We start from the raw sequence: 72,089 nt of genomic DNA, 5'->3' as shown, positions 1-72,089 counted from the left end.
AATGTATCAAGTGTTATTATACTACTTCATGTGTATTATTAGAACCTTACAACAACATACTTTCATCTTTCCCCTCCAAGCATTTGTGCTATTGTTGTCTTATATTTTACTTCTAAACCTCACAATATGTGGCTCTTATTTTTGCTTAAGCAGTCAATGATAATGTGACTTAAAATATTTAAATTTCTTTATATTTAGCCATGTAGTTACTGTTTTGGATGTTCTTCATTCTTTTGAGTAAATCCAGTTCTCTCTCTGATTCTGTTGTCCTTCTGCCTGAAGGACTTCCTTAAATGCTTCTTTAAAATAGGTCACTGGTGATGAATTTTTTCAGTTTCTGTTTGTCTGAAAAAGGCTTTATTTTGCCTTCCTTTTTGAGAGAGATTTCTGTTCAGTGAAGAATTTGAGGTTGACAAATTTCCCCTGTTGCTGCACTATCTTCTAGCATGATTTTTTTCCAAATAGAAATCGACTCTCATTTTTTTCTATATAATTTCTTTTTATTTTCCTTTCTAGCTACTTTTAAGATTTTCCTTTTATCATTTGAAAATTTGAAAAATTTCCTTATTATGTACCTTCATATAATTCCTTCTTCCCCTTTCTCCTCTACTTCTTCCTCTTCATTTTCTTCCTCTTCTTCTTCCTCCCCTTCTTTTTTCTTTTTTCTTTTTTTTGTGCTCAGGCTCCAATGAGTTTCTTACAGCTGTAGATGTATAATTTTCCTCAAATTTAGGACACTTTTGGCCATCATTTTTTACAGATTTTTTTTCTGTCCATCCCCTTTATTCTCTCTTCTTTAGGAAGCTCCACTTGTACATATACTTGACTACTTGTTGTTATCCCACTGTTCATTGATGCTCTATTCATTTATTTTACTCTTTGTTCTCTTGGTGTCTTATTTTGGCTAGTTTATATTGTATCTTCAACTTCATGAATATTTTCTTCTCTAATATCTAGTAGTTACTTTAGGGTTTATATTCTATATCATTAACTTATTACAATCTACCTTCAAGTGATATATCACTTCATTTATATTTCTCCCCCCCAGAATTTATATCATCTGTATTATACATTTGTTATAAACACCACAATGTGCAATGTTATTACCTTTTTTAAGCCCTCAATTATTTTTAAAGGGATTTAAGAAATAAGAAAATATATTTACCCATGTAGTTGCCATTTCTGGTGCTTTTCATTTCTTTGCGTATATCCAGATTTATTTCTGTTTTCATTTCCCTCTTGCCAGAGGGATGTCCTCTAACATTTCTTTTGTACTGCAGTTCTGATGATGCTGAATTCTTTCAGTTTTTGCATGTCTGAAAATGTCTTTAATTTACCTCCATTTTTTTAAAAAGATATTTTCATTGGGTGTAGAATTTAAGGTATACAGGTTCTGCTTTCAGTACTTTAAAGATATTGCTCCATATCTTCTTGCTTACATTGTTTCCAGTGAGAAGTCTTATTCTTACTTTCCTCTCTATGTACCCAACACCTCCCAGAACTCCTGCCCACCTGCCTTTAAGATGTTCTCATCACTGTTCTTTTTTTTATTTTTTTCATGTTTTTTATTTATGTTTGAGAGACAGAGAGAGACAGCGCAAGCAGGGGAAGGTCAGAGAGAGAGAGAGGGAGACACAGAATCTGAAACAGGCTCCATGCTCTGAGCTGTCAGTCAGCACAGAGCCTGATGCAGGGCTCGAACCCCCGAACCGCGAGATCATGAGCTGAGCCAAAGTCGGCTGCTTAACTGACTGAGCCACCCAGATGCTCCTCATCACTGTTTTTAAACTTATTTTGTGACTTGGTATAGTTTTCTTCATGTTTCTTAGGCTTGGGATTCATTGAATCCCCTGGGTCTTTTTAGTTATTGTTTGTAAAATATTAGGAAAATTTTCAGCTATGAAGTAAAATATTTTTGACCTCCCATTTTCTTCTCTCCTATGAAGACTACCTTTATATATATGTTAGGCTGCTTGAAGCTGTCCCGCAGTTCACTAGTGCTCTTTTTTTGTTCTTTTCTTCTGCTAAGTCTAGTCTGCCACTAATACCATCCAGAGCATTTTCATTTCAGACATGGTAGTTTTCATTTCCAGAAGTTTGATTTAGGTACTTTTTAATATATAGCTCACATTTCTATTTAAAAATTTGAACATATAGTATACAATTTTTTACAGAATAGAGTTATAATAATTATTTTTAATGACTTTGCCTTATCCTAACAGCTGTGACATCTGGTCGTTGGTGGGTTGGTTTTGACTGATTGATTATTCTTCATATTGTGAGTTGTATTTTCCTGCTTTTTTTCATTGTCTGGTAACTTTGTTTTAATTCAGACATTGTGAATTTTACCTTGTTGAGTGCTGGGTATTTCTTTTTCCTGTTAATATTCTTAAAATTTGTTCTGGGATGTAGTTAAGTTTCTTAGAAAAAGTCTGATGTTTTTGAGTCTTATTTTTATGATTCCAGTGGGTCCAGGGTAGTGCTTAGTCTAGGGCTAATTACTTCCCATTACTGAGGCAGGGCTTTTCTGGGTATTCTGCTCAGTACTCCGTGAACTGTGAGTTTTCCAGGCTGGCTGGGGGGAATAGGCACTGTGCCCAGCGTGGTGTCAGAGCCAGCCACTGTTCTCCACTCATCTCAGGTGGGTTACTTCCCTTAGTCTCAGGCAGCTCCTCTCCTCCTGTGCTGGAAGACACTTTCCTGCTAAGTCCTCAGGGCTAACCCTCTCAGGTCTCTGGGATTCTCTCTCTGCCCTAAGCACGTTAGGCACCCTGGTCTCCCTCTGACTCTCGGCCGTGACTCCTCGACTGAGGGAGATGGCTGGTCTCTGCCTGGGTTCCCTCTCCCCAGGCTGCAACCTGGGGGCTCTTAGGGCCGTAGCAGGACAGCCAGGCTCACGGGATTTGTTCTGGTCTCTCAGGTTAATGTTTATTGTTGCCTGATGTCCAGTATCTTTACACCTGTTTTTTTTAAATATTTTGTGTTTTTGTTTGTTTGTTTGAGGCAGGAGCGTAAAATCCTGTTGTACACTCCTGTTCATCTGTCTTGAGTAGAAGCAAATGTCCTTTCCTTTCTTTTCTTAATTTGAGATTCTAAATAGTGTCCATAAATATCCTGGGCATTCTTGAATTATTTGACAGTTTTCTTCCTTCTATTTTCTCTGTTCTCTCTGAAACGTTTGCTATTTGGATGTTAAATCTCCTGGACTAATCCCCTAATATCTATGCTTTTTAAAATTGAAGTGTGGTTGACATACAATATTATTTTAGTTTTAGGTATACAACATAGTGACTTGACAGTTACACACATTATAAAATGCTCCCCATCATATGTAGTTACCATCTGGCACCATACAAAATTATTACAGTATTAACTGACTTTATTCCTTATGCTGTACTTTTTATCTCTGTGACTTGTTTATTTTATAACTGGAAGTTTGTACCTCTTAATCCCCTTTACCTATTTTACCCACTCCCCACCCCTGCCAGTTTGTTCTCTGTTTACTAGTCCATTTCTGGTTTTGTTCATTTGTTTTGTTTTTTAGACTCTACATATAAGTGAAATCATGTTATTTGTCTTTCTCTGTTTGACTTATTTCACTTAGCATAATACCTTCTAGGTCCTTCTATGTTGTCATGATTTTATTCTCTTTTATGGCTGAGTAATATTACATTGTGTGTGTGTGTGTGTGTGTGTGTGTGTGTATACACCACAACTTCTAAATTTTTTTTAATGTTTATTTTTGAGAGGGAGAGACAGACAGACAGAGCTTGAGCAGGGGAGAGTCAGAAAGAGCGGGAAACACAGAATCTGAAGCAGGCTCCAGGCTCCGAAATGTCAGCACAGAGCCTGATATGGGGCTCAAACCCACCAACTGTGAGATCATGACCTGAGCCGAAGTCGGACATTTAATTGGCTGAGCCACCAGGAGCCCCTGTCACAACTTCTTTATCTATACATCTGTTGATGGACATATAGGTTACTTCCATATCTTAGATATTGTAAATAATGCTGCAATGACCATGGGGGTCCATATATCTCTTTGAATTGGTGTTTTTGTTTCCTTTGGGTAAATACCCAAAAGTGAGGGGTGCCTGGCTGACTCAGACAGTAGAACACACAACTCTTGATCTTGGATCATGAGTTCGAGCCCCATGTTGGTTATAGAGGTTACTTAAATAAATAATAACTCTTTTTTAAAATACCCATAAGTAGAATTGCTGGGTTTTTATTTCTATTTTTTATTTTTTGAGGAACTTCCATACTCTTTTCCAGAGTGGCTTCCCCAGTTTACATTCCCAGAGAAAATGCACAAGGGTTCCTTCCACATACTTGTCAACACTTGTTATTTCTTGTCTTATTAATAGTAGCCAAAAAAAAAGAAAAGAAAAAAATAGTAGCCATTATACCTGAGGTAAGATGATATCTCAGTATAGTTTTTATTTTTATATTTGATACGCAATGTTACATTAATTCTGGTTGTACAGCATAGAGATTTGACAAGTCTATGTTGTGCTACATCCACCACGAGGGTAGCGCCCGTCTGCCCCTATACAGTGCTATTATAACACCACCGATTATGTTCCCTTTTCTGTACCTTTTCTCCCTGTGACTGATTCATTACATAACTGGAGGCCTGAACTTCCCATTCCCCCTCACTCATTTTGCCCATCCCCTCCCTCCAGCTACCATCAGTTCTCCATATTTATGGGTCTGTTTCTGCTGTTTGTTCCTTTGTGTTTTAGATTGCACATAGAAGTGAAATAACATAGTTCAATTTATCTTTCTCTGTCTGACTTACCTCGCTTAGCATAATGCCCCCTAGATCCGTCCATGTTGTCTGCAATGGTAAGATTTCATACTTTTTTTATGGCTGGGTGGTATTCCTCTGTGTGTGTGTGTGTGTGTGTGTGTGTGTGTGTGTGTGTGTGTGTATGACATCATCTTTATGAATGGTCATCTATCGATGGACAGGTTGCTTCCATATCTTGGCTGAGATAAACATGTGGCTACATACGTCTTTTCAAATTAGTGTTTTCATTTTCTTTGGATAAATACCCAGTAGTGGAATTACTGGATTGGATGATAATTCTATTTTTAACTTTTTGAGGACCCTTTATACTGTTTTCCATAATAGCTACAACAGTTTGCATTCCTACCAACAGTACATGAAGCCGCCTCTTCCACCACATCCTTGCCAATACTTGTTTCTTGTGTTTTTGATTTTAGCCATTATGATGGGTGTAAGCCGATACCTCATTGTGGTTTTGATTTGCATTTCCGTGATGATTAGTTGTGGTAAGCATCTTATCTTGTGTCTGTTGACCTTTTTTGGAAAACTGTCTATTCAGGTCTTCTTCCCATTTTTTAATCATATTGCCTGTTTTTTTGGTGTTGACTTATATTAGTTCTCTGTATATTCCAGGTATTTACCCCTTTTTGGATACATCATTTGCAAATATCTTCCATTTAGTAGGTTGCCCTTTTGTTGTGCTAGTTTCCTTTGCTGTGCAAAAGCCTTTTAGTTTGGTGTAATCCCAGTTGTTTATTTTTGCTTTTGTTTCCCTTACCTGAAGAGAAAGATCCAGAAGAATACTGCTAAGACCAATGTCTAAGAGTTCACTGCCTATGTTTTCTTTTAGGAGTTTTTTGGTGTCAGGTCTTTCAGCTAGGTCTTTGATCCATTTTAAGTTTATTTTGTGTATAGTGTAGGAAAGTTATCCAGTTTCATTTTTTGGCATGTAGCTCTTCAATGTTCCCACTTAGTTCCCATTTATTTCCCATTTATTGAAGAGTCTGTCTTTTTTCCACTGTGTATTCTTGCCTCCTTTTTACATAGATTAATTGGGCTTATTTCTGGGCTATTTTGTTCCACTGATATATGTGTCTATCTTTGTTTCATTATTTTGATGATAGTACCATACTATTTTGATTATAGTAGTTTTGTAGTATACTTAGAAATCACTATTTCCTATTCTTTTTTCTCCTACTTTCTGTATTTGTATCTTTCTGTGTATCTGTCTACCTCTTACTGTGCCTTCTTGGAGACTTCCTCAACTTTATCTTTTAACCTTACACTGAATTTTATTTTTTAATTTTTATTTATTTATTTTTTTGCATTTATTTATTTTTGAGAGACAGAGCACACGTGGGGGAGGGGCAGAGAGAGAATGAGACAGAGTCTGAAGCAGACTCCAGGCTCTGAGCTGTCAGCATAGACCCCTTATCCCAAAGTGCCTTTCTATAGTGATTCCTGTTTTTGCTAGAATTTATACTTCAAGATTGCTCTCAAAAAGAGTTTTTTCTCTAGTAACTCTATGAACCAGTGCCTGAGGAAATCTTTATTTCATTCTCTTATTTGTTTGTTTTATATATATATATAGAGAGAAAGCATACGAGTCGGGGAGAGGGGCAGAGGGAGAGAGAGAGAATCTCAAGCACAGAGCCTCTCATGCGGCTAGAGCCCATGAGCCAAAATCAAGAGTGGGATGCTCAACTGACTGAGCTACCCAGGTGCCCCCATTCCCGTATTCTCTAAATAATAATACAGCTGGATAAAAAATGGTAGTTCAAAGCTCTTTTTTCTGCAACACTTTCAAAACCACCATTCTATGACCTTTCCATATCAGTAGTTGCTGTTGATAAATCTGGTGTCTGTCCGGTTTGGGGCTGCATATAGGTTTCACATGGAGTGCTATCTTTTCCTCTCTTCCAAATATCCTTAATGAAGCCAGGACACCAGATCCTTCTCTAGAGAAAGGTGATGACTGTATGTAAGTAAACCCTGCATGCAGTGGGGGTTATAATTCTCATCAGAAGATCTGAGAAGCCAGCTGCTCAGCACCCCACAGAGTAGATTTTGCAGCTAAGGGAAATGTCCAACCACAGAATCATGGGAAATTCAAACTTTTTTTTTTATCAGTTCAGTCTCAGAGAACTTATTATGAAGTATTAGATTCTTAGTGGCAAAGCTAATGGTGGATGGACATGGAACCATGCCCACTCTGGATCCAGTTATATCTGGGTTCTGTCTAGTTGGAATAAAGATGTGTACTTTTGTATCCCTCTCCCAGGCTTCCACTCAAGTCTGCTTGCAGGGACATTTGGCTTGGTACTGGAAGAGCACCAGCACGGCTGGGTCTCAGGAGTGAGATCATGAGCTTACAGTGTCTCTAGAACCCAGCAATGCTGGCTGGAGTCCTGGGGAAGAGGTGCTGAAATAACACTGTGCTGGGCAGTGTGCAAATATATGTAAATATGTGTGTGTGTACAAGCTCATTTTTTCAGATGAAAAGATGTAGTTCAGCCAAGTTTTCTCTCTGTCTGAGGTAAATGTGAAGAATTTTGCTCATTCTTACACTTACCAAGCTCAGGTAGATACAGTAGGACCTATAAGATTCCCATTTTTTTTTTTTTTTTAGTATTTAGTTTTGAGAGAAAGAGAGAAAGACAAAGAGCATAAGTAGGGGAGGGGCAGAAAGAGAGGGAGACACAGAATCTGAAGCAGGCTCCAGGCTCTGAGTTGTCAGCACAGAGCCCAACACAGGGCCCGAACTCACAAGCTGTGAGAACATGACCTGAGCCAAAGTTAGGCATTTAACCAATGGAGCCACCCAGACACCCCAAAGATTTCCATTATTTATGAGTTCTCCCAGGAAACGCACCCCATCCCTGCCATCCCCAGTATATCTTCTTATTCAGAAGATGGAATATCCACGTGGTTTAAGCTCAGTTTCCCTCATCTATAGGAAAGCATTCTGTTGTATTAGTAGGCAAATATTTTGTAGGAGAGACATAGATAGGCAGAATAATGCCTCCCCCAACCAAAGATGTCCATATTGTAATCCCTGAGGCCTGTAAATATGTTGCATTAGATTGCAAGAAGAATTTTGCAAGTAAAATTAAGGCCTTGAGATGGTAAGGTTATTCTGGGGACTGAATTCTGCCAATTATTCAAATGAGTATGAAATGGATTCTTCCCTAGCACCTTCTAAAAAGGAATACAGCCTGTTGATACCTTGATTTTAGCCCAGTGAGACCCATATATAGGGCTTATGACCTCCAGAACCATAAGATACTTATGTTAAATCATGAGATTTGTGGTAATTTGTTATGGTAGCAGTACAGAACTACAACAGAGCCTTGTGTAAATGTCAAAGAACAGTCAAAAAATCTAGATGAATATAAATCCTGTGGGAAGGTGATCCTGATGTACACAATCTTGTGCGATATTATGTTCCCGGATACTGAACACGAGGAGTAGGAATATGTCCCTACTTCACAGACACTAAAGTGTGAAAACAATTGGATTTTAGAACTAATTAAATTACACTTGGTTGATTAAATTAACATTGATTACATTCTTTATAAGCTTCAGGGCCAAAACAAAACCTGAAGAAAGGAGGCAGAGGCTGCCAAAGATGACTTGAGAGGGGCCAGACTCTAAAGATGGACTGTGTACCTGCCCCCCACGACTACCGTGGCCCTGCCCTCCCTGCTCTGTCAAAGCCCTCAATACTTTTTCATGCAGAGAAAGACAGTGACCCTGTGTCCATTGTGTGCATTAGTTTTAATATCTTCTTTTCTTGCTTAGGAAGAAGTACAAATCGAGAGCCCAGAGCCACGGCTGGCTTCTGTAGCATAGGTGAAGTTAATAATGAGAGTCTCATGAACTAAACTATAAGCTAAAACAATGGAAAAGCTCTTCACTTACTTAGGATAAAATATCTACCTATGAAGGTAGACATTTTAAATTTTGTTTCATCTACATATATTTCAAGTTTATATTATGTAAACATTCAAACATGCACAAGAAGTAAGAGAATAACAATGAGTTTGCATGTACGCATCATCTAGCTTCAACAGTTATCAACATTTGTCTCACAACTTGTGTCCTCACAACTGCCCCCTCCAAATAAATAAATAAACTTAAAAAAAAAGATCATTCCTTGGGCACCTGGGTGGCTCATTTGGTTAAATATCTGACTCTTGATCTCAGCTCAGGTCTTGATCTCAGGGTAATAAGTTCAAGCCCACTTAAAAAAAGAGGGAGAGATTATACCTATGGCACTGTCATACCTAACAAAATTAAGTATGATTTTAACTGGACTATTAGGCATGAGGCTACAAGATGGAATTCGAGAAGAAAGGCTAACAGTGAGGTTGTTCACCTCTCTCTTGGTTTTCTATTGTTGCCAAAACAAGTAACAAATTTAGTGGCTTAAAATAGCATAATGTATTACCTTATCTTGTAGTTTGGGGAATCAGAAGTCCAGAGTCTGTGTCAGTGGGCTAAAATAAAGGTGTTTTGGAGGTTCTGGGAGAGAATCTCTTTCCTTGCATTTTCCAGTTTCTAGAGGCCGCCTGCATGCCCTGACTCCATAGCCCCTTCCTCTGTATTGAAAGCCAGAAATGGTGCTCTGACCAGTTTTTTTGGTTACATCTCTAAGTCTCTTTTGCTTCTCTCTTCCATTTTTAAGGAATCTTGAGATGACATTGAGACTACCAGAATAATCCAGAATAATTTCCTTATTGTACAGTCATGTGATTAGAAACCTTATCTTCATTTGGAGCCTTAATTCTGTGTTGCCATGTAACCTAATATAATCACAGGTTCCAGGGATTGGGATGTGGACATCTTTAGGAGGCTATTATTTGACTTCCACTTTAAAAAAAAAAATTTTTTTTTTAATATTTATTTGTTTTTGAGAGAGAGAGCATGAGTGGGGGAGGGACAGAGAGAGGGAGACACCAAATTGGAATCAGGGTCTAGGCTCTGAGCTGTCAGCATAGAACCCAATCTGGGGCTCAAACTCACAAACTGTGAGATCATGACCTGAGCCAAATTCAAATGCTTGGCCACTGGGCTACCCAGGCGCCCTCCAAGCCCCTTCTTAGTTCTCCATGGGCTTTATGTATATGGTTGGGGGAAGGAGCCAGGAAAAGCAAAATAATAATAGGATCTAGAAAATCATGAGAGAAGGAATTCAGGTCCTGCCTATATAAGACACTTCAGGGGAAGGTCTTCCAGTATATCAGAAGGAAAAGGGATGTGAAAGCCTCATGAGAAAGATGCAAGAAAAACTGTGAAACTCTTCTGCATGATTTGCCAACCTGGGCTATATTCAGTGTTGGTCTGGAGTAGAGGCATGGTTGAAAGGCCCTTCATTTTTCCTCTCTAAATAGGGATTTCGTTGTGAAAGGAAAAGTCACTGAGGACCTTTTTTAAATTATAGGAATGTAAACCTTTGTTCATTAATGAAGTGGCTAGCACTTACTGCTCATGTGTCTTTGTCAAGAAGGCGCAGGGATCCAAAGAGAGAACAGCTTTCAAGATGAGAGCAGGGATTCCAGCATCCCTCCTCTGCGAGTCAGCTTACAAAGAAGCCATGTTGACTTAGATAGATGTCAGTCCCTCTGGTCTGAACAAGAACACAAGCCAAAGAAAAAATATTATTGAACAAGGTATTTTATGATTTCATTTGATCTCATCTTCTGAACCGTTAGGGAATGTCAGACTTAGTTTGTTCAGATTTATTAGAGGTTGACATAGAAGAGGGAAAAGCTGAAAAACCAAACAAAAACCAGAACACTTCTTGGTTGGCTCACAGATGTCTGTTAGGCCTCATTTCTAGGCATGAGCTCCATGTTTGTAAACCAAGGTTTACCTCCAAGCCTTCTTTGCTGGACATCAGCTGATTGCCAGAAGTTGTTGACACACGTACACTCGGGCAGGAACCTGCCCTTGCTGCTTGTTGTTCATTTGCTAAGCCCTCTTGATTGGGGGATTAATTCCCAGATACTAACACTGGCATTTGTCACTCATGTATTTTCTGTATTTTGAAACTGTATTGCTGATGTGGGGCAACTCTCATGTTTAGTTTTGTTAAATCCTAGTGCTTTGCTATATGTAGCTCTTGATGTGTGGGCACGCACGCGTATGCACACACTGTATTCTTTTACTTATGTATGTGCATAAAGAAACCAACTAGCCAAACAAACAAACAAATAATGTTCTACTTCCACACTAACAGGACTTATTAAGACTTGTTGAATTATAGTGAATTTGAGTAAAACATTTGAGTACAGAGCAAATTGGAATAAGCAGAAACATTGGAGCACACTTACAACCATTTTGTCTGAATTTTAGTTTAAAACAAAACTGTGGCTACACCGTGGACTGTGCTTCTTATATTAACTTACTTTGCTTCAAAAGAACGATTGGCCCTGCCTTTGTCCCATGCAGGCCATGTGCAACAAGCCACCAACCATCTGTGGCGCCAGTGTCAGAAGACGGGCAGAGGCCTTCAGATACTCACCAGGTCCACTCTCAGGAATGTGGGAGCAGCGACCCTCTTGGAGGCTGTGCGGTCACTGTCACACTTATCCTCAGGATTGATTTTGCCAGGGTTCCCTTCCAACTCTGCCAAGAATGTCTTTGAGACAGACTGATGTTAAGAAAGTGAGTAGGAAACAGCTAAAATGGGGTTTAACTCGAGGGGGTTCACAGTGCTGGTTATACTGTTTGACTCTATTTCAGTACCTCTCAGGACTCGTGACTCTTGAATCTGAAAGCTAGAGAATGCCTCTGGGCAGCTAGGGGGAACAAAAAAGGAAGCCCTATGCATCTGCACTCTGCTGTCCTTCATCACAAAAGGCTTCCTTCTCCTATTTTTTGTAGGGGAAAGGGTTGGCAAACTTTAGAAGAGCTCTTTCTTTACTCCAAAAGGAAAAATAGAAGGAGGGAGGGAAAGAAGAGAAAAAGAAAGGATCAGTTTCTGTTTGTTTGGGGAAAACTTTAGGTCTGTAACAACAACAAACACTAGTTGTGCTGGGTAGTCTCAGCCCTGCCGAAGGAAATCCAGACCACATTAAAATCCAGGGAATTTGAAATGGCGGTGTTTGTGGTGGCTTGCAAATTTCCATTGGTGATTACTTTAGAGCCAAAGAATTATAATTAAAATAGAAATGGATCCAATTATATCTGCCTTCTGTCTGAAAGGATGTAGCTGGTAATGAAAATCACATGTCTAAACTTCATCTCCTTCTATCTCTAAGCAAGTTGTCCCAGGAGAGAAATTCCGTCTTTTGAGCAAAGCTCAATAAACCACATTTCTCCCTCCTCCTTGGCTACTGTGGTTTTGCACTGATTTTTAAAAATCCCAGCAAATGGAATTCAGTCATAGTAAATGCTCTCATTTCTCCATCCTTTCTTCTCTTTATAGGAAATGCCAGGGTAACATGACATATCTTTTTGTTTCAAAGTGACAGTGATAAGGAGAATTAGGAGTGCTACCTTAACCAGCCAAAATGCACCCTATTGTGATAACAGACTAGGTAACTTTGGCCATTGCTGCCTGGGATATTGTTAGGCTATGAGGAGGCGGCTAGGTGACCCAGGGAAAGTGAGGAGCTTACTAGGTGGCCAGGGGAGGTCTTTCTTAGGGAGAATTTTACCCACTGCGTGAGTGAGGCTTAGATAATATGGTGGTCATCAGTGTGCTTTGAAAATGGCAGAGCCTCTACTGGAGCAGAAAGCCTTGGTTGCCAGGCACAAATAGGTTACATAATAGTACTGTTCTTATCGTTACTACAACAGCTCGTGATAGATTTGGTTTGTGTGCTGCAGATCCATTCAAGCGCAGCAGGGCAGCCCAACACTTTCCTCCTTCCAGGATGCCCTGGAAGCAAAAACAGGGACATGTCTTTTTGGAGACATATGTTTTTGTGTCCTTATTAATCATTTGAATATCTTCTTTAGTGAAACATCTATTGAAATCTTTTGTCCATTTTTTTCAAGTTTATTTATTTTATGGGTCACCTGGGTGGAGAAGTTGGTTGAGTATCTGACTTGTTCTCGGCTCACGTCATGATCTCATGGTTCATGGGTTTGAACCCCTCATCGAGCCATGCATTGATGGTGAAAAGACTGCATGGAATTCTCTCTCTCTTTCTCTGTACTCCTCCCCTACTTGTACTCTTACTCTCTCAAAATAAATAAGTAAACTTAAACGATTTTTTTTTAACATTTGTTTACTTTGGGAGAGTGAGAACGAAGCAGGGTGAGAGGCAGGGAAAGAGGGGAGAAGGAGAGAGAATCCCAAACAGGCTCTGCACTGTCAGTGCAGAGCCCAACATAGGGCTCAAACTCAAGAACCGTGAGATCATAACCTGAACCAAAATCAAGAGTTGGACACTTAATCAACTGAGCCACTCAGGCACCCTCCATTTTTAAATTGAGTTATTTGACTTCTTACTGAATTATAAGAGTTCTTCATATATTCAAGATACAAATCTTCTATCAGACATTGATTTGCAAATATTTTCTTATAGACTGTGGTTTGTCTTTTTATTTTCTTAATAGTATCTTTTTGAGAGCAAATTTTTTAAAATTTTGATGAATTCCAGTGTATTACTTCTTTTGGTATCATACTGTGCTTTTTTTGGTACAGTATTGAAAAGGACTCTTGCCCTAACCCAAGGTCATGAGAACTTTCTATAATATTTTATTCTGGAGGTCTTATACTTTTTACTTTTACTTTTAAGCCTATAATTCATTTGGGGTTAAATTTTATATGTTTTGTGAATTGAAGACCATTTTTTCTCAACTACCATCACACCTTTGTTGAAAATCAATTGACTATAAATATAAAGGTTTATTTCTGAACTCTTAATTCTGTTCCAGTGATCTATGTCTATCTTTTTTAAAGTTTTTTTTAAATGTTTATTTATTTTTGAGAGAGAGAGTGAGAGACTGTGCAGGCAGGGGAGGGGGGGTGAAAGAGAGGGACACAGAATCCAAAACAGACTCCAGGCTCCATTCTGTCGGCACAGAGCTTGCAGAGCCCGATGCAGGGTGTGAGATCTTGACCTGAGCCGGAGTCAGACACTTAACCAACCGAGCCACCCAGGTGCCCCTATATGTCTACCTTTCTGTCAATACCATTTTATTGAGGTTTTGTAGTAAGTTTTGAAATCAGATAGTGTGAGCCCTCCAATTGTGTTCTTCTTTTTTAAAAAAAATTGTTTTGGCTACTCCAGGTCTTTCACATTTTCTTATATGTTTTAGGGCTGACATCAATTTCTACAAGAAATTCTACCAGAATTTTGATGGGGATTCTGTTAGTCAATTTGTGGAAATCTGCCATCTTAATAATACTGTTTCCTTCAATCTGTTTTGAAGATGGAGTATATCTCAATTTATGTAGATCTTTAACTTCTCTTGTAATGTTTGGTACTTCTTAGTATACAAGTCTTGAACTCTTAAAGTTAAAAATTAACTCCTCTTAAGTATTTTATTCCTTTGGATGTTATTGTGAACAGAATTTTCTTCATTTTGTTTTTAGACTATTCATTAGTATACAGGAAAAATTGGTATTTTGTATATTAATCTTCATACTGGATTTTGCTGTCTTGAATAAAACCAGTTTTTCCTTTCCTTTTCCAATTTGTGTGCAGTACATTCATTTGGTTAATCTTCCTTGTTTTGTTATACTGGAAAGAACCCCCACTACTGTGCCGCATAAGAGTTGTGAGAGCTGGTATCTTTCTGCCATCAACCTACTTGTGTCTTTGAATTGAAAGTTTGTATCTTATAGACAACATATTGAATTTGCTTTTTTATCTACTCTAACAATCTCTGACTTTTAACTGGGATATTTATTCTATTCACAGTTAATGTAATTACTAATATGACTGGATTTATATGTGTCATTTTGCTATTTTCTATATGCCTCATGTCTTTTTTTTGTTCCTTTATTTCTTTACTCCCTTCTTTTGTGTTAAATAATTTTGAACATACTCTAATTCCTTGGTTGATTTTTAAACTATATTTTTTAGTTATTGCCTTAGTAGTTGCTCTAGGGATTACAATATGCATTTTAACATATTACAACCTACCTCAGGTTAGTACTAACTTAATCCAGTAAATTATAGCAATTTTGTTCTAGTTTAGCTTCCTTTTCTCTCTCCCCTACCTCTGCCTTTGTGCTGCTAGGGTCATATGTATCAATACACCTATATATGTTGTAGACCCTAAAAAACACTTGATCTATATAATTTTATTCCACTTAAAGAAATATTAAAAGAGAAAATGTATACTCATTAAGTCTTTTATAATTACTTATATTTTACCATTTCTGGCATTAATTTCTTCATTTCTTCTTGTGAATTCAAGTTACCAATTGCAGCAATTTTCTTTCTTCCTGAAGGACTTCCTTAAGTATATTTTATAAGGCATATCTCTTAGGCTCACCTTATCTCAGTCTTTATCTAAAACTATCTTTATTTCACTTTCACCTTTGAAGGATAATTTTGCTGGATATAGATTTCTTGGCTGACAATTGTTTCTTTCCACACTTTGAATGTGGCATTCTACTACTTTCTGGCCTCCATTTTTTCTGATAAAATATAGGCATTCTTTGTATTTTTGTTCCCCTATATATGATTAGTTTTTCCCTTGCTGTTTTCAACATTTCCTCTTTGTTTTTTTGCTTTCAAGAGCTTGTTTTGGGAGCACCTGGGTGGCTCAGTCGGTTAAGCGTCCAGCTTCGGCTCAGGTCATGATCTCATGGTTCATGGGTTCGAGCCCCACATCAGGCTCTGTGCTGACAGCTAGCTCAGAGCCTGGAGCCTGCTTCGGATTCTGTGTCTCCCTCTCTCTCTGACCCTCCCCTGTTCGCGCTGTCTCTCTCTGTCCATCAAAAATAAATTAAAAAAACAAAAAAAATTTTTAAGAGTTTTTTGTTTTTCCTAACTGGTTATCCTTAGGTTTTTTGGATCTATAGGTTAAAGCTTTCATAAAATTTGAGAGATTTTAAACCATTATTTCTTCAAATTTTTTTCCTGCTCTTTTTCTCTCTCTTCTTATTCTGGGATTCTCCTTAGGCAGTTGGCATTCTTGATACTCTTCCACAGGCCTCTGAGAACTTGATCTCTTTTTTTGTTCCAATTGTTTTTCTTTTCAGATTGTATAGTTTCTATTGACCCTTCTTTAAATTCACTGATTCCTTCTTCTGGTATCTCAAATCCACTGCCGATCTCATGTAATAAAGTCATCATTTTGTTATTGTACTTTTTAGCCTTAGAGTTTCCACTTAGTCCTTTTAAAAACTTATTTTATTTTATTTTTATTGATATTCCTACTTGTTGAATCACTTTAATAATATTTTCTTCAAATTCTTTAAACATGGTTTCCTTTAGTTTTTTAAAATATACTTAAAATAGCACCTTTGAAGTCTTTGTCTGTTAAGTCCAGCATCTGGGCTACTCAAAGAGTTTCCATTGGCTTTTTCTCCCAAGTATGGGTAACATTTTTTTTCCATGATTCATACACTTTTGTTAAAAATTGGATATTTTAGATAATATATCATAACCAATCTAGATTCTATTTTCTTTTTATCCTCTGAGATTCTTAGTTGTTACTGCTTGATCTGTAGAATCTAACACACACACACACACACACACACACACACACACCAGTATGCATCTACTGTTGATTCTGCTCAGTTTTTTTTTAATTCTTATTTGTATTTTTTCTTCTAGGACCTGGCTTCTTTTGGGGGCACCTTTGTGTTTGCATAGCTTACTGGTCACTCACTGATTGGATAAAGGTTGTGCACAAACATGGTACTCTCTTGATGGATCTGTGTTTGAATTAGGAGACATATTCAATGTTGGCAACTTCAACTCTGCTTCAGGTGTTACTCTAATGCCAGGCCCTCTCAGGGCTCCACAGTGCATGTGCACAGGCTCCCAGAAAGCCAGGGTTATGCAGAATGTTACCAAGACCTCAATGGCTATCTCATTTCTAAGATCTCCTATTCAGTTTCCGGGTAGTCTTATATTGCTCATTCTGACCAGGATAGCACTTCAGGTTAGGAGATCTGTAGGCTTTTCCCATTTCCTGCTAGCTGTGGGTTTCTACTCCAAACCTAGGGAGGACCAGTTCTGCCCTGGCTTATTGGGCTGGGCTGAAGGGCGAAGGTAGTCCCAGCCAAGAATGCCGCCTGTCCCTAATGCTTTTACGGTTTTTCATGATTATGTTTCTCAATTTGTTGTTTGCCTGTGGTCAGTTTTCAGAGCCCTAAATGATTGTTTTTCTTTCTTTCTTTTTTTTACAATGATGTCCACTTTTATAGTTGTTTTAAGGGAGGAGAATTTGTTTATTTCTTTACTTTTTTATGGCTCAAAATCCCACCTACATACAATATATTTCTAAAGAAATGTGTTTTATTATTCTAGAGCATAACATGTCATTTTAGCCATGAGTACTCATAAGCAAAACTGAATTTAGAAAAACTGGATTGCTTCTTTGCCTTTTTGCTAAGATCAAGTATAGAAAAACTACAGCTCACAATAATGTGACTTTGACGTTTTATGATCAGAAACAGAAAAGCTTTCCAAAAGGCACTTTGAAGCAATTCCTAGATTTAAAGTATTTGATATGAAAAATCTGTTTATCTGAATATCAACAGTCATGTATTTTTACAGCAGAAAATTATTTCAAGCTTTTAATTTAGCAACAAGCATACAAATGAACTAGAGTCTAAATTCAAGAATTCCAAATTTATTCCTGACCATGGTTGTTAGTGAGGTATAAAATATATATTTCTCTGGTATCCTGTAATGGGTTGAGGGAATGTGGGGGTCATGATTTATGTATTTGGCATCCTCTTTTAAATGGATTCAGCTGTGATGTCTGTGGCACCAGGAGAAAGTAGAATTCTGCCCATGGACCAGGACTGTGGCCATTTCGGGTGCTCTGCCAGACCACCTCCCCTGAGTCCTTTCCAGTTCACTCCTCCTTTTCAGCAGATTCCTCTTGCCCTAGCTCTGATGAGGACATGGGAAGGGGGACTTCAGGACCTAAAGAACATCCGGCCCTGGTCTCAGAGGCCACATAGCCACCAGGGAAGACTGAGACATCCCAGAACTCTGGAAGCAGGTCAAAGAGCTATCCCTGCCCGAGGAGGATGAGAAGATACCTGGAAATGAAGGCTTTCCCCCTGGAACCACTACACACTTGTCTCTGGTGTCGTTTGAAGCCATTGACCTTTTCTTTCTACATAAAGTTCTCCTTTTTGCAAGTTCTTGTTTCCATCACTGACCAACCCATCTATCCTTAAGTCTCCTCTCTTCTAAAGAGGAGCTCTAGGGTTCATTGTTGTCTCCCCAGGTCTGGGAGCTTCATATGGATGATTCCCAGTTTTTTAACCTTTCACCTCCATTTTAATTCCAGTTGCCTCCTGTCTTGCCCAGACTTATGAGACTACATTTCCCACATCATTTCCCTGCTGAGGACCAGATGGCTCCCTACTGCCTATTTGAGTTAGGTCCTGCTGACTTGTTGGCTCGTTTGTGATCTAGTCTAGCCTGTCCTTATCTACCCCCACTTATGTCCCATCTGGACAGCATGACGGCCATGGGGTGCAGGACAGGGAGAAGACCAGTTATTCAGGCTGGCACAACTATTAAGTGACTGCACTGCTAACAAAAATTCCCTAGTGTCAGGAGCATAAAAATACTTTTTATGTGAAATCAATAACAGAAACACTTTGAGTAAAGCATATTTTTATTTAATTTTTTAAAATGGTAATGTTTATTTTGAGAGAGAGAGAGGGGGGGGGAGACAGAGGATCTGAAGTGGGCTCTGCACTGACAGCAGAGAGCCTGATATGGGGCTTGAACTCACAAACCGTGAGATCATGACCTGAGCTGAAGTTGGATGCTTAACCAACTGAGCCACCCAGGCATCCCCCCCTCAATATTTTTTAAAGGTATTATTGGCAGTGATTCAGAGCAAGCAAATTCAGCATGTGAATATGAGCTTAGATCAGTTTCTCTGATGTGAGATCTGTGACTCCATCCAACAGCTGTCCAGTACTTTCTAACCACTCTTCCTTTCTTGGCACAGCATTCCTTGTGGGTTGAATGGGCCCACTCAAAAGATATGTTGGAGTCCTAACCCCAAGTACCTCAGAATATGACCTTACTTGGAAATAGGGTCATTGCACATGTAATTAGTTAGGATGAGGTCATTAGGGAGGGCCCTAATCCAGTACGATCGGTGTCCTTATAAGAAGAGGGAAGATGAGGTGAGGACAGACACGCAGGGAAAACACCACGTGAAGACACAGGAATGCACAGACATAGGGGGGAGACGGCCACATGAAGATGGAAGCAGAGACTGGAGTGACACTGCCACAACCTGCAAAACAACCTGGGGTTACTGGAGTCTAGGAGAACCAAAGAAGGGTCCACCCCTGGAGACTTTGGAGAAAAGAGGCCCCAGCAGATAACCTGATCCTTTGAGTATAAGAGCTGTGCCAGCTTTACCCCCACTGCACCTCTGGTACTGGCACCAGTCCCCAACACATAGCAAGTCCTTAAAAACCTCCTGCAGAATGCATTCCTACTTGAAAGCCTCAGTGACATGCATGTAAGCTACCCTGGGCACCACCCAGGGTATTTTATTTTTATTGTGAGGCAGTTGTATGATACATAAGCAGTTACAAGAAATAAGGCAGATCTCCTGTGCCCATTACCCAGTTTCCTGTAGTAGCAACGTCTCGAAAACCTATAGCACAGTAGCACGACCAGGACATTGCACTGATACAGTCAAGATACAAAATCTCTCTGTCCCCACAAGGCTCATTCATAAGGCCCTATTATAGCCACACATGCTTCTCTCTGGCCTCATCCCCCTGGCAACCACTCATCTGTGGTCCATTCCTGTAATTCTGTAATTTCATGCATGTTGTGTAAATGGAATCATATAGTATACAACCCTTTGGGTTAGATTATTTTTTTTTACTCAGAATGATTCTCTGGAGATTCCTCCAGGTTGTGAGTGTTATCAATAGTTCATTCCTTTTCATTGATGAGTAGTACGTATTGCACAGTAAGGAGGTGCCAGTCTGTTGATCATTCACATGACAAAGGACATCTGGGTTGTTTCTAGTTTGGGGCTTTTACAAATAGAGCTGCTTTGGAAATTCATGTATCGGTTTTGGTGCGAACACAAGTTTTCATTTCTCTAAGAGAAAAACACCCAAGAGTACAATTGCTAGGTCACCTGTTGCTGCATGTTTAATATTATAAGAAACCCAGGCCATTCTATTTTGAACTATCAACTCCCCACACACACCCAGAAATACCCACCATCTTTTACCCTGCTCTACTTTTATATTTCCCATAGCATTTTACCTTCTAATATACTATTTGGTGAGCTTATTTATATATTAGGTGTACTCTGTTTGATCTGTCTTCTCCACCCACCCCCACTGTCATTCTGGCCCAGAGCAGGCATAAGAAACACTGATGCAGGCACTGGGCCCGACATCAGGACTCTGGCCAGTGTCCTCCATCAGGGGAATGCTTGCTGGGATCTCGGGCACACACAGGCCAGCGTGCCTGTGAACTCTGTAATGTGGTGGTGACAAGACAGAGCCCATGCACGAATTCCCCAGATGAGGCAGTCCACTAGGTTCACAGCCGAGTCACATCGAGCTCAAAAGCCAAATTAGTGCTATCCCCAAATCAAGCTTACTGCTCAGGGAAGTTTTAACTCTGAAACTGTGGTCTATGACCTGACCGTGCGTGCAGACTGCCTGTCCCCAGCAGTGCCGCCAGCTGCCCACCAGCAGGACCAGTGGAGGGAGTCATTCTGCATGGGAACAAAGAGGATTCTAACTAGAAGCACTCCGAGAGCCCTAGAGGCAGGAGAATCAAGACAGGACTGTATTTCATGCGGAAAAGTGAAAACCAAATAAACAAAGCTGCCTGTCATGGCAACTGGCCAGCTCAGCTGTGTAAGTGAACAACAGAAACATTCCTCTGCTCTGTGGAAGCCCCTGGAAGAAATCCAGAACCTTGTGTACTTAGCCTGCTGGGGGTTGTTGTTATTATCATTACCATAAATTCATCTATTCCTTAATACATCGGTTTCTTTCATTCTGCACACTTGCTTGACATTTGCAGGGATTAGGTGAATGCTGGAACAAATGATTAAATAACTTAGTAAAATAATGCTTTGGCCTGACTCAAAGTGGCAATGTTTATAGTGTTCCCATTAACACCAGATGATGTCAGCCTGACTATTGTGCTGCTTTTTAAAAAACACACGGGGCTGAAAAAATCCTTCCCAAACAATCCAAAATGAGTCAAGGCTCTAAAATCCTTTTCTCCATAAACACCCTCCTCTGTGACCCATGAGGATGTTGAGAGCCCTGTGCCTCTGAGCTGGGAACTCACATGTCCCATCATTGAAGCATCATCCAGAGAGATGTCGGTTGTCACTGTGTACAGCTCTGTGGGATCTGACATCTCTGTGCTTTGATTCCTGTGACTCCTGGTTCCCCTGTTTCTTCCTGACCCTTTTTTCTTCTCTACTTTGTCCTTCCTTTTCTTCCCTCTTCTCTCTCACCCTAAGGTAACTAATTAAAGTAACTAAGTAGTCCAACTAGACCCCAACCCCAAAGCATCAGCATCCATAATGGAGGTACAGCTGTAGCCTTGGTGCTATAAACCACCAGCCTCACCCGGGAACCACAACTCCCCCTCACCCTGCCACCACCCCCTGCCCAAAGGCCCTCCGCCCTGGACGGCTGGAAGGCAGAGAGGTTATCTAGGCCCGGGGAGTGACCTATGCCAAGGGGCAGTTCTCAGTGTTCCTCTCCAAGCAGAGATCAGCCTGCCCCTGACTAGATCCACTCTGTACAAGCTTTATATGGACTTTGTTCTGGCCACCCCTACCCTTCCTCGGTGCCCCCGAAAACCATGGGAATAATAGGAGACGGAATGCTGTGAGTGTCCTGGGGTAGAGGGCAGGGTCTGAAGAAGGAGTTTCATTGCAGACTTGAGCATGATCTCTGGAGAAGATTATTATCAACTTGTGGGAGAAAAGCAGAACCCATTTCCAGAGTCCTCGATGACTAAACCATAAATGCTCAGTGAGCACTGCAGGCCATGGATTGGGTGGATAGGCAGGTACCTTCCCAGGCCTGCATTCTGGGTCAGGGAACCACAGTAGGGAGCATCGTCCTCAAAATCAGAGGCCCCAGAGCCTAGAGCCATGGGCCCTACCAGGCCATAGTGGGCTGATTTCATGGTGGCTCCTGTATCATTCTGCTCAAGCTGCCATAGTAGAGGACTGGGAGGCTTAAACAACAGAAATTTATTTTTTCCCAGTTCTGGAGGTGATAAATCCAAGAACAAGGTCTGATAGGGCCAGTTTCTGGTGAGGACTCTCTTCCTGGTTTACAGACAACCATTGTCTCACTATGTCATCACATAGTTTTTCCTCCATGTATATTCTCAGAGAGAGAGAGCGAGCTCTGCTGTCTCTTCATAGAAGGATGCTAATCCTATGGGATCATAGCCCCGCCCTTATGACTTCATATAACCTTACTTACCTCCTTATTGGCCCCATCTCCACATACAGTCACCTGGGGGTTAGAGAGAGCTGGACTGGAAGGAGGGCTGGGCCACGGTACATGGTACATAGACCACTAGCCTGCCTAGGAAAAGGCTGGCATTCTCTCCCCACCTCGCTCCCCTGGGCAGTGGGGAGAATACAGTGAATGGCGTGCACCTATGGGGCTGTGTGGCACTTGCATGAGCTCACATAAGTGGAGCCTTGAAAAGGGAGGGAGAAGCTCTGAGGAGGCACAGGCAGGAGGAGATTAATCTCACTTTTTCCTGGTGCCACCGGAAGCTAGCCCCTGAGGTGGCCGGCAGCTAGGGCTGCCTCTCTGACACTAGGCCTCCCTAGTATCTGCTTCTAAACCTAGACTCTCTGAAAGGGCCACCACATGTCTTGTGACACAATTAGGGACCTGCTGCCCTTGCAGCACAGCAAATTTCATTGTGTACCAGAGGTCACACAGAAAAAGAGAAGTAGAGAACTAAAAAGAAGAGAGTTGGGCAGTGACAGGGTAGGTGGAACGGGTTACAACTGTGGTCAGAGAAAGGCCTCTGGAGAAGGTGACATTTGAGAAAAGACAGAAGAGCTGGAGTGAGCCAAGTGGATATATGGAGGAAGAGCCTTTCATCCAGAAAGAAGATCCAGTGCAAAAGCCCTGAGGCCAATAAGATAAGGGAGAGTTCATGGCTAAGGTTGACATGGAAGCATGGAAGAGGATAGATACCCACATAAATCCATGTGAAGTTCAAATCGTCCCCTCACCCCGATTCCCTGAGCCACAGGCCTTCTTAGGCTGTGAGGCTAGCACCTCACAAAGACAGACTATATCTCACTGGCACATCCCAATCAGTCTCTGGACTTGATTTCAGATTTCCAATTTGAGTCGTTAGGAATCTGTTTCCCAGTGACTCCTTGCCTCACCTTCTGTGGTGGGTACACTTTCCTTGTGTCTGCTTTACTGTTTGCTCCCTTGGTCATGGTTCATACTCTTCCAGGTACACCCTGCTTGGCTGCCTTTGACCCCACCCTGACTCAGTCCGGCTCCTGAAATCTTTTACTTCAGAATCTAGAGAACACACTCCCACCGCCAGGTTTTTCTGGACTCAGAGTCATGGTCATGAAATGATTCATTAGATCTTTCCTTGATCCTAAGGGAAATCTCGAAAACTGTCATGCGCTCCTCACTGCCTTGAAAGCCAGTGCATAGGACACATTTTACCGTTTCTGCAAAAGCAAAGCCATCATTACAATACCATAAAATCTTAACCCAGTTGGAGGGTTCTTTGAGAACATCTGCTGCCCTCTTCTACAGAGATGCAAAGGAGATAGAAACCCCAGGAAAATCCCTGAAATGTACCTGCCTGTAGAAGCATGTGCATTCAGCTTGTTTTTTCATTTTTGCTTTTGTCATTTGACATATTCTTACTGAAGTAGAATGAAGACCTCAGCTCCAACCCTTGAGCAACAACATCCGGCAAAATTCATTTCTGATTGAAAGATGCTGTTTTCTGTCCGTGAGCTTTCTCCCCCATAGTAACTCTTCTTCGCCACCACCAAAACCCTCTGAGGTACCCTTAAATCTACACTTGTGTTGTCACCGGGGCTTCCTGCCTGTGCAGACTCTCTCTCTGATTAGACTGCTTCCTGTGAGAAGGAGCAGAACATTATAAACCTTGACACCGAGGAGCTGTAACATACCCGGCCCTCAGTGGACCTGCTCAAGGAGCTCTAAATTGCTCCTCGGGTTACTGTCAGAATAGCCCAAATATTTCATCACTTCTAGGGGCCTCAATTCTCAGGCCCTGTGGAGAAGTGTCTTCATGTCCCACAGCAAAGTTGTACAGAATATGGGGCACCTGGGTGGCTCAGTCAGTTAAGCATCCAGCTTTAGCTCAGGTCATGAATTCACAGTTTGTGAGTTCAAGCCCCATATCAGGCTCCGCACTGGTGGTGTGGAGCCTGTTTGGGATTTCTCTCTCTCTCTCTCTCTCTCTCTCTCTCTCTCTCTCTCTCTCTCTGCCTCTCATTCTCTCTCTCTGTCTCCTCTTTCTCTCTGCTCCTTTCTCACTTGCTCTCTCTATCTCTCATTCTCTCTCTCTCTCAAAATAAATAAACTTTAAAAAAAGTTGTACAGAATAAAATTCCATGTGCAGGATTTGTACTGACATATAGCTATGCTTTAAAAAAAAAAGTACCTGCAAAATCTCCATAGCTTAAAAGGACAATGTTTTATTTCTTATTCATACTCCAAGTCTGTCATGGTCAGCTGGGGACTCTGCTCTGTGTCACTCACTCAAGAATGCAGGCTGACAATCTCCACAATGGGGATCATTGCTGTTGTTGTGATGGAGTGTATTAGCTTCTTTTTTTTTTTTTAGTTTATTTTTGAGAGAGACAGAGAGAGAAAGGAGGGAAGGAGCAGAGAGAGGGGGAGACAGAATCCCAAACAGGCTCTGCACTGTCAACGCAGAGCCCAATGTGGGGCTCGAACTCACAGAACTGTGTGATCATGACCTGAGCCAAAATCTAGAGTCAGATGCGTAACCAACTGAGGCACCCAGGCGCCCTGAATTTCTTAGTGTTCCTATAACAGATTACCACAAATTTAAGTGGCTTAAAACAATGCAGATTTACTGTCTTGGTTACGGAAGCCAAAGTCTGAAATAGACTAAAATCAAGGTGTTGGTAGAGCTGCTTTTCTCTAGGAGGCTCTAGGTGAGAATCTATTTCCTTCCTTTTCTTTTCTTTCTTTTTTTTTTAATTTTTAATCTTTTTGTTGTTTTGTTTTGTTTTGTTTTTGAGAGAGAGAGAAAGAGAGAGAGAGAGAGCGAGCATGAGCAGGGGTGGGTTGGAGAGAGGGAGACACAGAATCAGAAGCAGGCTCCAGGCTCCGAGCTGTCAGCACAGAGCCCAATGTGGGGCTCAAACTTGCAAACCATGAGATCATGACCTGAGCTGAAGTCAGATGCTTAACCAAGTGAGCCACCCAGGCGCCCCTATTTCCTTCCTTTTCTACCTTCTAGAGGCCACCTGCATTCCTTGGCTTATGGCCTCTTTTTTCCATCTCCCATCAGAGCAATCAGTGTAGCATTTTCAAATCTCTTTCTCTTTGTTATTTCTGCTACCACTGGCACATCTTTTCTCTGACTCTTCTGCCTACCTCTTATGAGGATCCTTGGGGTTACACTGGAGCCACCTAGAGAATCCAGGATAATCTCTTTATCTCAAGATCTTCAACTCAATCACATCTGCAGTGTGTTTTCTGTTCTATGAAGTAATGTATTCACAGGTTCCAGAGATTAAGAGGTGGACATTTTTGGGGGCTATTATTCAGCTTACCATACAGAGTGACAGTGTCCAATCATACACAAGGGTATATGCCCAGAAGCATTCACACTACACACATTTCTTTGGTCAATCAAGTCACGTGGCCACACGTAATTTTTATGAAGCAGGAAGCATGATTTCTCGTATATAGAAAATGAAGAGAAGAAGAAGAAACACCTTCAGTTCTTCTTCAGAATTAGGATGAAGAAGAATGCCAAGGGCCTTCAGTACCATGATAGCAACAAAATAAATCTAGATGAACTAGGAATCATACACTTCTATTTGGTGAATGAGTTATAGATACAGGGAAGCCCCAATTAACTGAAGTCTAGATGGAGATCGTTAAGCCAGAGCCCCAGCTGAGGCGAGCACCTGGCCTGGTGCAGATAGGCGGCAGAACAGGCCTGCTGTAGAGAAGGCGTTGTGGGTGGGGGGCAGCCAAGCTCTAAATGACAGGTTATCAGTAAACAAAAGAAAACAAACATAAACCCACAAACCCAAGAAGCTGAGCAAGTCAAAAAGCAGAATAAACACAGAGAAAATCACACTCAGTCACATTGTAGTCAAAATGCAGACAACAAAGTTAAAGAAAAGTCCTAAAAGAAGCAAGAGGAAAAGGACACATTATATACATACAAAACTAAAGCTGACGTCCCATCAGAAACCATGGAGGCCAGGAGAGAGTGGAACAAAACCTCTTAAATGCCACAAGAAAAACACTTGCAACTTAGGATCAGTAAACTACCAAAATATCTTATAAAAATAAAGGTAAAATAAGACTTTTTTGGATTAAAAAAAAAGCTGAGAATCATCTCTGTAAAGTTCACTACAAGAAATGTAAAGGGGCAGCTAGTGACTCAATCTGATAAGCATCCGGTTCTTGATTTCAGATCAAGTCATGATCTCGTGGTTGGTGGGTTCAAGCCCCACATTAGGCTCTACACTAGCAGCGCAGAACTTACTTGGGATTCTCTCTCTCTACCTGTCCCCCATTCTCACTCTCTCTTTCTCTCAAAATAAATAAACTTAAAAAAAAAAGAGATGTAAAGAAGGTCCTTAAGGTTGATAGAAAAGGATATCAGATTGAGTAAATTAACAACAGAGAAAACAAAAATGTTCATTAGGATTAAGAGGAGGTTTCACTAGCAATCCTGCAGGCATAAAGGATTAATAAAAGTTAACAGAGTTTTTGAACAATGTTATGCTAAAAAATACAAACAAATTTCTTGAAAAAAACAACTCTTCAAAACTGACACAGGAAGAAATAGAAAATCTGAAAATCTCCATGTTGATTTTTAAAATTGAGTGTGCAATCCTTTTATGATTGAAACCTTTTTTCAGTCACAAGTGGCTTCACTGGTAAATTCTATCAAACTTGCAAGGAAAAAATTATACCAATCATACACAGACTGTTTTAGAGAATAGAGGAGGATACCATTTCCCAATTTTTAAATTTTTTGGCTAGCCCAACCCTAATACCAAAAGCATACACAGACATTACCAGAAGAGAAAACCACAGACCAATATCCCTCATGAACACAGACACAAACATCCTTAACAAAATAATAGCAGATTCAGTCTAGCATTCTTGGTAAAAAGGATAATACAACATGACCAAAATCTGGGGATTTTTCCCAGGAATGTAAGGATGTTTTAGTTTTTTTTAATATCCATCAATATAATTCATCCCATTGTCAGAATAAAAGAAAAAGCCTATGACCATCCCAATAGGTATAGGAAAAACATTCTACAAAATTTAGCACTTCTTCATGATAAAAAGTCTCAGCATACTAGGAATAACAAAGAAACTTCCTCAACTGGATAGAAGGAACTTCAAAAATCTACAGCTAACAGCATAGATAATGATGAAATATTGGAAATTTCACCTTAAGATGGAGAGCAAGGCAAGGTTGCTACTCTCACCACTTCTATTCAGTGTTGTACTAGAGATCACTATTCACTAGAACAATAGGACAAAAGAAAATAAGTATAAAGATCGGAAAGTAGGAATTAAAACTGTCTAGAACTAATGAATGAATTTAGCAAGGTCTAAAATACAAAACCAATATACATATATAAATTGTATTTCTATACACTTGCATCAAACAAACAAAAAATAAAATTAAAAAGTACTAGCTCATAAAAAGGGCCAGAGGGAACACGTTGGGGTATTGGAATCACGTTTGTGTTGGTAATACACAGTTTGATAATAAAGGAAGCAATTCCATTACAAAAGCATGAAAAGAATAACATACATAGGAATAAATTTAGCCAAGTAGACAAAAGACTTGTATGCTGAAAACTACAAAACATTGCTGAAACAAGTTAAAGTAGACCTAAGCAAGTAGAAAGACATCCCATTTTCATGGATTATAAGACTTAATATTGCTACACTGACAGTACTACCTGAAAACAATATGTAGAGTCAGTGCAATCCCTATACAAACCCAATGGCATTTTTTTTTTTACAGAACTAGAAAAAAAACCAAAATTTAGATGGAATCTTAAGAGATTCCAAATTGCCAAAATAAACTTGAAAAGAAATTGAAGGACACACTTCTTGATTTCAAATGAACAGACATTTCTCCAACAAAATATGCAAATAGCCAACAAGCACATGAAAAGATGCCTGATCATTAGTCATCAGAGAAATGAAAATCAAAATCACAGTACCACTTCTCACCCACTAAGATAGCTATGATAATTACAAAAAGCAGCAATGGAAAATAAGCTCTGTTGGAGGGTATTGGAGAAAAATTGGAATTGTCATGCATGGCTGGTGGGAATTTAAATTATGCAGCCACTGTGGAAAACAGTTTGATAGTTCCTGGAAAAGTTAAACATAGAATTACCAAATGATTCAGCAGTTCTCCTTCTAGATATATACCCAAGAGAACTGGGGAAAAAAGTATCCAAACAAAAACCTGCATGTGAGTGCACATAGCAGCACTATTCATGATAGCCTACAGGTGAAAGTCCGTCAGTGATGAACAGAAAACAAATGTGGTTTATCCAGACCATGGGATATTATTCAGCCAAAGAAAGACTGAAGTACCTACTGGTACTGATACTGAACATGGATGAACCTCAAAAACATTATGTTACGTGAAAGGAGCCAGATGCAAAAGGTTACACATTACATGATTCCATTTATGGAAAATATCCAGAATAGGTAAATCCATAGATATGGAAAGCAGTATAGTGGTTGCCAGGGGCCGGGAAGAAGAGGAAATAGATACTGCTAATGGATACAGTTTTGGGTAGGAGACTATGGAAATGTTCTAAGTTTAGATAGTGGAGATGGCTGCACAACATTGTGGGTACACTAGAAACCACTGAACGGTATGATTTTAAAAGGTTTTCATTGTATGTAAATTATATATCAATTTTTAAAATTCTATGTGAAATGGAATTTTTTGCACATCAAAAAAGCAAATACTACCACTATATTAGAATGGCTGAAATCCAGAATGCTGGCAAGGATGAGGCATAGCAGGGATTATCATTCACTGCTGGTGGGAATGCAAACTGGTACTGTTTGGTACTTTGGTAGACAGTTTAACAGTTTCTTACAAAACATGCTACATAACCAAGCAGTCATGCTCTTTGGTATTTACCCAAAGCAGTTGAAAATGTAAGTCCACAAAAAACCTGCACATGTGTTATCCGCTTTATTCATAATTGCCAAAACTTGAAAGCAACCAAGATGACCTTCATTGGTTAAATAAACTGTGGTTCATTCAGACAATGCAATATAATTTATTAGTAAAAAGAAATTAGTGGGTTAACAATGAGTGATCAAGCCATGAAAAGAAATGGAAGAAACTTAAATGCATATTACTAAGTGAAAGAAGGCAGTCTGAAAAGGCAGTGTATGATTCCAACTCTATGACATTTAGAGAATGCAAACTATGGAGACAGTAAAAAGATGAAAGGTTGCCAGGGGTTGGGGGAGAGTAGAGATGAATAGGCAGAGCACAGAGGATTTTTAGGGCAGTCAAAATACTCTGTATCCACAGTGATAGATACATGTCATTATATACATTTATACAAGCCCTAACATCATACTCAAAATAATCAGTTCAAGATGAATAATAAATCAAAGTAGAGAAGAGAAACTAATGGTTCTAACAGAGCATAGGAGAATATCTCCATGACCTTGAGGAAGGCAAAGATTTCTTAGAACACAGCAAACACTAACTGTACAAGAAAAATAGTGATCAAAAAAGGGTATCAAATCAAAACTCAGCTCACCAAAAGACACCATTCAGAAAATGCAAAGAATGAAGAGCCTTGCTGACAACTCACAGCCACAGCAGCTTTTACTCACTTCTCAACCTCCCCTTCCAAAGGCTTGGACTACATAAAAGACCTATGACTCCTACCTATCTCTTCTCTTACATAGATTGGTAGGTTGACAGTTTGTAAAGGATGTGTCTGGCCCTGATCAGTTCAAGGGCTTTCCTGTCTAACATTAGTTTCAGGAGTACACATAGTGATTCGACAAGTTTGTACATTATACTGTGTTCTCCCTAAGTGTAGCTACCATCTGTCACCTTACAGTGCTATCACAGTACCAATGACCACATTCCCTCTGCTATACCTTTTATCTCAGTGACTTCTTTATTCCATAACTGAAAGCCTGTATCGCCCGGTCCCCTCCATCCATTTTGCTCACGCTCCACCAGCCTCCTCTCTGGCAAACATCAGCTCATTTTCTGTATTTATGGACCTGTTTCTGCTGCTTGTTTTGTTTTTTAGATTCCACATAAAGTGAAATCATATGACGTCTTTCTCTCTCTGACTTATTTTACTTAGCATAATACTTTTAGGTCCATCCATGTTGTCACAAATGGCAAAATCTCCTTTTTCATGATTGAGTGATATTCCATCATATATATACATCACATCTTCTTTATTCATTCATCTGTGTAGGGACACTTGGATAGCTTCCATACATTGGCTATTGTAAATAATAGTGCAATAAACATAGAGGTGCATATATTTTTTAAATTAATGTTTTTGTTCCTTTGGGTAAATACCCAGTTGTGGAATTACTAGATCATATGATATTTATATTTTTAATATTTTGAGGACCCTCCATACTATTTTCCACAGTGGCTGTACCAATAAACATTCACACCAGCAGTGTATGAGGGTTCCTTTTCCTCCACATCCTTGCCCACATTTGTTATTTCTTGTTTTGTTTTTTTTTTTAATTCTAGCTATTCTCAGCCTTCTTTTTAATATTTAGTTGGTAGACAGGGTGCCTGGGTGGCTCAGTTGGTTAAGCATCTGACTTCGACTCAGGTCATGATCTTGCAGTCTGTGAGTTCAAGATCCACATTGGCTCTGTGCTGACAGCTCGGAGCCTGGAGTCTGCTTTAGATCTGTGTCTCCTGGATTCTGCCCGCCCCTCCAAACCCTGCTTGTGCTCTGTCTCAAAAATAAACATTGTGCCCCAATGCTTATAGCGGCACTTTCAACAATCGCCAAATCATGGAAAGACCCTAAATGTCCATCAACTGATGAATGGATCAAGAAGATGTGGTTTATATATACAATGGAATACTACATAGCAATAAAAAGAATGAAATCTGGCCATTCATAGCAAAATAGATGGACCTCGAGGATGTCATGCTAAGCAAATAAGTCAGGCAGAGGACAGATACCATATGTTTTCACTCATAGGTCTAACAGGAGAAACCTAACAGAGGACCATGGGGAGGGGAAGAAGGGAAAAAGAGTTAGGGAGAGAGAGGGACGCAAATCATGAGAGACTCTTGAATACTGAAAACAAACTGAGAGCTGAAGGGGGGGGAAGGGGAAGGGGGGTGATGGTCATGGAGGAGGGCACTTGTGGGGAAGAGCACTGGGTGTTACATGGAAACCAACTTGACAATAAACTATAAATAAAAATAAGTAAATAAAAAACAAAAATATTTATTAAAAATATTCAGTTAGTAGCCAAGTTATAGGCACAAAACTTCTTAAGAATCACATTTTGAATATTATAATGAAACTGACAGTTCTGAAACTGCCTGCATGATACCTCAGCTTGCTCAAGAAGCATCTTCTATAAAATTTTATACTCTGAATACTAAGGCACCTCATACATGTAGCACCTCACAAAATTCTTTTACATGAAATTTCACAACATGCAGGGATTATTACCTTCATTTTCAGATGGGCACATAGAGATTCCTGAACATTCTTGGGGCGCCTGGTGGTTCAGTCAGTTAAGCATCCAACTTTGGCTCAGGTCATGATCTCACGGTCCTTGGGTTTGAGCCCCATGTCGGGTTCTGTGCTGATACCTCAGAGCCTGGAGCCTGCTTCGGATTCTGTGTGTGTGTCTCTCTCTAGCCCCTCTCCTGCTCACACTCTGTCTCTCAAAAATGAATATACATTAAAAAATTAAAAAGAAAAAAGATTTCTGAACATTCTTGTAACCTACCCTAGTAGGTACCCAGATTCTCAGCCTTCAAATCTAGCACTTCCCACTTCATCGTCAGGCCTGGCTATATAATGGTGTTGAAAATATTATCAGTCAGTAATTCTGCTTTGTCAGCATGGGGATGAATCCATGTGTGAACAGCATTTAGGAGAATTTACAGCAGAGTGGCAAAACCAGTGGGACCTCCCAGCGTGACCGTGGGGGGTGTGAGCTGTCCACATGGACCTCGCAGGGGCTCTCGGAAACCTCCCATGTTGCTCTATGGGAAAAAGCAGCACTAGGACATCCAAGGAGGAGCAGACCAGCCGGGCTTGCTTAAACTGCGGGTCACTAGTCACCAGGAGAGGGGAACTGAGCAAACTGTCTAAAGAGAGAATCTCCTCAGGCCGTCGCTCCGGGTGGGGGCTTTGCTCAGAAATGAGCTTTAAGATTTTGCAGTCGCTCATTTGCTCTCAGGCTTTTTGATTGGCTGATTGTTTTGAGCCTTCTAATCCTTGTTTCATTTTGAAATGCCAAAGCCATTGCTGACTAAATGAGATAGACTGTGAGGAGCGTTTGACAGAGGACGGGGCATCCAAAGGACTCACTGAAAGCCAGGCTGGCAGCCCTCTTGGCTTTCTGTCCTGACTCCTACACGGGGAGGAGTACGTGCTGGACAGGGAAGAACAGGAAACCAGGAAGAAGCTGGCAAAGCGTAAACACTAGGGGAACAGGACTGGGGGGCGGGGGTGAAGAAGCCCAGAGACAAGAGAGCTGGAGAGATGCTAGTATTTCAGCGGTGGGACAGGTATGAGTGATAAGGCTCGTGGTATGTATGTCAGTGTTTCAGAGGCATTTGCCAGCCCTTTGTTTTCCACTCACCAGAAAGTCTTCCGTAACTTGATTCCACGATGGTAGAATGATGTCTTGTGTGCCACATAGGCAAATGAAAGCACTAGTATTTGAGATATTTCCACAAAGGACAAGACAAGCTTCTCCCCACTTCCCTTTGATAATCTCTCTCACCTTCTCAAATCCTACCACTTCCCATAAAACAACAGCACAAGAAATACATGATGAATGAAATCAGAGTAACATATATTTACAGCCTCTATTATTTACAGTAATACAAATTACTCCAGGCAGCAATGGGCCAGACTTGGCATGTACTACAATAAGATGAGGAATCTGCTTATTTGGGTTTTGTTGCGTCTAGCTATTACTGGAAATTACTGCTTCATTACCACAATTCTTACAAGGTAGAATACGGTGGAGTCGGTGAGCATTCTGAGTTCTCTCCAAAAATGCTTTGCAGGGAAGTTCTGCAAATATTAATTCTTAAGGGAGAAACAATCTTGGCAAAAATTTCCTTTTTTAAGTGATACCAAGTAACATATTACTCTTTGAATTAGAAACAAATCAAACTATAATTTTTTTTCATCTGCATCTTTTTGAAGTTAGTTAACATACATACAGTGTAGTCTTGGCTTCAGGAGTAGACCCCAGTGATTCATCTCTCACATAGAACACCTGTGCTTATCCCAACAAGTGCCCTTCTTAATGCCCATCACCTAAATACCCTATCCCCCCCTCACTACCCCCAGAAACCCTCAGTTTGTTCTCATGGTTTGCCTCCCTTTCTGTTTTTATCCCATTTTTCCTTCCCTTCCCCTGTTCATCTGTTGAGTTTCTTAAATTTCACATATGAGTGAAATCATATGATATCTGTCTTTCTCTGACTTATTTCACTTAGCATCATACCCTCTGGTTCCATCCACGTTGTTGCAAATGGCAAGATTTCATTCTTTTTCATCACCAAGTAATATTCCATCGTATATATAAATCATATCTTCTTAATCCATTCATCACTTGATGGATATTTGGGTTCTTTCCATAATTTGGTTCTTTCTAAATTTTTAAAAAATGCTTTATTTATTTTTGAGAGAGAGAGACGGCGCGAACAGGGGAAGGGAAGAGAGAGGAAGACACAGAATCTGAAGACAGGCTCCAGGCTCTGAGCTAGCTGTTCACACAGAGCCCGATGCAGGGCTTGAACCCATGCACCATGAGATCATGACCTGAGCTGAAGCCGGATGCTTAATCAACTGAGCCACTCAGGCGCCCCAATTTGGTTCTTTCAAACCAGAATTTTTTAAGTAAATGGATTGTTGATTGTATCGTAGATATTTGAAACAGCAGTAAAGAAGATTAAAGTGGGTAGGTTTCACTTAGGAACTAGCTAATACTTTCTCATGCCTGTAGTTTGAAAGGCAGAATCGAGGATCCATGTGTAAAATTGTCTTCAGCAATACGTGGTCCAGCAGCTGATGTCCCTCTGGGGGTTTTAGGATGACATTTGTAAAAGCTTTATTTTTTAAATAAACTTAACTCTAGAACAGTTTTTGATTTACAGAAAAGTTGCAAATATAAATCATTGCCACAAAACCCCTCACATAATTTCCTTATTAACTTCTTTTGTTAACATGGTATATTTCCTAGAAGTAATGAAACTGTGTTGATACATTATTATTAATTAAAGCCCATACCTTCTTCAGATTTCCTTAGTTTTTGCTTAACATCCTTTTTCTCTTTCAGGATCCCATTTAGGATACCATGTTATATTTAGTCATCCTGGCTTCTTAGGCTCCTCTCTGCTGTGATGATTCCTCAGACTTTCCTTGTTTTTGATGACCTTGACTCTTGTGAGGAGTGCTGGTAAGTTGTTTGGTAGAACATCACTCAACTGGGATTTGTCTAAGGTTTTTCTTGTAACTGGACTGAGCTTATTAGATTTTAGAAGGAAGGCCACAGAGGTGAAGTACTCTTGTCATCACGGGCTATCACCCTGACTTTCCACAGTGGATGCTAGTAAGATGATGTTGCCTCACCAGGGAAGCAGGGAGCCCCCTGAAGGCTGGGCCAGAACCCCCACCCCCATGTGTAGGAGAGGTTGTAAGGAGAGGGACCTGAGCTCCAGACTCCACGACAGAATTAAGAAGTGGAGACCCCTGATGAGGCAGGGACCTGTGCCTCCCAGGACGTCCCGGAGATTTACTCTACCGAGTGACAAGATTGCTTCCAAGGTGGGAATGGGTGCCTGTGCCTGGTCCCACCTGGATGCCCAGGGAGGGTTTTGACTGTGCTGCAAGAAAGCCCAGTGACTCGGGGAGGAAGGGGGCTTGGGGGACTGGGAGTTTGGGGATTCAGGTGAGAGTCATTTGTGAACATGGATATTTGCTTAGCAGGCAGAGGCTATGTTTAAAATGTGAGCCCACTTAAAGGAGCATCCTAAGTAAATCAAAGCACAAGCATCACACAGATATGCCACAAAGCAGTCTGGTAGGACAAACATGCCTGAGTTGAGTCCATGGGTTGGGAGCTACAGACCATGGAGTGCCCAGGCTACCCTGAAAAGCAGTCAGCACAGCGTAGAGAAGGCAGGGCTCTGGAAGGCAGGAGCTAGCCGGGTGTGTAGGGAAGCTGTCTGTACAAGGCCCTGGACGTCAGCCACATTTCCTTCCCGATGTCCCTGTGTCGTGATGGTGCAGGGTTAGCATTTCCACTCCCCTCTTTGCTCACACCCAAGGTCTCTGCCTGGCGTGTGGGCCAGAATTCCCTCCGGCTGTGGGTCTCCACATATCCTCCCGCATGGAAAGTCCCCAGCCTGCTCCAGGATGTCCTCTGCAGTGCCCCATCCTGTCTTCCTTATCGCAGCTGCAGGCAGCCCGCGCCACATCCCGCCGGCCTGAGTCATGCTCCAGGCCACAGGCTGCCTTTCCTCTGGCTTGGCCTTGGGACCAGCCACTGTCCATTCCATTTGTGGCCTACCCCTTTATTCTTCAAAATACTACAGATTTAGTTTTACTGCCTACATGAAATGGCTATTTATTATCCAAAGAAAATTCCATACTTAAGTTATCCCCTTTCCTTTTCTACCCTCCTGCTTAAGTAAGATCTAGCCTATCCCATTCCTGCTGGGCCCCCCTCATTATAACATTATTTGTATACTTTTTCCCTAGTTTCCTTGACAGCTACAACTGTCAAAGGCCTAGTCTGTGCTTTTAGGTTGGTCCATGCACTCTCTAGCCACCAATCAGTGCACTTCTAACCTTCTCCTTCTTATCAGTGTTTTAACCTCCTTGACCTCCTTACTAACCCTTCTATGACAGGAGGCTTCCGTCCGCCACATGGATGTATGAATGAATGAAAACAAACAAGGTTAATAATACTAAGTGTCTTGGGGTTCCTTAGTGGCTCAATCGGTTAAGTGTCCAACTTTGGCTCAGCTCATGATTTCATGGTTCCTGAGTTCGAGCCCCGTGTCAGGCTCTGTGCTGATAGCTCAGAGCCTGGAGCCTGCTTCAGATTCTGTCTCTCCTTCTCTCTCTCTCTGCCCCTCCCCCACTCATGCTCTGTCTCTCAAAAATGAATAAACGTTAAAAAAATTTTTTAAATAATACTAAGTGTCTAAACCAAGTGATTTTTAATTTGTTGAATTGACCAGAAATTTTGAAACCAGATGGATCTTATTTATCTTCAATAAGTGGCAGGCCCCTGGAATCATGTCACATTGTATTTCAAGTTTAAAATACTTTAGTACATAATCTGGGGCTGTTTTATGCCAGTTACTAGATTCTAGAGAGGCAAAAAGAATGCCAATGGTTTTAGAAAGTTTATGGGAGGAAAACTTAAAATTAAAAACATTCTCAAAAAAATCTCATGAGCTATAAAAAAAATGTCTTCATGGCCATTGACATTTTACCCAGGAATGACGGTAATACTGCCTAATATCCCCACAGCATAACTTAGGTCAATGTGGATTTATTCCAAGCACTCTGAAGAACTATTCTATAAATATGAAATGCCCATTATGTATCAGACGAGACTACTAGTAATTTCTAGTCATTTTCCCCTGTGCAAAGGAAATAGTCCCCGGTCTACTCACTTTCACTGGCTCTGCCATGGGCCAGACACTGCTCAGTGTTAGGCACCCGCCCTTGAGGGTCTCAGCCTGGTGACTGTGCCAGACAACAAACATGGAGCCTGTGCACTTGGGACGTGGGGGAATTCTGGGGCAGAGAAGAGTGGGCAAAGCTTTCTGGAGGAGTTAACGACTAGACTAAGCACTGAGGGATAAGAGAGCTCTCCAGGCGATAGGAGACAGGGAATGAACTTGCCACATTGTGGGAAATGAACATTGTGTTCAACACAACTGATCAGGAGTGTAACCAGGAAGGAAGAAGCGCTCTTCCATGTCCTCCCTCCCTCCCCTAATTTAATCAATGACTCATTAGGGAACTAAATAAAAATCACATCTGGCAAAGCCAGTGAGCATTTTTAGTCTAGCTATTGGCTTTCACTCAAATGTTTATAAAGCCTATAAGATGGACAAGCCTCACTGCTAGGTGTGGTAATACCAACAAAAGCTAGTTTAAATTAAATATGTCCACCATTTAGGGAAAGTGCATTGGTCAGGGCTCCCTAGAGACAGAGCCAGTAGGATGTGTGCATATATGGAGAGAAAGATTTATTTTAAGGAATTGATTCACATGGTTTCAGGGCTGGCAAGTCTGCAATTCAAATGGCAGGACAGCAGGCTAGAGATCCAGGGTAGAGTTGATACTGAGTCCAAAGGCAGCCTGGAGGTAGAATTCTCTCCTCTTGGGTGGTCCTCAGTGTTTTCCTCTTAGGGTTTCAACTGATTAGATGAGGCTCACCCATGTTATGAAGAATAATATACTTTATTCAAAGTCTACTGGTTTAAATATTAATGTCATCTAAAAAATACCCTCACAGCAAGTCCAGACTAGTGTTTGACTAGATACCTGGGCACCATGGCCTTGCCAGGTTGCACATAAAAGTAACCATCTCCAAACATTAATTACATGAGAATGTACACTTACTTGGTGTTCTCATGTTACATCCAGGCAGGGTTCCCATGCTCCTTCTTGCTGTTCTCAGGTTGCTCCACACCAACCTCCTGCCAGAGGAGGCAGGGGCTGAAAGGAAACCTCTGCGTGGGTGGAGGGGGCCTGACTCCCTGCCCTCCTGGCCTCCTAGGAGCTGTGCCGTTTCGCCCCTTGAACTTCAGGTCCCTCAGGTGTGAGGTGGGTATGCTGCTGTACCTGCCTCGCAAGACCACTGTGGGCATTGAATGAAAATAACAGGGAGCAGGGGTGTCCTCTGTATTCCATTAGGTGTGGTCATAGTGCAATCCAGAGGAGTTAGTGCACCCGACATAGAGCTGGACGGAGAGGGCCTCGTGTCCTCATGGGTGGGGGCTCCTGAGGGATGAGGAAGCCTGGGAAGGAGGGTCCCACCTGAGGAACGAGCCTTACTTCCATGGGAAAGCACATACTCCCAGCCCGGAGCTCCTAAATTGATTTCTTTACTCTTCTAACATTACTACATGCTCTTCCCCAAAATTCCGGACTTTCAGAGTTAGAAAGTGTAAGTTCCCCTTCTTCATAACTCCTACCCCAAATCCACTCCCTTCTCCAAAGGAGACTATTCACTCCTTGGCATGATTCATTTCATACCCCGTCTAATTGATGTCTTTGGTTACTACAAGGGGTTCCCCTATGATTTTGTGATTTTTTTTATTCACTTAGCAATATACCATTTGTGGTTTTCATGTCTAGATCTGACTTTTTGTATATTACGGGTTTTTTCTATTCGAGAAAAAAGATAAAGAAGGAAAATAAGTGAAAGGCTTCTTGCAGTTAAAGACTCACCTCACTGTGGGTCTCGGAAATCAGCTTTCTGAGGGAGATGGTCCACACTGTTGGGCCGCTTTCTCTGTGAAGGGCCCTGGCCTGTGCGGAGCTACTGCGAGGGCTGTGCTGTGCTGTCCCAGGCCCGTCCGTGCACCCACGAGTCCCCGTGTGTACATTCCGTTCCTAGAGTGTCCTGTCTTGCCTTTCTCTTGTGCTTCTATGACCGTGTTTGCCTCTGAGGCTGAGCCCAAGCTGTTGGCCCCTGCCACTCCAGAAGCAGAGAGACAGCAGCATTAAATTTGAGGGAAAATGGTAATGAGCGGCACAAATACTTAGGTTATTGTTTCTTTGCAGAACTTTCCAGACAAGCAAACAAGGAGTGTGAGGGAATAATGCTAATGTGTACTTTTGGGACACCTCATTTTCAAGGTCTGATGTTGTCTCTAAAGGGACTTTCTCTTTGAAAAGACCAGAAACTGTCATCTTTATCTCTAGTTAGCAGTTTCCTCCACAGTTGTTATTAGGGGAGATATCAGTCACCGAGGCCTTGGTTGGGTCTCTGGAAAAAAAAAAAAAGCCCTTGCAGTATTCCATATCACAAAGCCCCAGGACATGGCCTTCTGCATCCACACTGGAAAGATCCAAGGCTCTGAGCCCCCCGGGCTAGTGGAGGTGACTCATCTTTCTGACCCCAAGTGGAAGAGAGTGACATGTTTGGTACACATGGTGCGCCTGTCAGCAGTCAGCATCCTGTTGTCCAGGAAAACACTACCTCTTCCCGGGAAAGGCTTTGTCTGCAGCTGAGACCGAAGCACCAGTGGACAGAGGCCACTGAGTCATAGAAGAAAACCTGGCTGAATCCAGGCGTTCTGTGTTTGCTGTGGGAGGAAAGCGGCCCCATTTTACACCCCACCCTGCCACCAAAACAAGTAGACAACTTGCCCCTTTTCTGTGTTTAAGGGTTTTATGGTCCATTAGTACAGGGAGGCTGTGGTAGCACACATGGTAAATACCAAGGAAGGCAGAAAGCAGTAATTATTCTGAAGAGCCCCCGTGGGCACTTTCTGTTGGCCCCTCCTTTCTCTGTTACTTGGATGGAGCTCATCCGTCAGTCCTCTACTATCCACCCCCATGACTCTTCTCTTCCCCTGGCCTCAGTCACAGATGGCTTATTGACTTAGCTATTTACTCATTCCCTTGCACCATAAAAAAAAAATTGAGCCAGCTTGTAAAAATATACAGAGTAGAAGATGGAACAAATGACCAAGATAAGCAATGAAGAAGAAAACAAGGAAACCGTTGGTAGAGCCAGCAGGAAGATGAGGACACAGAAATGTCTATCGTATGATGTTCAGTTATTAGAAGTGGGCTGCAAATACGGACCTACAAGTCTGAGGAGCCAAAGAAAAGAGAAACAATAATCAGGCAGAAAGAGTACATTGGTGAGTTAGGAAAGATCCCCCTTTCTAAAGCAGAGCGTTGAAGGAGGTGAGTGGTCACAGGTCACAGACGCTGGGCACGTGGGCTAGACACTGAGTTAAATGCTCTTCTGCCATTTTCTCATTCTGTCTTGGCAGTCATGTGGGGTGGATACTCTTGTGATGCTCATTTTGCAGATTAGAACACCAAGAATTTGGGAGCGTGTTAGTCATTTGCCCAAGACCAGAGAGTTAGTCAGTTATAGAAATGAGATCCAAACCCAGGCTATCAGGCTCCATGTCGGGGGGAACCAGGAAGTTCACCCTGCAGGGCAGTGGGGGGGCCCTGAGGAGATATTTCTGTATCTAACGTAGTAGTGATTTTTGTGTCTCTTCACCACTTTCAATGCAGTTGTTTAATACAGGCACAAAAACATAAGTGCAATTGAAATTCAGTGAAAGGAATTCCTTGAACTATAGTTTTCCATATGCTTAGTTCTTGGATGATCAATTTCTTTATCTGTGTAAAATAAATATTGTGTAAAATATAAATATTGCTGATTCATCTAGGTAGTAGATTTTCTCAAACCACAGTCAGTTGTTCTAATGCATCCCCAACCCCAAATTATGTATCCACCAGGAGAACCCTGAAGCTGTGTCTTTGGCCCCTCCACTCCTGTGCCTACCTCAGGAGCTGCTATCCCAGTGGTTCTCTATGGATTGCTGTAGAAACTGGGTATTCCCTCTGTTCAGGACCTCATATGACTCAGGCAGCAGTTCTCAAACTTCCAACGGCTGCAAGCCACGTCAAGCCAATCCAGACCGCCAGTGTTAGATAAACATTTATTTTAATTTTTAGCTTTAAAAACATCATATTCTTTTTTTTTAAATGCATTTTATTATAGAGAAATCCAAACACATATGAAAGCAGAATAGTATAATGAACCTCTGTGTCCCCATCACTCAGCTTCAACAATTACTGACTCCTGGCCGGTCTGGTGCCAGCACTACCCCCACCCTCTTCCTCTCTCCCTCACTGTCCTGCAGCCAGTCCCAGAGATCATGTCACTCCAGCCATAAATATTTCAGTATGCGTCTCTAGAAGATACAAATGCTTTAACATTACAAGACCATGACTACCACAATGAACAGTACTCATAAGAGTTCCTAAATATCATCAAATACCAAATTTCCAATTATCTCAAAAATGTTATGTCTTTTTGTTTGAATCAGTATCTAAATAAGGCCTATACATTCCTATCAGATAGAACAGTTTTAAATAACATCACTTGATGCATCTGGAAGAGGACATCATCCTCCATCTCTTTGCAAGGTTCCTACCCTGTTTGTTCTATTTGGTTAGGTTATTTACTCCCTACTCCATCTGTTTCTTTCCTTACGCTTTATTTTTACTAAGTTAGGCACTCCCAACTCAGTTATAGGTCAGTGGAAGCAGGATCAAGAGTTTGATATCCCTTTCCAATGGCCATAGATTCAGAAATGAGGGATTTCTCACTGAAAACACTTTTGGCCCAATTATAAAACAAAATTCAAAATCCAGATGGATGTATGCTTTAACTTCGGAGGAGGGGGGAAAATAGGTCCCTCTCATCCACATGGGCCCTAGAGATATTTGTCCAACATTACAAGAGGTTCTAATCTATCTGTGATAATAGATTGTTCTCCTCCTCTTAAAGTGAAGACAAGTTATCAGACGGATATTGGGAAAGAGTCAAACTCCACTCTGAACAGATTGGACCTCAACTTGGTCTTATGAAAACAATCTGATTTCTCAGATAATGATTTTTTTTTTTTTAAAGGAGCTGAGTGTATCCTTTGGACATTAGAGGCCAATGCCAGAATTGACAAGGTATCTGAGACAAATCAGACATACCATGATGGGCAATGTCAAGTTCTCATCGGAAGTTGAGGAAGGGCCTTCTGCTGGCAGAAGGAAAAGCAGAGGGGTGGGGATTACACCTATGGAAAGAGAGTTGGGAGGACACTGAAAATGTCCAGGCAGGAGGTGATGTGTTCCTGAAGCTGGGTAGGAACAGGACCAGACAGAAGAGGAAGGATCGGTGTGAGCAAAGAGGTACATGGGGACATGGGGACTGACTGAACATGAGCAGTAAAGAGGGAAGAAAGAGGAATCTCCAGTGCTGGGATGCTGGGTGAAAAGGAATACTAAACGCACACACATACAAACTTCCAAGCTGCCCGTGGCCCTGTAATGCAAAGAGGCAGCTGATCTGTGGATTAGAAAACATAGCCCGTGTGAAATATTCACTTTGTAGTTAGAGCAAGGGTTCTCGACACAGCTGCACATTCGTTTCGTCTGAGGAGTTGAAATTATTGTGGCCAGGCCCCAGCTCAAACCAGCCGAATCAGAATCCCTGAGTTCTTTCATACCTCTCCCCACCTTCCCCTGCAACAGAGGTGAGACTAATGTGCAGCGGGGCTGGGAGCCTTTGGGCCAGGCCTGGACAACAGGGCTATTTCAGCACAAAGCTACCTGCCCAGACTCCATGTTCGAAGTGTCCACAGCGTGAAGCTTAGTTTGGCTCAGCTTGGACCCCTTTTGCTTGGGGAGAGAGAAACGACCTCTGTGCAGAGGCTGGCAGGGAGGGCCTGGCAGGGAAGGAGGAAAGGGGGGAGCCAGGCGGACGGCACACGTGCTTCCGTCTGCCTGTGGAAGGAGGCAGCCGTCACACTTCTGCATGTCACATTCACCCAGGGACATCTGTCAGATGCAGATGCCTGGGTCCCACCCCCTGCTTGGGTCAGAAGTCCAGGATGTGGCCCAGGACTCTACATTTTAATGGGTCCCAGGTGACTCTGACAGGGTTCACAGCACACATGTGCACGTGCACACACCCCAAACACCCTGAGAGGTCTACGGACCCCCATGCTGGGTGTGAACAGGCAGGGACTCTCCTTCAACCTGGACCCCGGGCCAGGGGAGCCTGAACAGTTAGGACTGAGGTAGCGCCCAGGAATGTAAGTGTTAGAAATGATTAGAACTTCCGTTTCTAAAAATGGTTACAATGCCCAGTTGGGGGCCTTCGTGGAAAAGAGGTGGACCTGCCTCAAGTTTTCTTTGTATAATAGAAGGTGGAAGTGAAACAGGAAGGGCCCTTGGCTCACTTACTCCTTATTTCCACCGAAAGGGAAATGGGGTTTTCCAAGGCTGATGATGGCAGCAGGTGCCGGAGGGAGAGTTGGAGCCCAAGAAACCTCCAGTCTTAGAAAACGTCAGTTTCAGCGGTGGGTCTCAGGCCTGAGGACCCCCGTCCCAGCGGCTCAGATGTTCAGTGCCGTGGGCTCAGGAAAGGCTCCCACCTGTCCTGGCCCTCTCTGGGGGTGAGGGGAGCCACACAGCCGCCCTCCCGCCCTCCTGATGGTCGTTGGGAAGGTGCTGGAGGACGCAGGGGCTGCTGAACCCGGGGCGAAAGGAAGCCAGGTTCTGGGCAGGCTGCTCTCCCAGCTTTGTTTTTCTTTTCTCTAAGCCAGGTGAGGCTTGCAGGAGGGGCGAGGGACGTTCCCTCAAGAAGAAAAGGCACCTGGCCTCCTAATCCCCCAAAGCAGAGTCAGCTTAGGCCCAGAAGCCCCAGGGTCTGGCTCCACTGTCATCCCTAGAGAGATGCAGGTCTCGGCTTGGAGAGGTCCAGGAGTGCTTCCATGTCTCGTAGGAAGGGGAAGCAAACCCTGCTGCTCCAGAGCGGGCTTCCGGCAGAGGGACAGCAGCCGGCACCGGGGCCCTTCCTGCAGGAGGTGGCAGTGTTCACACCCCGCACTCCAGAAACCAGGCCCGGGCTGATGCTTTCGCCAGCTAAGGCAGCAATAACAAAATGCCACAGACTGGGCGGCTTAAATAACAGTTGTGTATCTCTGTTCTGGAGGCTGGGAAGAGGCTGGCCCAGTGCACCAGGGAGATTACTCAGCTCTGTCTTCTCCAGTCCCAGTTCTGGACCTCCTCCGCACATTCCAATCAAAAAGAAAGACTAATCTGCTCTAAAGTGGGAGTCACCAGGAATAACCCAGCCCTGTTGTCAGGATTCATTGTAGAGTCTTTAAATGTGTTATAAGACAGTTGACAACATTGAAGCAAAATTCAGGGATGTACATGGGTTAAGTTAAAAGCACAATTTTATAGTTTCTCGTCAAACAACTTGACTTGAGGCAACAACTGAAATAATTTAATTCAACAGGAAACATCCCACTTGGAGGGAAAACAGAAAAAAAAGAGAGAGAAAAAAAAAAAACCCTTAAGTTAAAGCCAAACATTCTTTCCAAGGCACAGCATTGACATTTCCAGATTGACAAGCAGAATGAGTTTGTTTCCATGAAACAAAATCATGAGTCCAGACTCTGTCTTTGAAATAGTTTTCCACCTCGTCTCCTCAAGGCCTTCTCAAGGCTCAGGGAACAATGCTCGTGGCCTTCCGCAGGGCCAGGTAGCCAGCGACAACGTCAGATGGCAGCCTCCGGATGTAGGAAAACTCTTCAATGGTGCTGAACCGCAGCTTGCTCTGAGGGTCAGTGTAGTTGGCCTGGGTGGGAAACGGCGAAAGGCAGAAAAGTGTTGTTAGTGTTGAAATTTTAAGTTCAAGTTTAAAGTTCTTTTTCTATTTAAGGTGAAATATCTTCATTTTGCCTTCCTCTGTCACCATGAACACAAAACTGCTCACTTTGGCAAAGACTGGTTAATCTTCCCAGAGTTGAGAAATACTTAAGGGTACGGACGGAGGGAAGAGGAGTGACCACAACAGACACTAGGACTCTTCTGGTTGGTGCCGCAAAGGCTAGAAGCAACAGGTCCAAAGCGGAGTTCATGATGACCATCCCTCCCTGTCCCTACCTTAAACCCCCCACTGCTTTGGGATACCTGAGTGGATCAGTCGGTTAAGTGTCTGACTCTTGATTTGGGCTCATGTCATGATCTCATGGTTTGTGAGATTGAGTCATGCATCGGGCTCTGTGCTAGCACTGGGACCCTGCTTAAGATTCTCTCTCTCTCTCACCAGCTTCGAACAGATGTTCTGGCTCCGTTCCCCCAAGGCAGGGAACAGGGGCTTGCTGTGCACACTCGCCCTTCCCTGTTACACACAGCCGCCCCAAGTGCACTCCGCTCCTGCTGCTCCACACCCCCCTCCCTTGCCATGCCCGCGGCTCCCCAGGCTACACCGCAGTGCTGGAAGGCCGCCCACACCCACTCTCCTGCTGGAAGGGGCCACCGCCCTACAACTGCAACCAGGCCATCTTCACAACTCGCCTTCTGATCATGTCGTTCCTCAGCATGAAATCTCTCAGAAGCTCCTCTCTGTCCTCAGGACAAAGGGTCAAATCCTCAGCATGGCTCCTCAGACCCCGCAAGCCCTCCCAGGCCCTCCTCCTTCCCAAGCCCCTTTCTCAGCCACACATCCCTGCTCTGGTTCAAACTGCTCTGGCTCTCAGGCCCTCCCTGCCTTCATGTTCCATTCACCTTGTCCTGAGGAGGGACCCCCACACAGGCCACTCTACTCCCTAATTGTCTGCTCATCCTTCAGGACTCGGCCCCCAGTCATCTCATCAGGGAAGCCTTATCTGCTTCCCCACTCTCCCCCCATCTGTCTCTTGCTCTTACACTTACTATGTGCATAACTCTTTGAGGCCCATGAGGCAGGAGCCCTGTCTTTTATCACCGCATTGGTGCTCCTAGTGTAATACAGAGTGCGCACGGCCTTCAGGTGGTCTTTGCACAACGAGTGATGACTGAATGAACGAATGAACGAATGGGTGGTCAGGATGATCACAGAAAACAACTCACTTCCCACTGACATATCAAAATTCTTTTAGTGTGTTTTCCTCTCATGCAAAGTGGAGAAAATAAGTTCACTTACTGTATTACCTCAAGTCACGTGGCTTCTACAGATTTTGAAACAGAAAACATGAGGATGAATCATTTGGAACTCCTTGAAAAAATTGTAAAAGATGCCATTAAAGTCTAGACAGGTCACATCCAGTTACTCAAGCGCGGACCGTCTGCTCTCAGCGCCAGTCAGCCCTGTGCGGCCCCCAGACGGGTAGCAGTGCTGTCATTTACGGGAGGAGGGGAGGCTGAAGAAGCAACAGGCTGAAGGGAAGCCAGTCAAACACTAAAACGTCCTCAGTTCTGCCACAGGGGATCTCCCCAAGGTATTTAACATCTGTGTGTCAGGAAAATGAGATTATTCCTAAAGATTCATCAAAGCTCTCCATAAAATAAAACTTCGATCCTTTGGCTTAATCTAGATCTTGCCTTTCTGTACCACATTTCCTTTGAAGACAGTAATATTGAGGAAGGCTTAAGTAGAGAAGGAGCAACAAGTCTCCTTCGAGGCTCCTGGCCATGCAGCAGTCGGACGAGCCGACTGGCAGGGGAGTCTCTGCCGCAGTTCCAGGCAGGGGTGCGGGCCTGCGTGTCTGGCTTTGATCATCTGCCCTCCCTATATGATCCAGCTCCGGCCTGGCTCCACTTCTGTGGCTGCCTCCCTCCTACCACCACACTGTGCTGAGCCGGCCCGCCCAAGTTCAGACCTCGGGGCCAAGAAGCCTGCTGAATAAATAATGCAGAATACAGAGATACTCTGGCACTGACAGAAAGGTTACCAACGAAAGCTTGACCTAGTATTCTGAGCAGAAGGGAGGAGGCCAAGTGACACCCCAGAGCTGAACAAGAGAAACACTGCACTCCTCCAATCTGTCCTCCTCTGATTCCATGCCTGGAGCCTGAATAAAACGAAGGCCACCTTCCAGTGGGGCAGCGGTAAACTGCTCGAAGGGTTCCCTGGCTGCCAGGTGACAGGCACTGTTCACTGCGCCCGTGTCCCCAGAACCACTGTACTTCCCATGGCTTTGTAACCAGGGCTAAACACAGGTGTGACCCTGCACGCCTCCCTGCCTGCCCATGCCCAGCGGACTGTCATCTGGCCAGCCAGGAACAGGTGCAACAGTGTAAACATGAGCTGGGCTTCATTTTTAATTATGTAACTTTAATTTATGCAGGCAACAAATGGGACATATTCAAAGGGAAGGGAATAAGAAAGGAAAGTGAACGAAGAAAACATTGTCAATAAGACTAAAGTCTCCTTTTCCAACCACCTACCATCTAAAAATCCTTGCCTTTCCCCAAGGAAACTCTGGTAAGTGGGCACCCTTCCAGACCTTGTTTGTATATACTCTTACACACATATGCAAACACACCAGAGAAATTACCCAGTATTTTTCTGTAAGTGTGTATTGCTTTTTGTATAAGCGGAACCATGCTGATTATACTACTTTGTACCCTCAGTAAACGATACAACTTGGATGTTTATCCATGTTATTACATACACGTCAGCCTCAGGACAGAATGAAAATATCCCCAATCCCAAGCCCCGGTTGACTGACCTTGATTTTATTTCTAGTGTTTTGCTCACAGTCATTTTCTCATAAGCACGTCTGCACAATGCTCCTTGTGCACACTGGCTCCGTAGGAGCTGCCTGGAAGGCAGACCGCTGGCTCGTGGGCGTTAGCCTTCCTGCCTCCATAGGTACTGACTGCCAAATGTCTCCCAAAGAACCCAGACCAATGTATTCCCACCTCAAAAGGGCCACACAGGAGGATATCCATTTCTCTATTCTGACGACGTTTATAACCCAATGTCTTTATTTCTTCCCTACTGATGGGTCTTTTTTTTTTTTTTAAGCTTATGTATTTATTTTGAGAGAGATAGAGACAGCATGAGTAGGGAAGAGCAGAGAGAGGGGGAGAGAGAGAATCCCAAACAGGCTCCTTACTATCAGCACAGAGCCCGACACGGGACTCGAACTCACAAAATCATGAGATCATGACCTCAGCTGAAACTAAGAGTTGGACACTTACCTGACTGAGCCACCCAGGTGCCCCTCTTTCCTACTGAGGACTCTTTTCTTTTATTATCAGTGAGATTGAATATCTATTTACTGGTCATCTGCATTTCCTCCTTGTAACTGTATTCATATCCTTTTAGCCAGCCCTGCGATGGGATTGTCTTTGAATGATTTGGTAGAGTTTTTTGTATATTCAAAATTTTCTTAATTCTTACATACAGTGGAGCAAGAAGTTTTAGGTGAGGTGTGACATGACAAGTCCTTGCCCATGGCACAAAGTACCTGAAACAATGCTTCTCAAAATGATTTTCATGCCTCCTAATGTATGCAAACCAATGCACTAGCCCATGAGCTGCCTAGTGGTGAGGAAAAGCTACCTGCTCATAAAGAATCCACCACAGAGATATATGCACGCACGCGCAGGCACACACACACACACACACACACACACACACACACATGCACGCACACCATGTTACAGCATTTCTAATCTCCCTGTTGTTTTTTGCGATAACTGTTAAAGGGTCTATGTTAGAAAGTTTGTAGTGCACTGAGGAGTGTGGGCTTTCCGGAGGAAAAGCTAAAATACACAACTGATTCAAAGAATATAACTAACATTATTTTCAAAAATGTAAGAAAACCTCAAATCTTCCCCAGTGTAAAATTTAGATCATTAGTTCAGTCAGTTTGCTACAGATGTTTGGAGTCCTACATTTTTATTAAAATGTAAACCAGTTAAATGATGTGTTTGAGTTTTAAAAAGTCAAGTGCCTCATTATTTCTATAGTTATGAGAAACGGCCCATCTTCCGAACATAACAGCGGTGAAAAGGATGAGGAAGTGGGGCTGAAAGCTGCACATGGCATTTACACTCAGAAAAGGAGATGAGGGGCAGTGAGGTTCCGGAGGTCAGCTAGTTCCTGAGTCCCGCCTGTCCAACAGCGTTGCTGGTGCTGGAACTGCATTCCCCAGAAGTACTTCCGGGGCCACAGCGTGGGGACAGAGGACCAGATCCACACGGGCCACGCTGGGTCAGTGGGCTCCCGGGGATTCTGTCAAAGATTTCACTTGGAAAAGCGGTGCATAAAATCATGCTTCCAATGCTTACAAATAAGTTTGAAAATCACTGCCTTTACCATAGAGCATCCTTAGTCTTTGGAGAAGTTTAAATATGTTTTTTAAAGTACAATCATTTCTAAGATGCAAGAAATTTTTTAAGTCACAGCAAAAAAAAAAGAAATTGTTGTTTCTTTCATGTTGTCTCATGTATTAACGAGACGAGGAAGGGGAAGTGAAACTCGTGTCTCCCTCCTTCTGAAACAGTCTTTCCTCCAGCCTACCTACACTGCTGCCCCAGGCGGCAGCCGCTCTAAGACAGGCCTGCCAGTGCTTCAGCACAAACCCATCACCTCTTCAAAGTATGCAGGCAGGGTCAGGGGTGGTTGACATCAACACTGTCTAAATAGTGCTGTGAGTCTCCTCTTCAACGCAGTGCTAGAGACCGAGATGTAATTATACTCACAAGAAGACCTGAAACATCAGAATACTTCTTAGCTGGTTTGAAGGACGGAGGAGCGTCAATACTGAAGTCTAGGGGGGAAGAAAGGAGAAAAGAAGGTAACTAAGCTGGCTTAAAAATACTCATATCCCTCTCCTTTTCCCTCCTAAGATGCTGTTGGATAATATTTCTGAAATTAATATTCTGTGATCAAGTGTCCCCAGAACTCTCCGGGGAGATAATTATGTACCTCACAGACCAAGTGCAGGCTCTGGATGTAGCCCTGCCCTGTCCCTGGGGAGCCAACAGAAAGCTCATCTGCCCACAAGCCACTCTCACTGTCACAGGCTACATGGGCTGAGGGCGATGCCAAATAACCCCCTAATTGGGTCTGTGCGCCTGGACACCGGAATGTCCACACCCGGACTGCTGACTAGTTCACTTGTCACCCATCTGAGTCACTCCCATGAAAGATGTGCCATGGGACAGGACGCAGATGGAGCTTTGACCTCTACTTTCCGATGAAGTTGAACAGAACTTGTAACAGTGCTTTACACAGATTGGAAAATACTGCAGCATAAAGCATTTACTCTGAAAAACAACGGCCTGGAGAGCAAAACAGAGTCAGCCCCTCAGCTGGTTGTTAGAAACCCTCCTAAATCTTTTTCAACCTTGGAAAACACATTTGAAGGGGAGCGACTCTTGAGTAAGAAGTTTGCCCAACAGAAATGCCAGTATGACCATATCAGGACCTATTCCTCCAGATGGAAATGTTAATGGTGACACAAAAACCACACATCCATGATGACATAAACAGGTTCAACACAGATACAGTTATGAGGAAACAGGTACATTATCTCCCATACTGAGGCAACTATAGAATTCCTAGGCTATAAGTCGTTTCCTATGTTCATGCGGACACAGGCAAATGGTGTACGTTTGTTAGAAGTTCCTAGTCTAAACATTATAAACACATGAAAGGCTCCAGACAGCTCACAGTTAGGATCGTTCAGTTGCCAAGGCAATGCCCTTTCCGAAGCGAGGATTTGTTTCAGGTTCTTCCAGGTTCTGTTCTTCTTGCCAGCTACCGCGCCACCGTGGCCAGAGTGCTTGAATTAAAGACGTGGATCAGAAGAGACAAAACTCAGTGGAGGCTACCATTTCAGAAGCTGAATCATGCTCATTCATAACTATAACATAGCCCTCATTCTCTCAGCTCGCTTGTACCCCTAAAGGCTGTTTTTTTAAGTCTGACACTGTACACTTTAATCTTACTTACAAAAACCCAACTTGTAGATTATCAAAACCCCTGAGTTAATTGGTGATAGAATAGAAATAAAAGGTGTTTGTTTGTTTGTTTTTTTAACATGCTCATAGAAACTCACATTCTTTGTTGGGACTAACTTTATAGAATTCACTCATGAATTTCCCATTACTTTAAAATAAATGTATTACAAAATTAGATTTAAACTCATGACTACATCTCTAAACTCCCTTCTGAGGGCAGGTCACTGCCTCACAAATTACTGGAGATCCTGGAAAACCCAAGTAAGCCTCAAGCATGGCATGGCAATTCTTCTGGAAATTTTTTTCTTCTATGAAAATGACAAAGTAAAATGGAAAAAAATACCAAAATCTGTTGCAGGCACGGGTAATACTGTATTTTCAAAACTAATTAATGGAAAACTTCTAATGACATAATGAGTCTCTGTAATTATTATATCCTTCAAGAATGAAAGGAAGAGTAGCCTATTTCTACTTTAGAGCAACATAAGGTTAGATTTACTTAAACTAATGAGGAGCACTTCTCCTTCAGTTAATTATTTTAAGCTCATCTAAACTTACATAAAACCAATGAAAAGGAATGGTAAAGAATCTTGGAAATGACCCATCCTCTTTAACCAGTTCCTCAAAAGACACCAATCCTTGGGCACTGGCCCACTGGAAGATCCATGGAAGGGGAAGGGCCCTCCTTCTGCCCCCGCCCATCTCCTAACGGCCGATGTCTGAGAACATGTCGACTTGGCCTGATGGAAAAGGACCCCAGTGCCACCCAGGCCGCAGACCCCACAGGAACAGAGGCTGAGGTATGGGTGTTTGGGTTTTGTGTGTATAAAATACCTTAGATGCTTACCACAAAGTTTGGATCCTTGAATGGCAATGGCTTGGCAGCTTTGTCCATAGGTCCTGTGCTATAATCAGAGGGCACCATTTTATTCTCACCCATGGCTTCCAGGCTGATACCCTTAAAACATAATAAGGATAGTTTGAGGTCAGCTGCTTCTAGGTGAGATCCCTAACTCGGCTCCCAACAAGACACAGGATGATTCCACAAGACATGTGAAGGAAGACAGTGCCCCAGAGCCCTAGCAGGTTGCCTGTAGCAGAGAAGGGCATGCCGGACTGGAGGGGCCCCTGTTGTGCAGAGAGCCCACAGGAGAGACAGCCAGGACCCCAGCTGCTATGCTTCCCGTTCTCCCATGTGGCACGCATTAGAGATGGGTGTGCTACCTGAGCTGGCTCATTTAACTCTGACAGCTCTGTTATCCCGTTTCCAGAAGAGAAAACAGAGGCTCAGGGGCATGGCGTCAAGGCCACACAGTGATTGGCTCTGGATTCAAACCTGCTAAGCTTGTCTAAATGTGTCTCAAAACATTAAGACAAAAACCACGCCAGCCCTTGTAAGAGTGTCATCAGCCAGAGCACCCAGGCTACAGCTCTCAGGCTTAAGGGGAGCAGCAGGATATAGGCATTCTCAGGAAGGAAAACAGAGGGAGAAGAGGCTGGACATCCGCGGGTCAGCTGGCTGCAGCCAGTGTCCTGACAAGCAGGCTAAATGCTTTAAAACAAAAACAAAAACCCATTTTTAAAAATTTTATTTTTTTTAATGTTTATTTTTGAGAGAAAGAGAGCTATCAGCTCTGTGGTGTCCGCAGACATCGAAGCAGGCCTCGAACTCATGAACTGCGAGGTCATGACCTGAGCTGAAACCAAGAGTCTGACACTTAAACAACTGAGTCACCCAGGCGCCCCCACCAAGAAACCTTTTACGTTAACCATCACCTAGAAAAAATTCAAGCCAAACTAAGAAATTATTTCTGATTTTAATGTGATTTCCAGACTACAATAATTTTTTAAATTGAAACATAATTTATATCCAATGAAATTCACAGGTTTGAGGTGTAGGTTTCATGAGTTTTGCCACATATTTACACTTGTTTAATCCATGTCCCTGTTGAGATACGGAACATTTCCATCATCCCAGAAAGTTCCCTCAGGCCCCTTCCCAGTCAATACCTTCCACCCCCAGGTGGAACGTGCCACCACTGGAATCTGACAGCATGCGCTCTTGTGCTGGCTCCCCTAGTTCAGCACAGAGCATTCGGGATCTGTGGTGTTGCTGCGGACAGCTGGGGTGGTGTCAGTCATGTTTCCCTGTACTGGCCTGCACTCGGCAGAGGGGCGACACCACGATTTGTTTACCCGCTCTCTGCTGATGAACATTTGGGGCAAATGTAGTCTTTGACTATTATAAATAATGCTGCTGTGAACATTCTGTACCAACCTTTGTGTGGACCTGTGTTTTCACTTCTCTTGGGTAAATACCTAGGAGCAGAATGGTTGGGTAATAGGGTAAGTGTGTGTTTAACTGCCAACTCATTTTCCTAAATGGCTGCCCTCTTTTACACTCTCAGCAGCAGTGGAGAAGAGTGCTGGTTGTGTGTGTGTAAATTCCATCAGCACTGCCTCCAGCCCCGCAGGAGCATCCACGCAGGGGCCACGGGGCCACTCGCTCTGCTTCAGTGGTTCTCGGAACAGTCTCCTCTCAAACACTGTCCCAGACTCTGCCAGGGTCTCTGCACGTGCGCCCGTGCTCCTCCTCTGTCCACACCACCCCTTTTGTCAGGTGTGCCCCTCCACTTGCTCCCCCTTCACAGTCTTTCCTAAGTCTTCTCTTTTCCAAACCCCAGTTCAGTGTCAACTCTAGGAGCTAAGAGGCCTCCACCCTTCTCAACCTTTTCCCACTGTCCTCAGCCACAAATGTTCTTTCTCTTCTCTCTCTCTCTCTCCCTCCCTCTCCCATAAGTCCTTCCCTCGCCCTCACCCTCATCTGCACCATCCTCAGTTCTCGGCCTCAGAGGATGGGCTCTGTGGTGCACACACCTTGGCCGCTCCCTTCTCTCCAGCACAGTCAGTGACACGTTCTTAAGTGAAGCCCAATGTGACTCCACTATTTACAGCGGGCAAGTGGGCACCCCTGACCTTGAGATTAGAAACACACCCTGGCCTCCTCTCCAGCCTCAGCTTCCACTCCCCCTCCTTCCTGTATTTTGTAATTTCTGGTACAAAATCCATCGAGTCATTTTCTGTATGGCACAGTTTCCAATTTTCCCATGCTCATTTATGCTTTACTAAGAGTATTTTCATCGGGATTACTCCATGTCAGTTTTAATGTTGTAACAAAGATTAGATTTAGCATTCTGTACATAACTAACTTCTATTGCCCTTCTACTTTTTCCTTCATGGGCATGCCATTTCTGCCAGGTACATGTATCCTGGGAGACCCAATCTGAGGAGGAAAATGTTGTTTTCCCATCACGTTTAATCAACAATCAATGTTACCTTGTATAGTTTTAGCCAATTGTCAATGTTATTTTGTGTTGACTATTCTAAGACTAATATCTATTGTAAATTAGATAAATGATAGATGGTTTGTGTATGTCTTAGTTGATGAAAAAACAGCAGCTTTATGAAACAGGGAACAACAGACCAGAAATAGGAGGGACTGAGAGAGGAGGACAGATGAGAGGAGAGACTCCGAGAGTGAGGGGCACAGAGCTGGGACACAACCTGCTTCACCGCAGGCCAATGTTCTGTCCCCCGCATCTAACCCAGTGCCTGGCTGGCCGGTTACCTGGTTGACGAGAGTTAAGGAACACCACAGCACAGTGTCACTTGGTGCCACGTCTTAAGATGTACGTGCTCAGGGGGTAAGGAATCTGCTCAGGGGGGTGCGGCGGCCGAACACAAAGAAACACAGGAAGGATGACTTGGAAATGATAGGGCTGGGTTACCTATGGAGCATGGGGAACGGGGTGGAAGGGACAGGAGAGGGGAAGGGCAGAAAGGAGTGAAACTTCGCCGAGTACAGCTTTGTGTAGTGTTTTGACCTTCTGAACCATGCTAAAGTTTCACATACTAAAATAATAATAATACCAAGAAGGATGGGCAGCAGGTAGGGAGAAAGGACTACAAACAAAAACAAATCAACCTAACTGTATTTTGAATGACAAACATAACCACACTGAAGGGGAGGAAGGGAGAGAGAACTCCAGAAATCTTTGATACAGTATTTTGACAATATAAATTAAGGCTAAAGGCAAAAAGAACCATAAACAATTGGGTTTATTTCTCACAAGAGTACAGATTAAGAATTCTGAAACTACTATACACGTATTCTAAGGAGCAAATGAGGAATGATGGAAGGCCAGAATGAAGCCTGTGCTACGAGGCTGAAATCAGAGGTCTGCAATGTGGACTTGTGGTTTTAACATAGCACAGACAGAGAAACACAGAGAGTAAGGGGGAGATGCGTGTGCGTGCGCACACACACACACACACACACACACACACCCCAATACTTGCTAGCTCTCTCCACTGAGGGCTGGAAACAGCAGGCACAACTGTATTCAGATCCTGGTTTCTAAAAGTTATTCTCCAAGAACTACTGATCCTTTAAAAAAAAAAAAAAAAGCTGGTTCTAGGGCTGGGGCAGGAAAATACAAGATGAGCCTGTGGTTCAAGAAAGTAAGAAAAGAGCTGTATCAGTTTGTTAGGGCAGCCATAACCAAATGCCACAGCCTGGGTGGGTTAAACAACAGAAATTTATTTCCTCACAGCTCTGGAAACTACAAGTCCTACAAGTCCAGGGCAAGATGTCTGCAGGTTTCTCCGGAGGCCGTGCTCCTTGGCTTGGAGATGGCTGTCTTCTATCTGTATCCTCACATGGCCTTTCCTCTGCACACTCCCCTCCCTGGTCTTCTGCATAAGGACAACGGTCATATGGGATTAGGACTCCCATAGGTGTCTTGCATAAAGACAGTGGTCATATGGGCTTAGGGCTCCACCTTTATGACCACATTTAATCTTAGTTACCTCTGTGATGTCCCTATCTCCAAATACAGTTATATTCTAGGTGTACTGGGGGTGAGGTCTCCTTATAAATCTTGAAGGGAGGGGCACCTGCATGGTTGTGTCAAGCATCTGTCTTGATTTCAGGTAAAGTCATGATCTCACAGTTTTGTGAGTTCCAACCCCACATTAGGCTCTGCACTGTACAGAGCCTACTTGAGATTCTCTTCCTCTCTCTACCCCTCCCCTGCTTGTGCTGTCTCTGTCTCTCTCTCAAAAAAAAAAAAAAAAAACTTAGGGACAAAATTCAGTCCATAACAGAACTCAAAAACTGAGGGGAGTATATTAAAGGACACAGAAACCAATTTGGAGAGGTTCCCACTAGCTATTTTGAGCAACAAAGTAAATAACACTGATGCAGAATATGTAAAGAATTGTTATCACTCAACAACAAAAAGACAATTCCGTTTTAAATGGGCCACGGATTTCAAGTAATGTTTCTTTGAAGAAGACCTACAAATGGCCAGCATAAAAATTGCTCACCATCATTGGCTATTAGGGAAATGTAAATCAAAACCATAATGAGATACCACTCCACACCCACATGGCAACATATGGAATGGCCACCACAAAGACACAAACAAAGACGTGTTGGCGAGGATGTGGAGACACTGTAACCCTCATACACTGCTTGTGAGAATGTAAAAGGCTATGGCCACTTTGAAAAATTGTTTGGTATTCCCTCAAAATATTGAACAGAATTATCCTATGACCCAGTAATTCAACTATATGTATACCCAAGAGAAATAAAAATAAGTCTGCACAAAAACATGTGCATGTTTATAGAAGCATTTTTCATAATAGCCAAGAAGTGCAAACATGTCCATCAACGGAGGGTTATCAGCCATAGAAGGGAATGAAGTACTGATATACCTACACCACGGATAAGCCTTGACAATATTATGGTGACTGAAAGAAGCATACACAAGAGGCTGCAGATTGTATGATTTACATAAGGTGACTACAGGAATCAAAGATGAGAGGTGGTCAGGGGCTGGGAGGAAGGGGGCATGGGGAAAGACTGCTAAGAGATAAGGGTTTCTTTTCAGGGTCATGGAAATATTCTAAAATTAGATGGTGGCAATGGTGGCACAATTCAGTGAATATCCTACAAACCACTGACGAGTACACTCTAAGAGGGCAAATGTTATGGTATGTGGATCATATCTCAATAAAGCAGTTAACAAATAAACAAACTTACAGATGAATGACTAAAGCTAAGTCTCAGAAGTGTCTCCCCACAGGACACCTTGACACACACAGCGGAGAGACCCGGTAGACACCATCTTACTACGTGCTCCAAGATAACACTGTCAGTAACAGAGCATGCGGCCACCACGTGCCAGGATGTGATGCACTGGGAAGGGGCCTGCGTCACTCCTGCCAGATGTATTACCCATGTCTCATCATGAGAAAATATCAGACAAGCCCAAACTGAGCAACATTCTATAAAACAACTGACTAGTATGCTTCAAAAGTGCAGGTCGTGAAAGATAAAGACTGAAGAACTGCTCTACATAAAAGGAAGCTAAAAACCGATGACAACTAAACACAATGTGTGATCCTAGACTGGACCCTGGACCAGATCAAAGACAAGTGTACAGTCTATGTATTCGGTGTCAGTGTTGCTTCAGTGTGAATGCCCTAAATCCAATGGCTGTACTGTTGTTATGTCAGAGAATGCCTTTGGTTTTAGGATATCCACACTGAAATAGAGTCATAAAAAAAAAATGCAGGGGCACCAGGGTGGTTCAGTTGGTTAAGCATCTGATTCTTGATTTCAGCTTAGGTCATGATCTCACAGTTCGTGAGTTCAAACCCTGCCTTGGGCTCTGCACTGACAGTTCAGAGCCTGCTTGGGGTTCTCTCTCCCTCTCTCTCTGCCCTTCCCCATCTTGCACTTGCTTGAGTTCTCTCTCTCCTCTCAAAATAAATGAATAAACATTAAAAATAATAATAAATAAAAATTTTTAAATACAGTGGCTAAGACAGACCTCTCCCCTGGGGTACAGCCAGCTGCTAACCTGACAGCGAATGAGCCAGGGGCTCCACGGACCTTGAAAGGAAGGTATAGCTGGCATGCAGGTCAGGAAGAGTGACAGTCACCTGCTCTTTCAAGAGGCTGTGGTTCAGGGGCAAAGGAGGAAGCCTAACTCACTGGCTGGAGGCACATGAGATGAGCAGGTCTTAGAAAACCGCTGCTATCAGAAGAAGCAACGGGGTCCTTTTCCCAAGGAAGCTTGGAACCAGGGTGGCCACAGGACTACTCCATGAGGAGCAGGCCAATGCACATGGACTTGCAGGAGACTGGGTCTACAGGATGGCCTAAAGTACGTGCGTGCGAGACAGGAAGACAGCCCCAAGAACCATGCAGGGAGCATCACAGCAAAACGGAACTTTTAACGGAACTCCAGCGTACTGCTGGAGTTCTTCATAAAGAAAATGACGACTGGGGCGCCTGGGTGGCTCGGTCGGTTGAGCCTCCGACTTCGGCTCAGGTCAGATCTCACATTCGTGGGTTCGAGCCCCGCATCAGGCTCTGTGCTGACAGCTAGCTCGGAGCCTGGAGCCTGCTTCGGATTCTGTGTCTCCTTCTCTCTCTGCCCCTCCCCCTCTCATGCTCTGTCTCTCTCTGTATCAAAAAATAAATAAAACATTAAAAAAAAAAAAGAAAGAAAATGACGACTTATGTAAAGTCTCCACCTGGAAGAGAATAAATGGAGCTGCGAAAGCAGCAAGGAAAATTCCCAGAGGGACCTGGGGAAGCAGCCCCCAAGCCCCTCCCCCCATAATTACAGAACCATCCACAGAACACGCCCAGCTGGCAGCCACAGGCCTCAAACTATAGCCTTAGGCTTTCCTACCCTGCAGGCACTGCAGAAAGACAGCATCTCTCTCTCCCTTTCTCTGCATGCCTCTTTTCTGATTCCTAGTGGACTTAGGTGCTGTGTGCATAGTGAAATCCTGGGAAGGAATACGGGGTGCTCTTTGATGCAGGCTGTTCCCAGGCCCCAGGAAGAGATGAGGAACGCTGGTGGGCAGAGGGGCCTCACTGAGATCGGGAGGCCACCGAGAGGAGCAGCTACCTCAGCAAGTGTGTGCGGGTGGGAAGGTCTGGGAGCTCTGCCAGGGGAGCGGAGGCACCGCCAAACAGGTGCATCTGCTGAGAGGAGGGGGAAGGGTGGGAGAGAAGGCCAGAAGTCTGCATCACCCTTCCAGGCTTCACGACAGAGAAGAGACAACAAGGGGACAGAGGTGGGGTGCTCTGGCCCTGATTTTCAAAGCGGACCCCACCTGCTCATTTGGTTCCTTCATCTTCTCTCCCTCCCTTGTCAGCAGGGCCAGTGAGGAGCCAGGCTGAGGAAGATGCAGAGAAAGGACATCCCAATGAGACCTAAGCCACATCGTTCCAGAGCCGGGCCCACAACTGGGTGTTCTGCCGTTCTTTCCTCCCCCACCCCACCCTCCACGAGACTGTGCCCTCATTCTTCTCTCCTGGGGCTTCAGCCATGCCCAGAGCCTGCTGCCTATTAGTGACTCGATCAGAGGGAGCAGCCAGCAGTGAAAGGGAGGATCAAGTCTGTGAGGCTGGAATGCAATCAAATAACATTTTAAATGATGTAGAGTTTCCACATTACCAAAGCACGTTAACACCAAGAGACTTTACGAGATGAACAGTCCCATCCCCAGGACATGAACAAGAGGAAAGAAGTAATGCTTAGCACTCAGGGCTGCCCCTCTGTTCAGCTCGAGAAGAGCTGACCTAAGTAAGTCCCAGGGAGGAGAAACCTGGCCGTATCAAGGCAGCACAGCCTGCAGTCAGTGAGGCCTCCTGCTCACCCAATAAACAGCCACGTCTCTCCGGAGGGCAGCCTGCACAACTGACCCAGACTTAAGGATAACATGGTCACTGAAAAGTCAAATCCTCAGTTACATCCATCTAACAGTATTCTAGAATCAAATCGCTGAGCCTAATCTAGAACTGTAGCCTTGTGGTAGGGTTACTGAAAACAGCACAAGCTAGGGTCCACAATGTCATACATCAAGGACAATGATGAAAAACTTTATCTCCACATAGAAAACACAAATTATAATAGCTGTCGGAGAAGAAGTGGGTGACTTTTTATGTCCACTTTAATTTTTTTATGTTTTTATTTATTATTGAAACAGAGAGACAGAGCACAAGAAGGGGGAAGGGCAGAGAGAGAGAGGGAGACACAGAATCTGAAGCAGGTTCCAGGCTCTGAGCTGTCAGCACAGAGCCCGATGCAGGGCTCGAACCCACAAACTGAAATCATGACCTGAGCCGAAGTTGGACACTTAAACGACTAAGCCACCCAGGCCCCCTATGTCCACTTTAAAAACAGAAAAAAGGAACTTCTAAATCTAACATTATGATTTTCTTGTAATGTCAGGGGTAGAATGGTTATTTTTTGGACGAAGAAATCAGTCCAGCATTCTCTGGTGCCTCCAATTACAGAAGAGTCTATCATCACTGCACTCTGCATTAACCTTCTCAAGGAGCAACTGCTGCCTCTTAACTTAGTTAGACATTTAGATTGCCCACAGAGTGTTCACTGCTTACTCATTACCTATCAGTCTACCATGTAACACTCAGGCCCAGGGCAATTAGGTTTCTTTGTAGATTTTACCAACTTTACTATGCATCTGGAAAGTCTAAAATGCCCTATGCTCATCTAATCTCCCCCCAAAGCATTTCTCTGTACCATGGATTTGGTTCTATCAGATATTTAATTCTGTCTTCCAAAGCAGAAGAGTGATAAGAGTGGTATCAAGAGAGGCAGTCAAGAAAAAAGAACGTGGACTCTGGACAATCTACCTGGGTTCCAATCCTGACTCTACTGCATGTAGTTTGTATTATCTCGGGAAAGTTACTCAATCTCTCTCTCCATGATCCTGTCTTTTTATCTGGAGAATACAATTCACAGAGGTTTAAGAATTAAATGAGGCAGAGGCACCTGGCTGGCTCAGGTGGTGGAGCATGCTACTCTTGACCTCAGAGTAGGAAATTCAAGCTCCATATTAGGTGTAGAGATTACTTTAAAAATAAAATCTTAAGATAATGATAATTAGGGGCGCTGGGTGGCTCAGTCGCTTAAGCGTCCAAGTCTTGATTTCCACTCAGGTCATCGAGGATTGTGGATTTGAGCACTGCATTGGGCTCTCCACTGAGAGTATAGAGCCTGCTTGGCATTTCTCTCTCTCTCTCTCTCTCTCTCTCTCTCTCTCTCTCTCTCTCTTTCTCGGCTTCTCCCCGACTCATGCTTACTCTCTCTCAAAATAAATAAACTTTAATAATAATAAAATGAGATAGTACTTAGAAAGTGCTTAGCACAGTGCCTGAGATAAGAGTAAATGCTCGATATTATTATTTATCATGATTTCTTTCACTTTAGCATCATAACCAAAATGAAAGGGAAATAGCACTTTCCAAATTATGTCATTATTGATACTTTACACTGAAAATACAAATAAACACAAATCCACACAGAATTGTCAAATCTGTGACAATTTGTACAATTTAGCAAGCACAGTAATTTCCACTGAATTAAAGATTCACCTTAATGAAATAATGAAATTATTTTAGTACTATTAAACTACTTAATACTATTTCCTAGGACTGACAGAAAGGAGTTTCTATAAATGCTTTGTTCAGAATACTTATAGATCCAAAATATACTTGAGACGCCTGGGTGGCTCAGTCGGTTAAGTGACTTCGGCTCAGGTCATAATCTCACAGTCTACAAGTTCGAGCCCTGCATGGGGCTCTGTGCTAAGAGCTCAGAGCCTGGAGCCTGCTTCAGATTGTGTCTCCTCTTACGGCCCCTCCCCAACTCATGCTCTGTCTCTCTCTTTCAAAAAATAAAAATAAATAAAAACACTTAAAAAAAACATTCAAAGAGTGCCTGGGTGGCTCAGTGGGTTAAGCTTCTAGGCTCAGATCATGATCTCACAATTTGTGAGTTTGAGCCCCATGACAGGTGGAGTGCTGACAACTCAGAGCCTAGAGCCTGGAACCTGCTTTGGATTCTGTGTCTCATTCTCTCTGCCCCATCCCACACTGCTCTGTCTCTTTCAAAAATGAATAAATGTAAAAAAAAGGTTTTTTAAATATTCAAAAATATTCTCTCCTGAGGGCTTCCAAACATAAAGCCCTTTACATTTCATCCATCTACACAATTTTACGTTAGAAATAGAATGCACATTCAAGAAAGTAAAACCCACCTTAAGAATCCACAATATCAGGTTATTTTAACCAATTTCAAAAATCATTCTAATGTCCTATGTAAATGTCCCTTATAAATTTTTAAATCCCATGAAAGTTTTACAGATACTGCTTTTTTGTAAGAAACAAAATAGCTGAAACTATTGAACTCAGCAAGTTTAGATACTGAAAAATCTGTAAAGTCCCTTTTAACTCAAGAAATACAATCGTTTATACAAAAAGCACTCATTTCCCACTGGTAAAACCGTAAGCAATCTGATCCACGCGCACAGCTCCAGCCCTTGAAGGCCCTCCCCATCCAGACCCCCCACCCCTCAGAGTCCACCTCAACCCCTCTGCCACCCCACCTTCCCTTGTGTGCCGACCATCCCCTGCTGAGTCCTCATCTTCCAGGCTCTCACCACCTTAGGGCACCAACACCATAGAATACCTATAACCAACTTTGGTCCATGGTTAGAAATTACTGTATTTTCCTAATTGTTTCATAAATATGATAGGTAGACTTCTTAAGATGGCCCTTCCAATTCCTGGCTTCTGGTGTTCACACACCTTCTTCCAGTTATTCAAGCAAACACTAATATAGGCACCACTATGAAGGAGTTTTACAGATAACATTAAGGTCTCAAGTCAGCTGACCTCACACAAATGAGACTATCCAGGTGGGCCTGTCCTTCAATCTTTGTTCAGAGCTCAGGGACAAGAGAAGTCAGAAGTATTTGAAGTGTGACAGGGATTGGATGCAAGAGATTCTCCACAGCTGGCTTTTAAGATGGAGGAGGCCGTATGGCAAGGAATGAGACCAGCCCAGTCAACACTTGATTTCAGCTTTGTGATACCCTGAGCAGAAAACCAAACCAGGCACATCATACCAGGACTTCGGACTTACGAGATACCTGTACACAGCCGTCACAATGGCTAAAGTTAGAGATGGATGGTGCCAAGTACGGCTGAGGACATAGAACAACTGGAACTCATTCATTATTTACTGGCAAGAATGCCCAATAGTGCAACTACTTTGGGAAATTTCTGAGGTAAATGTGTCTATCATATGACCCAGCAATTCCACTACTATCCATTTACCTAAGAGAAATGAAAGCATATATCTGCACACACTTGTATAGGAATGTTCAGAGCAGCGCCAATTAGCTGTATACTCAAATGTCTGTCAACAGTTGTGGTATGTTTACACAATGTAACAGATACATTGAAACAGGTAATATGAATGAATGAATGAATGAATGGCTCTGGAAAACAGTTTCACAGAGAAACCTAAACAAACACTAAATAGTATGTCCTATATGATTCCATTTATATTCTGTTCAAAAAGCAAAGTCAATGGTGAGAGATGTCAGAACACTGGTTACCTCTGGTAGGGAAGGTAGAGAGTATTGACTGGAGAAGGTCACCGGGAATTTTCAAAGGCTCTGGAAATTCTCTTGATCTGGCCACATAGATATATACATACATAAAAAGCCATTGATCTGTACTCCTTAAGATTTGTACATTTTACGGCATTTAAGTCCTATCTCAATAAAGCATTTAAAAAGGGCGGGGGGAGCACTACCCATTATATCTGTAAACTGCAACAGGCACTTAACGTTTCTAGAACGTCGCTCTTGATTCTTGATGAATGATGCCACACTATGTGCTGTAGAGGACAAAGAAACACACTCTATCTTTGCCCTCTTATTGCTTTAAATAAAATGCAGAAGTTACGAAAAACACTCATGTAACCAAACCACTCCTCTGCAGAAAATCCTTTGCTGGAATTGTGGAGCTTAGATTGCCCAGATGCCGTTTAGTCTGTGCCAGGCACTGTGCTCAGGGCTTTCCGACCATGACCTCATTGAATCCTTTTAACAAGTCCATGGGGTAAGACCAAACCCACTTTGGGACAAGGAAACTGAGAGTCAACAAAGTACTTTTCTGAGGAAGAAGCAAGTCATTCTTGGTACAGACACTCGGTAAACGTCCAAGAAAGGACGAAGGTGAAACACGTTGACTGAAACAGAAAAAGTTCTGAACCTCAATCTAAAAGCGACTTCGATGAAGGGACGATCATTCTAAATCGGTATTAACAACCCCACCTCTCCGGCTCTCAAGGACAAAGCAACGCGGGTGGTACTTGAACCAAATCCCAACAGTCTACAGCTAAGGCAATAATGTTTTATTTGCATAGCAAATAAGATCCGCAAGCACCGTAGGCAAGACCGCAAAATCCAGCCCCTCCGCCCAGCGGGCACCAGCCAGGCGCACGCGCCCTCGCTCCGCCCCGCTCTGCACTGCGCACGCGCCCTCGTTCCGCCTCGAAAGGCCCCGCGCACGCGCAGGCTAAGCGAGCGACAGAATACCTGCGTAAAGCTGTTCCCGGACACTCTTTTCTTCTTACTGGCGCTGTAACCCCCAGCGCTGCTGCTGTTGTGGGAAGGACTAGCTGGCCTCTTCTTGCTGTTCCGTGCTATCCCCGGAGTGGAAGTGGTGGCCACAATTGGAATTTGAGCCGCCATCCCTACCCTGAATCTTCCTCCTCCCCCACCCCCACTTTTCAATGCCGGCTCTGGAACTTCCGGCTCGCTGTTACTTCCGCCTTCATGTGTGAAAATCCGGCCTGGACTCCCAGCGCGTTCGCGGGTTTCTTTCGGCCAAATCTAAAAGGCGGAGGTCGGAACAGTCCATTCCACGGGGGCTGGATGGTGTCAGCTAGGCTGCGTGCTGTTGCTCAGGCGCTCAGAACCTGGGCAAGTGCTTGGAAATCCGAAGTGACTGAGGAACAGAAGATCTCCATCTTTTTTCAAACACCATGTTGCCTTTTCTCACGTTGTCAGAAGAGAAGAATAATTAATAATTGAAAATAATAGTGAAATTAATGTATGCGAGTAAAGGTAGGGCTGTTCTGAGTGGACTGAACAATAGGGCTGGCATTCCTCTTGGTCTCTGCCTTCTCGTGTGGAAGAAGTTTGTGTATATTCACTGGGTGTCCAAATGGACTGGAAGGGTAGAGTGGTTTTTAACCTTTTAGGAGCCCCATATCCTTTTGAGAATGTAAGCCTCTTTCCCACCCCCCACCAAGTGTATACTGGTGTAGACAGAATTTTACATGCGGATTTCAGGGAATTCAGAGATCTACAAAAGCCTAATTATGAATTTCGATCCTGGCCCACCCTTCACTATTTGTCATATACTACATGGGTTGTAAGGAGTTGGTTAAACCATATCTTACTTGGTTCCTGCTAGACTGTGAGATATATGAGGTGAAGGCTAGTTATCTCTTATTCCCGTACCTTTCCGGGTCGTACTGCCTTGCAAGTCGTTGGTACAAATTTTGTTTTTAGTGAAGTAATTCATAAATGAACAAATGCCCTGCAGTAACTAGTTGGAGCTAACAGGAAAGATACATATATTAATCTGGGTATTTGAAGGAAATAGACTACATAACAAGGTAGGTGTAAGAGAGAACAGTTAGGGAAATTAGCTATATATTTCTGACATCTTTTCTCCTTTGAAGAAAGGAATGCCTTACCAGTGTTAAACTGTTCTCTCCCATGCCGCAGTTGCCACCCTATCCTCATCTAAATCTAGTCTTTCTTATTCTTTATCTCAGTGACTGACCCCTCCAACCAGTCCCCAAAGCCAGAAACTAGGTGGTGACCCAAAGCCCCTCTCTCTACTCTCCCACCCTCTCAGCTCACTTCTTTCCTTTACTTCTACCCTGATGACTCCATACCCCTTCAGCTGGGTCCCTGCAACAGCCTCCTGATTTAAGTTTGGGCTTCCATCTTTTCTTAATCCTCCCTGACCCCAAGCCATCCTTCACACTGGCTGTCAGAATGGGCTATCTGAATCAAATCTAATCTTGCCATCGATTTCTTGTATTCTTCAAGGCCATTTTATCTACAGGGAGAAATCCAAAGAACCTTTACCTTGGCATATACCTGGGCTCTGCCCCCTTCTCATGCTTAATTCCAAACGCTTAATTCCCTTTGCTCCATCCAGGGACTAATTTCCTAAACTGGAGGTTGTTCTAACTCATCATACTTTCACTTTCATGATTTCCTCTCCTAGGAATGCTTAGCTCCTTGCCTCAGTTCAGATGCTACTTGCAGCAAAAAGCTTTCTGCCATCTAGTGCACCCTCCCTCACTTCTTCCTCCCCTTTCCCCACCCCTGCACACCCTCCTCTGAGGGCTTTGAGCACCAGAGACTCTGTTAGGCTCCTTCCTGTAATCCTTTGGTAAATGTTTATTGAGTTCAAATACCAATTCTGTCCTTTTAAGGAGTCAGACAAGTGGATGCACCAGCATCTGTCTTCCCATTGGTGAATTCAGTCCTGATCTTGGCTGAGCCCTTCTTCCTGAAACCCTTCCCTTGGGATCTGGAATGCACCATCCTTTTATTTTCCTCTTTCCTAACCACTTGTTCTCTTACAGTCATCATCTTCTACCAAATGGTTCCTAGTCCTTCTACCAGTTTTCCAAAATACAGATTATATAGTGCTGTCTCTCGAGCAGATACATATTTTTAAAGTTTCCCAGGTGATTTTAATAATGAACCAGAGTCTCCCTGCTCGCTCCTGAGACACTCAGAGAGAGTTCTTGGTACTTGGTCAAAGTCTCTTTGTCCTCCTCTTTCTGGGCTTATCCCAACCCTTTCTCCAACTCATCAAGCCTCAGGTACCATCCATAGACCACTTTCAGATTTGCTTCTGCTACACAGATCTTTCTCCAAAGATGCATACCCAGATATAAAATTCTTCACCCAGATATAAACTCAAGATGCTTATAGGATCTCACACTCAGTATAGGAAAAACAGAATTTATCATCTTCCTTGATCCTCTAATGTGTGTTCCTCCTGTCTTTCCTATCGATAAATGTCACATTATTTACCAGTTGTTCAAACCCCAAACCTGGTAGCCACCTTTGACCCCTCTCTTTCCTCTACCTTCACACCATAACGCTATGCCAGCCCTCATCCCTCTCTCTTAGACTCCCACATCATCTTACCTGTCTCCCTGCTTCCACCTTTGGTCCCCCGAACCCAGTCATTTGGGGTTCCAGGTGGCCTCTTTGACAACACAGATGTGCATATTTAGATCACACCCTCTACTTGAATCCCTTCAGTGGCTTCTTATATTTTGTACAATGAAGTCCACTGTCCAGAACTTGGTTTCAAAGTCCTTCAGAGATCTGCCCATCCATGTCTCCAGCCTTGCCTCTCACCCACCTCTCCACATTTCCATTCAATTTTCCCTTCTGTCAGTTAACACTGACCAGCTTGCTCCCTCCTCCCTTGGGCCTTGACACATACTGCTCCTGCTTATGCTTGGAAGTGGCTTTTCTCCCCTAGCCACCTTCCTCTGGTCTCATTTACTTCCATCCACCCTTTGTATCTTGGCTGATATGCTATTTTATTTTTCAGACTCCCGTATCCCTGTGGTCTGGTTAAAACCTTTTGTTCCATGTTTCTATCAGTCTTGGTCATCCAGGACCTGTTGATTACACGTTATGTGCTAAGGCCTGAGGATGGGGACACAGATAGAGATAGGACAGACACTGTATATTTGTCTTCTCAGTTGCCAGAGTCATCAAGGACTGAGCCGCAGAGCACCAACCGATGAGAACAGCAAGGAGAGTGAGCAGGAGGTGGGAGGATGTCCACTCCAGGGACTTTGGGCTGCAGAGAAACCTCTCCCATCTCCATGTTGGCAACAGCCGGCACTGCGGTGTTGGCACATGTAGGGGCTCTGTGCATCTGCTGTGTGTATAACTCGTGCTCCCACACCTACTGCTAAAGGTAAACTAACACCGATGATCCTTGACCTGGTAGCTTGCATGTTGAGGCGGGGCCTTCCCCAAGTCCCCTCCCTAGTTATTCCTGAGAATTTGCAGGGTGTGTCTCCCCTCTGCTGCAATATGAGCCCTCTGGCATATTTCCTCTCCAGCCTCCTTGCTGGGACCTGCCGCTCCTGTGTCCCTCCCCAGTGCCCCACTTCCTCGCCAAAGGCTGCTGGAGCCCCCACCGGAGCGCTCATGCCCTCACTGGGGCCTGCCAGGGAAGCAGCTTCAGCCATAGTCTTGATCCCAGTTAACACTTATTGATTGAAAATGCATAATGTACTTGTTAAGCTATCCCATTTCATTTGAAAGACCCATGTCACCACTCAAAAAATCTCAGGAAACACAGTGGATATCTTGGGATTATGCTACAGGACAGAAGACGCCCTGCCCGTCTTCTCTTGGGAACTTGTGTGAAGTGCTCCAGTAGATGCAGGGACTCCTTGGTGACATGAAGAAACCTTGGACCTACAGTCAAGACCAACTTCCCCAGTGCGCAGCCACCACAAGAGGCAGTAGGGTGTGCAGTGCCTTTCTGAACTGTGGGGATGTGCGGACCCAGAGAAACCCACTGCCCCGAGAAGGTGCTGGAGGCCCTCGGAGGTCACTGTCATCCTCTCTGGAGCATGAGAGTAGCGTCTGCCTGGTCTGGGTGGCAGGCAAACTTCTCCCTGTTGTTTCATCTATCAGGAACCTTCTCTAATCTCTTGTTTCCACTCCTGAAACCAAATGAGGTGTCACGACAAGGAGGCGTTCACAGCAACCCCTTTCCTCCACAGATCTTACCACACAGTGCGGTAAAGGCCTACGGGTTGTAGCAGAGTTGGGCAGAGACAGTTTCTTCTGCTCACTGTTTTCCAGGCATTGCAGCCCTGCAGGGATGATCTGCTGAGTGCCTCATTATTTAAATAATTGTTGTGTAGAAGGAGAGAGAGAGCCAGGGCAACGGAGGGTTGGGGGGGAGGGAGCCTTGTTCACACAGTTGTTTGCTTATTTTCCCCCTGACAAATGCATGGAGATATTTAAAAGCAGGAAAAAATGAGTGATTGAAAATAAGCCTGACCTTAACCTTTGAAGGGTCCAGGGAGAGTATACACTTGAAAGCCTCCATACCATATGTCTTGAGATTTAAATGTACAAATCAAGCTACTAGGCTGTAAAACAAAATATATCAACCCTTCTATCTTGGCAAAAATGCCTTCAGAACTCAGAAGGCCAGAGTTGGATTTAGTATTCTCAGATTCCTTGGAGTTCTGCCCCAGATACGGTAGCACGGGGAGAGCTGTCAACCTGCTCCCTTTCACCCCTTGCTGCACTGGGCATTGTGAGGCAATATGTGCACACAAACCCAAACACTCAACTTCATCCATCTTCTCCCCCACCCTCATGAACAGCTTCCTCCTTACCATGCCTCCGGCTGGGGGTCTATACTTTGGGTCTGGAAAAAAGGCCCATATGGCCATCTGGACAGAAGATTCTGTGGTCCACAGCCCAAACTTGTCCTACAAGAGGGGTGGCATGGACCACATCCCTGTCTCCATTGATCCTTGCAGAAGGGCATGACTGCAGGTGTGGTCCAAGGGACTCCCCTGTTCCTGAGGTCCTACTCCTGAAAAGGCAGCAGACAATGAGTGTGAGTGAGGCGAAGAGAGCTCCAGCTCCCCCTGAAGCCAAAGGGAGGAGGGACAGAGAAAGGCCGGTGAGACAGAGACCCAGTTTTGGATTAAGTAGCAGGAAGTTCAAGTGATTTCCATCTCTTAGGCTGGGTTTTCTCAGTGAAGGGGAGATAGTGTCACCTACTAGGTGAAGTGCCTGGGGCAGAGGCTTGGGAAGAGTCTTAGGAAACTTTGGAAAGGCAAGTGTTTAACAGTATTGTGAGGAAAGGCTGAGAAGGAGCCAGTGAGGAACTTCCAAGCAGGGTCAAAGGCTTACCTCTGCGGCCCACAGACACTTGGGCGGGTCGAGTACAGCCCAACTCCACGATGCACTTTTTACGTCACTGCCATGTGAATGGCAACCCCTCATGTCAGGTTTTGTGCCTCTTGCACAGCCACACCTGGTGGCCTGAGGCTCGAGCTATCTCCTCTCTGAAGTTTGACCTCAGCAGTTAATATCACTGTGCAAAGTCTGAATGAGGGAAAATAGTTTGAATGGTGCTTATAGTGGCTGGAATTACTTCTCAAATCTACGCCTGTTAGGTAAACACTAATTTAACGTTACAAATATGGCCTCAAAAGGCTGACAAAGGTTTTCTTAAACAGTGGGGTGCTTACCTTTAATTCCAAGTCCCAGGACCATGCTCCCAGGATAGTATTTTCCTCATCCCTGTAGCCAGCCCTGGTGTACATTCCCCTCTCTGAGCACTGGCCCCTCCCTCCTCTCTTACCAGAGGAGCTACCCATTACTTAAAATGAATTATTATTTTACTCTATGTGTACGAGAGAAAGAAAATAATTATAATTACTATAATTCTCCCATCTCTGAGATTCCCTCCCTATTTTTCTCTCCCTAAACCTCAAATTTGCTAATCCCCACGCTTTGGCAACACCTGCCTTCTTAAATTGTCAGCCTACTTCCACCCCTCTCCTCACCCCACGCCCTGTATCACATGGTTCCTATTCTGTGCTATGTTGTTGATTTTTGGTTTTAGTCACATGTGACATTCTGTTTCCACCAGCTGTACTTGCACTTTGAGAAAGTACTAGAAAAAGTCAGGTCCAAAACCTCTGGGGACAGTTGCTTGTGGAATAAAGCAGAGGTGGCATGGAGGCTCAGAGAGTTTCATTTTCTAAGCTCAGAAAGAAATCCTCATAAGACTCTGAGAAGCTGGGTCTTCCTCCAGGGCACCCTTCACTCCACATCCTCTGTGTCCTCACCACATAGGGCAGGTGAACCAACCAGTCCAGCTTCTAGAGTGTGTCTTAGCCTGGGGACAGGGGGCAGGGCCAGAAGAGGCCATGGCCAGCCAAGCGAGGGAGACCTATTCTGAGCAAAAGGATGGTGTCACCCACCTTTTCCCTAGTGGTAGGTACAGTGGACCAGAGGGGCCTGTGAGACACAGAAGCTCCCACCCTCTGCCTTGTCCAGGGAAGCCAGGCTTGAGGATGAGGCTTCTAGCTGTCATTATTTCAAAGAGCAAGAAATGGAACGTGATTGTGCTCACAGTTTTTTTAGAAAACCATTCATGCTATAAAGTTTCAAACCACTTAGGATGCACTATGACTGATCTCTGTCTTTTCTTTAACTCTCACCCGGGCACTTGGTTGGGTTGTGACCAAGCCCAGCTGTCCTGCCCTCCATCCGGCTCTTGGAGGGCTGCCTCCTCACCCAAGCCTGGCTTCTTCATTCCTACCTCGGCTCCTTCAAGCCCGATCCCTGGACCTGTGTGCAGGATGTCTTCTGGCCTCTTGCCTTAGCAACTCCCTGAGGCTTTCTTGGAGCTCGTCCTGAAATGTTTTATTTGGTTCCACCTACTTGCAGTAAGAATCTGAACTTTTCATAAGGATTGGGAATCATCAGTGAATTAAACATCTGAACATTTGTACTCTGCTCTAACACGAGCAAGTTCTCATGAGTTATAACTAGTGGATAAGGCATTTCCCCTGTACTAAGTGGCTCTGCACCAATGTACAATTTTAGTTCTGGCCTTCTGATTTTCACTTCTGCCATTTACAGAGTTGGCTTTAGACATCTCTTTCAGCACATCCATATATTTAGAAGATTTTCTTTTTCTAATATGCTGTGGACTAATCCCCAAACGTATTAGAAGTATGTCTAAAATCGCAGTGCCTGGGTGGCTCAGTCAGTTAAGTATGCAATTTAGGCTCAGGTCATGATCTCATGGTTGGTGAGCTCTAGCCCTACATTGGACTCTGCTGTCAGCAAAAGAGCCTGCTTTGGATTCTCTTTCTCTCTCTCTCTCTCTCTCTCTCTCTCTCTCTCTCTGCCTGCCCCCTCAAAAATAAGTAAACATTTTTTAAAAATCTATAAAAGAAGAAGTATGTCTAAAATCATTACAGGGGTGCCTGGGTGGCTCAGTCAGTTGAGCATCTGACTTCGGCTCAGGTCTTGATCTCACAGTCCATGGGTTCAAGCCCTACATCGGGCTCTGTGCTGACAGCTCGGAGAC

The 72,089-nt window shown here is 43.4% G+C and overlaps 1 protein-coding gene and 1 long non-coding RNA gene across 2 annotated transcripts; one reads left to right on the top strand and one right to left on the bottom strand.

Moving 5' to 3' along the window:
* Positions 1-34,784: 34,784 nt before the first annotated feature.
* LOC115277987 lies at positions 34,785-59,748 on the top strand. Its single transcript, XR_003902627.1, has 2 exons — positions 34,785-34,901; positions 59,219-59,748. It is a non-coding gene; the product is annotated as an uncharacterized LOC115277987 (long non-coding RNA).
* Positions 44,444-64,698, bottom strand: INO80C (INO80 complex subunit C). Its single transcript, XM_029922407.1, has 5 exons — positions 64,481-64,698; positions 51,825-51,935; positions 50,688-50,799; positions 49,715-49,782; positions 44,444-44,873 (listed from the first exon to the last, which is right to left on the bottom strand). The coding sequence occupies exons 1-5, from the start codon at positions 64,634-64,636 to the stop codon at positions 44,742-44,744; spliced, it is 579 nt and encodes a 192-aa protein (XP_029778267.1). The 5' UTR covers positions 64,637-64,698; the 3' UTR covers positions 44,444-44,741.
* Between the last annotated feature and the right edge of the window lie 7,391 nt (positions 64,699-72,089).

Source organism: Suricata suricatta, chromosome 14, assembly GCF_006229205.1.
Source record: "Suricata suricatta isolate VVHF042 chromosome 14, meerkat_22Aug2017_6uvM2_HiC, whole genome shotgun sequence".
In the NCBI taxonomy this organism is placed as follows: domain Eukaryota; kingdom Metazoa; phylum Chordata; class Mammalia; order Carnivora; family Herpestidae; genus Suricata; species Suricata suricatta.
The sequence above is the reverse complement of the archived record's forward strand: the minus strand, read 5'-3'. Positions and strand labels throughout refer to the sequence as shown.

What these genes read in the sequence shown, in the direction of transcription:
- INO80C (XM_029922407.1), bottom strand. Translation starts at nt 64,636, where the DNA reads ATGGCGGCTCAAATTCCAATTGTGGCCACCACTTCCACTCCGGGGATA. An exon ending in CCGGGAACAGCTTTACGCAG is followed by an intron (nt 51,936 to 64,480) that starts GTATTCTGTCGC and finishes TTATGTTTTAAG; the next exon opens with GGTATCAGCCTGGAAGCCAT. An exon ending in TCAAGGATCCAAACTTTGTG is followed by an intron (nt 50,800 to 51,824) that starts GTAAGCATCTAA and finishes CTTTAATTCAAG; the next exon opens with CACTCTGGCCACGGTGGCGC.